At 44.8% G+C, this 72,089-nt stretch overlaps 1 protein-coding gene and 1 pseudogene across 1 annotated transcript; both read right to left on the bottom strand.

The window, feature by feature from the left end:
* Positions 1 to 7,102: 7,102 nt before the first annotated feature.
* On the bottom strand, positions 7,103 to 9,580 carry LOC141258457 (serine/threonine-protein kinase SBK1-like). Its single transcript, XM_073673454.1, has 3 exons — positions 9,466 to 9,580; positions 8,015 to 8,217; positions 7,103 to 7,651 (listed from the first exon to the last, which is right to left on the bottom strand). The coding sequence occupies exons 1-3, from the start codon at positions 9,578 to 9,580 to the stop codon at positions 7,103 to 7,105; spliced, it is 867 nt and encodes a 288-aa protein (XP_073529555.1).
* A 26,389-nt stretch (positions 9,581 to 35,969) lies between these two features.
* Positions 35,970 to 71,727, bottom strand: LOC141258456 (serine/threonine-protein kinase SBK1-like; annotated as a pseudogene).
* Between the last annotated feature and the right edge of the window lie 362 nt (positions 71,728 to 72,089).

The raw sequence follows: 72,089 nt of genomic DNA, 5'->3' as shown, positions 1-72,089 counted from the left end.
AAGACACATAACAGTCACAGCACAGAGATGGAGAGATTGTGTATTAGGTAGGGAGAGGTTAAAGTGTTCTTCCAGTGTCCATCTTAAAACAGCTCTTTGTCAGAGGCAAAGCAATATTTTTCCTGCACACAGAGTAGTAGCATTTTGTGCTGCCTTTTTTTTTTTAAATGCACCGGCCTATGTTCCCCGCTGTTTTAGGGGTCAGAGCCTGGCTTCTGCTGTCCACATTAGTCCACTTAAAAAGGCGTTTAGTTCCATACACAAAGCAGTAGTCCAAACATTTCCTCCTGCCTGCTACCAAGCATGCACCAACCCATTTTCCCCGCTGTTTTTGGGATGACAGCCTGCCTTCTGTCCACATTAGTCGACTTAAAAAGGCGTTTATTGTCCTAAGCAAAGCAGTAGTCCAAATATTTCCTACTGCCTGCTACAAAGCACGCACCATGCCATTTCCCCCCGCTGTTTTTGGGGTGACAGCCTGCCTTCTGTCCACATTAACCAATTAAAAAGGCATTTAGTGCCCTATGCAAAACAGTAGTCCAAACATTTCCTACTGCCTGCTACAAAGCACGCACCAGGCCATTTCCCCCCGCTGTTTTTGGGGTGACAGCCTGCCTTCTGACCACATTAATAAACTTAAAAAGGTGTTTAGGGCCCAACGCAAGGCAGTAGTTCAAACATTTTCTACTGCCTGCTACCAAGCATGCACCACGCCATTTTACCCACTATTTTGGCTGTGACAGCTAGCTTGGCTTTTGCCATCAACATCTAAAAATCTGTCAACAAAACCCAAAATGCAAAAAAAGCCTGTTGTTAAGGGACGTGGACCTGGAGGGGGTTTTGTCAGTGGAGCACAAGAAGGCACTCAGTCTGTGTCAGGTCAGAAGCTTGATGCATCCACTATTTTCCTGGAAAAATTTCCCGGTCTGGAAAATAAACGTGTGTGGAAGCCAGAAGAGCGAGAGCAGATTCTGTCTTGGATAGCAGACAAGGCCTTTACGCATTTGCCAATCAGCAACAAATCTTCCATGACATACAGTCTACACAGAAGTCTGGCCCATTGAATCCTGAAGCTGGTTCTCCTTCCTCCCGCCACTATCAGTCACAGGACACATATGACACCAAGCTTGGCCACTCCGAGGACCTGTTTGGTACATATCCTTTGATTGGCTGTGGCCTATCACTGTGCAAAACTGAAGAGGGACAAGAGGAGGTGGTGTGCATTGATGCTGAAGTATTTGAGGACCTACAGCCAGAAGAAAGCCACTTGGAGGTACATCATTTACTGTCTCCAGAGGTGAAGGCTGATGATGATGAGACACAGTTAGCATCAGGTCAGCCTACGATGTCAACTGGGAAGGAGGATGAGATGGAAGATGAGGTGGTCTATGATGAGCCCACTGATCCGACCTGGACCATTGGCATTTATAGCCATGACAGCAACACAGAGGAAGATGGATATGTCGTGGTTTGCCCAGAGTGAGAACTAGGTCAGCTGTTCCCAAGAACATCCCCGCTGTGTGCCAAGTCAGGGCAAGGGGGCGTTCAGCTGCTGTGTGGAATTTTTTTCTTAAAGTCCTTCAGAGAAAAACATTGTAGTGTGTAGCAACTGCCATACCAAGTTGAGCAGAGGCCAGGGCAAAGGCAACCTGAGCAACAACAGTATGCGAAACTACATGGCAGCCAAGCACCCCAGTAGGTGGGTGGAACACCAGGATACAAAATCTGCATCTGCGGGTCAAACCAATGCCATGTCGCCTGGGCTATGTACTTTAGAATCTATTGTTCAGGAAGCAGATGCTCATACCTCCTGCCCACAAGCTGTGGTTGCACACACACAACAATCATTGACCACATCCACTTCTTTGTCCCAGCAAAGCGTCAAATTGTCCATGCCTGAGAGCTTGGAAAGAAAGCGTAAATACCCAGCCATGCACCCACAGGCACAAATACTAAACTCGCACATTGCCAAATTGTTAGCTGTGGCAATGTTGCTTTTTAGGCTTGTGGGAATACAGTCTTTACGTGATCTCTTGGCTGTGGCTGCCCCACGATGCAATTTTTCCAGCTGCCACTATTTTGCCCGGTGTGCCGTCTCTGCCTTACACAAGCACGTGTCAAACAATCTGAACCATGCTCTCACCAATGCCTTAACCGGGAAGGTCCACCTAACAGACATCTGGACAAGTTGTTTTGGACAGTGATGATACAATTCTGTCACGGCACAATGGGTGAACCTGGTGGAGGGTGGGACAAAGGCGCAAACTGGAACATCACACATCCTACCCACGCCAAGAATAGCGGGCCCAACTTCTGTCAGGGTTTCCGCCTCTTCATATTCCACTTTCTCTCTCCCCTCCTCTTGATCCTTATCCTCTGCTTAATTACCCTCCCCATCACTGCTAAGCTGGGACCTGTGCAGCAGCGCATCAGAAAAGCAGCAACACGCTTTGCTGAAGCTGATCTGTTTAGGTCACAAAGCACACACTGCATCAGAGCTGTGGCAAGCTTTAAAAGAACAGACTGATCAGTGGCTATCCCCGCTGCACCTCCAACCCGATCTGGTCGTCTGCGATAATGGGCGTAACCTGGTGGCGGCTTTAATGGTTGGCAAGCTGGTACATGTGCCATGCATTGCTCACATGCTGAACCTAGTTGTTAAAAAATTTCTGAAAACTTACCGTGACTTGCCGTACGTACTTGAGAAGGTGCGCCATATTAGAGCCCATTTCCGCCGTTCCTCTACCGCTTTTGCTGCTCTTACAGAGCTGTAAAAGCGATTGAATTTGCCAAGTCATAGGCTTATTTTCGATCTGCCCACACGGTGGAACTCAACCTATCATATGTTGGCGAGGATTAGTGAACAGCAGAGGGCAGTAGCTGAATATCAGCTTCAACATGCCTGTCAGACTGAGAGTCAGCCACCACACATAACAAATGTCGAGTGGGTTTGGATCGCTGACATTTGTAAGGTAGAGAACTTTGAGTACTGCACCAACCTCGTGAGCCATGATCAGGCTATTATCAGAGTAACCATCCCGCTGCTGTGTCTCTTGAAACAATCACTGCATAATCTCAAAGAGGAAGCTTTGAGCGTCCAGCATGTTGGTATGGAGCTAGATTTCTCAATGAGTGATACTTTCCAGCCTAGCCAATATTCTGAGGCAACATTGGGTGATGAGGAGGAAGATGAGGAGGATGAAGACGGAGAGGACTTGTTTTTCTGTGCTACCAAGGGGACTCGTAATTCTACGGAGGGGACACCTAACCCATTCTTCATGTCTGTCCAGTCTGGATGGGCTGGAGAGGAGGAGGTGGAGGAAGAGGCGAGTCATCGTGAGGAGAGGATGGGTACTGTTTCTACTGTTGGGGACACAGAATATTTGCCTTTTCGCACCTTGGCCCACATGGCACAGTTCATGTGTAAGTGACTGTTGCAAGACCCTCGCCTGATACACATTTTATCCAACAACCTATACTGGTTGGCCACCTTTCTCGATCCACGGTACAAGGAGAAATTTCCTTCTCTCCTTTTGTTGTCATCAAAAAGTTTTTCAATGGGTTCGTTCAAGAGGGTCGTTGTAGATCAGGTGCTGAAAATATCACCCTCAGACAATGCTAGTGGCAGAGGAACCGGCTCTTTTCAACACCAAGAAATAATGGGGAGAGACATGAACACCAGCTCCAACAGAAGTGGGGGGAAAATTGTGCACAAATCGGGCAATTTTCAATAAACCAGCACAACAGCAAGGGCTATCTGTGTCTGTAACAATGCCAATGAGGGATAAGTTGCAGAACATGGTCAAGGGGTACTTTAGTGACCATATTTGTGTCTTTTCTGATGCTTCAGTTCTCTTTAATTATTGGGTGACTAAGCTGAACACTTGGCCCGAAATCTCCTTATATGTCTTGGAGGTGCTGGCCTGCCGGGCTGCTAGTGTGGTGTCAGAGCGTGTTTTCAGTTCCGCTGTGGCAATCATCACTGATAGGCGCACATGCCTCTCAACAGAAAATGCAGACAGACTTACTTTGATTAAATTCAACAAGGACTGGATATCTCCACAGTTTGTACTCCCTCCAGATGACAGCACACCAACCTAAATTCACCAAAAATGCAGATTCATGTGACTGCTGTTAATGTCACCCCCTTCCCATAAAAACCCATTTCCTTCCTTCGTCAACCATGACTCAGCCCATAGGGCTAATTTTTACAAATCCTATGCAGATTGTGCAGTGGACAAACCAGGACAGTATTCCTACTCCAGCCTAACTACTATTTGTGATTGGAGGCCCTTGGGATGTTGGCTTCCTGTGTCAACCATGACTCAGTCATTAGGGCTAATTTTTACAAACCCTATGCACATTGTGCTGTGGACAAACTAGGACAGTACTCCTACTCCAACCTAACTACTATTTGTGATTGGAGGCCCTTGGGATGGTGGCTTCCTGCATCAACCATGACTCAGCCCATAGGGCTAATTTTTACAAACCCTATGCACATTGTAAAGTGGTCCTACCAAACTAATATTTGTCATTGGAGGCCCTTGTCACAGGTTGTGCCACATTGTGACTCATATAGGGGATACATATTCAATAGAAATGTACGGTCAGTCACCCTTTTTGGCGAAAAAACATGCCTGGCTTGTGCCACATTGTCACTAAGATAGGGGATACATATTCAATAGAAATCTACACTGACTGTTGATGACCCGATCGTAGATAATGTTTGTCAAGGGAGGCCCTTGTCATGGAATCTTTCTGCACCTATGACAAACCCCCCAGGAGTAATTTTTGGAAATACGTTGCACATTCTGCACTGGACCAAGTAGTACAATATCAAAAAGTCTTCTCTTCCTATATAATCTGGGGAATATTGACAATCAAAATCTCTGAGCCATTTGGAAAAACTTCTCCAACCCAACCTGGAGGGGGGCACCATATATCCTTTGTCCATTGACTTGCACACGTGATATATTTGAGCTCGTCATCCAGTTGACTAGTGCAGCTTTATTTTTCCAGTTCACAGAGTTAAGCCACACCTGAGGATCGCAGGCCGCACTCACTGCTACCTTCTAGTACTCCATGTCTCTTGGCCTTTTTCTCTGTTATCTCTGCCCTTAAATGAGTTTAATAATAGAGTGAAGGCCCTACAATATGAATAAGTAAGGGCACTCTCAAATATACACAAGAGGTACCTCCAAAATTTGGAAAGGAGCACACTTCCAAATGCATGTTATAGGGCCAAGCGAGGGCTCTCACAAAACTCTGCTTTCCTGCCTACTGCAGGCCCTCTGAACATTTGAATTTAGGGCTGCAGTATCACATGGTGGTGGAGGAAGAGGATGAGTAGGAGGAGGAGGAGGGACAAGCCCAACAATAAAATGGGCACATTGTAAAATGCTATGGAATATGTATTCTACTATCTGAGTATCAGTGATGGAGGGATCGGACAAATGTCTAATTAACAGCTGTCCCTCTAAAACACATGTTACAGAGCCACCTGGGGCCTCTTAATCTTTGACCTAACATACCTACTGGTACGTTCTAGCTGTGCTTGTAAAGTGCTGGGGAATAGCAAACTATAAATGATGTATGACAGAGGGACCTACAAAATGTATAAGTCAGGTCCCTCCCAATTGTAAAAGGCGAAAAAAAGCCACAATAGTATGTGTCAACAAACGCTAAAAGGGATTTTTGTTGGGTTTCTCTGGTTTATTTAGCCTTATATACAAGTGATTACGCAGGAAAAACTGTTTCTTTACCTTTTTGGCCTGTTAAATGCAATTTAGGTTAGGTTTGGTAGTTGTTCTTATGTGTCTGTAAAAGTGGCATAATACTGCAACAAACTTATTCCCAGAAACCATATGTGAGTCAGAAATGCATGCAGGAAGCTTCCCATTCTTTTTCATCACTTTCCCATCCATTTCAGCCTTTTCCTCAGGCCCCCAGACACTTTTGTAGGGTTCAGCAGAAAATTATTCGCATTTCCCATTGGCATACATTGTACTTGCTATTCGGAACGAATACGCAATAATTGCAAAGTACTCGTTACGAGTATAGCGATTACGAATATTACGATTCTCGCTCATCACTAGTTATTTTCCCATAATGTAGAGTTTAGTTGATGTGGTTGAAGTTGAATGTTGAACTTTATTGAGGTCTTTAAGATTGATATTGCATCAGGTAGGAGAAAATTCAAACTCTCGTCATATTGATAAAATTTGTCATATCGTATGCCAAATCCAATCCATCTTCCAGTCAAACATTTTTCCACTTTACTGCAAAAAAAGTAAGCAATTCTGGCTCTGATACATTGGCCATCTTAATGTACCGGGGGCTTCAGGTGCGGTACTATAAAATAACTAAACATATTCGGTTCCACCATCCCACACAAATCCACTGGGCGCTGTAAGTATGGAAGGGAAGACAGTAGAGAATGAAGATTAAATTCTAACTCTAGAAAATTCTTCAATATCTTGATTGATTATTTATAGAGACCATTTTGGGGAATAAAAGATAGTGTATAGAATGAGGGGGGGAAGGCAGATAGTGATTGATACAATTCTTCCCAACATGGAAAGTTTCATTTTTTTTCCACATATACGCTTTTCTTCTACCTTTTTCTTTTTATTTTATTATTATTTTTTTACCAGTGACCATATATTTAACCTAATAATGTCCTCAACACAGGGTGAAACATTGATCCCCAGATATTTTTAACAAAATTTCTCAGCCACAACTTGCCACTGTTAAAGGTTACTGAAGGTTTTTGCAATATTGCAAAAAAAATGGGGAAAAAAAACCCAAGCTTGTAGGTTAGATATACAGTATTGTGGAAACATTTAGGCAGGTGTGAAAAAAATTTGGCAAAGTAAGAGGTTTCCAAAAACAGAAGTTTTAATCATTTAATATTTATAAATTAATAAAATACAAACTGAATAAACAAAACAAATCTAAATTGCATCAATATTTGGTGACCGCCCTTTGACTTCATCAGTTCTTCTAGGTACTAATACCTGCACACAGTTATTGAAGGAACTTTTAAGGGAGGTTTTTCCAAATATCTTGAATTGACCACCTCTTCCTCAACTGCCAAGTTTGTTTAATACTCAAAGACCTTTATTTTCCAGGGAAAATTAAGGTAATTGAAGATAGAGAGAACTGACTGACGAGAAAAGGGACATTGAGCAAAGAGATTGTCAAACATGTATATGGCTTCTCTCGACAACATCTGCCAACAAAAAGGGGGAGAAGTGAAGTCTGCACTTTGTCTCCAGTTGATGTAGACTTGATACATGGTGTCAGATTCTGTTGCTTCAATCCATGGGAAGAATCCAGTCAAAACAACAAAGAGAAGAACCCCAAAAGCCCAGATATCTATAGTAGGGCTCAAGATCAAATATTCTCCTCCTTTCAAGTCACACAGCTCTGGAGACATGTACGGTATTATATGTGACATAGACGACACATAGTTTCCCATAGGTTGGGTCAAACCAAAATCACTCAGTTTGATTTGGTAGCAGTCTTTGTCCATGAGCAACACGTTGTCTGGCTTCAGGTCCCTGTGAACCAACCCTCTACCATGCATATAGTCCAGAGCTAAGGATATCTGTTTGGCACACCTCTTCACTGCGTCCTCAGGAATTCCAACCTGCAGAAAACAGATCAGTTTTATGAGATTTAGTTTTATTTGTGTAGTTCTTTATCCAAAGCAAAAATACTAAACATTGAAGATGTTGCTGTTGTTGGGACAGTGGATGGTATAGTGGATAAAACTGCTGCTGTGATGGTCATGAGGCTTCAAACACTGCATTGTTATGGAACCCGCCTCCACCTATGGAAATGTTTGATGAATTCCCAAAGACCCCCATATGTAATAATTAGATAACTGGCTACCATATACAGGGGTATCTCGCTTTTCCTCTGACTGTTGATGTGTATCTCCTGCCTCTGGTGTTTCAGAAATTAAATATTTGTACTTTGTAGGAGAACATATGGAGCCGGCCTTACTTACCTCACTTTGTATGATATGATGCAAGGTGCCTGCCGTTGCCAACTCCTGAGTAAGTGCATAGTGGTCCATTGTGCCAATAAAGATGGGATATGTCTTAATAATATGAGGGTGGTCAGAGAGACTGATTGACAAAGACAGCTCCTTCAGAAAGGTTTTCAGAAGAGTTCTGTCCTTCTTCATGAGTTTCACAGCCACTGGTTCTCCTATAAAAAGAAACAAAACAAAAGAATGTTTATAAAAACCTCCAAGATCTCACATAGAAACTTTATATTCAAGCACATAATTATCACCACTGGCATGGGATGTGTGCTGGTGGATATCAGTGCCTAATCCTCAATCTCATATCTATGAGGAGGCCTGTCTTTGCTAAATTTGGGGGCAGCTTGGATTTAAAACAGTTAGATACCAAATTTATTTATTTATTTTACTAACTGATATTACCATAGTAAAATTGTTAGTGGTTTTGCGGCCATTTATCTCCAATGAGAAAAAAGTTATTTGAGATTGAACTTTAACTGCTTCATTCTTTTGTCTCCTGATATCTTCTGTCAGACAGATAATCCATGGTTTTTACAAAGACAGAGAACCGTGAGTTGGAGGTATCATAAAATCTATAGTTTACTTAATGCTATTAAAAATATTGCATATTCAATTACATACATGTAACAAATGTGAAGTGATATAATTTAGAAACCCAGTAAAAAGGCTGAAGATAAGGACCACTGAGCACCTATAAGCAAAGGTATTGTATCCACCCAAAAGTAAGAAAGGGTCCAGGCTGAAGTTCTGCTGGAGCACCGTATAATGGGTATATGCAATATTTTTAATAGCATTAAACTATTTGTTTTATGATATTGCTAACTCAGTGTTCTCAGCTTTTGGAAATGCTTATATTGAGTTTTTTGGTCATGATATAGGGCACAAGCCCTTTGATGTAAAACTAGGGATGATATTCTGAAACCCCTATTATTAAGATAATTAATGGTGCAACTGATAGATATTTTTAGATGGACATTTTTATGACCTAACAGAGTAAAGTTGGCCAAACACATGGATATTTGTCTGCAGACCATTGACAGATCCAGCTGAATATGGTGAAAATGAAGATAAACAGCTATTGACCCAATGCTTATTTGAACAAAACTTCTTTTTCCCAACCTTCATTTTCATATGATCCTTTGATAACCCAACATGTCTGAAAAGAGTTAGGCGCCCCTCATACACATAAGATAGTGATCAAGACCCACCAAATTTGGCAGGTTTGGATGACTTTACACCTATGTGTATGAGTTGATGTTACTAAAATAATCTGGATTTTCCAATGGCTTACAGATAAATATCTCATCTCTATGGCCGATAAAAATCATTTTCACATTTTGTTACATAATTTACCACTTTTATTTAATCAATTCAGGTAAATAACCATCTTTGTTTTTGCCTTGTTCACATACCTGTCAATTTGTTCTGTGCCTGTAGAACTTTTCCATATGATCCTTGGCCCAGTTTCTTGATTACGTTGTAACATTCTGAAATCTCCTGAATCCAAAAGATCTGGGAGGCGGCCATTGCTGCTTGGAAGTTGTTGATTCTTGAGCTAAACAACAAACTGTGTATGACTCTAGAAGAAAATATAAGGAATATTATTAATGAAACATCTTGTAGTGATCATATTCATGGGTTCTGTGGGCATTTATCATAATTAAGCTCAATCATAATTTAGAAACCCATCATAAAAAAGATGTGCCAGTCCGATATAGGATGGCTGACAACCCTTGTAAAAGGTATCTTGGTGGGCACATTGGTTGTAATCAACCTTTCCATGAAGACATTGTAATCAGATAGGCAAAATTATGATAATTCTAAACGGTTCTACAATAATACAGAAGTGTTTGTATCTAGAGATTATTTTTATATTTTTTGTCATGAAAACACACATGAAAATTAGACTCTATGCCTGGTGAAATGTGACTAAAAAGAAAAATGATTACTTAATGGTCATATGGCAAGATGACCCAAACAAATAATAAATAACCCCAGTGGATATACTATTAAAGAGTAGTCTTACCTGGGTTGGGATTCTGGTGATGTTGATGATTAGCTGGGTTCTGCTCCAAAAAATGTTGAGTGTCGGTTTCTTATGGCTTGGTCTGAGAGGTCCTATCTTCACAAAGATGTTCTCAGGAATAAATCAACAAGACCCATGAAGTTCTAAGCTTTATAGGGAAGTAGCTACCTGACGTTGAGTTCAATCCTTCTCTTTGGCCAATTGGATGTCAAAAACCTCCTTTGAATTACAGATTAAAGTGACTCCTAGATGTTGGACGTTCATGAAAACCTAATTGTTATTTATTAGACTATGTGGTGTCACAATGGTATCTGGGAGGCGCCCACCTTAGTATTGTTAGTATTTGTAGTAAATTGCTAATGTAATCAGTTATGAATTTATTCTACCTCCTATGGTCACATCTCACCTTCCCGACATCCTGCTGCTTTCACCAAAAGAGAAACTGGACCCATGTTTTTATATAAATATACATTTGTCATGCACGGTTCTTTTATCCAGTGTTTATGGCCAGAAACTGATTTAACATAACTTGTAGAATAGTCTTGTTCCAACTGACATTATAATTAGATGGAAATAACAGAATTGTCTATTTGTTCTATAGTAAAGCTGTTAATACAACTAAGGGTAAAGGCCCCATACACATTAGATGAAAATGGTGCAATAAACCATTGTTCAGTGATTGGCTGATATATTCTGTGAGGTGTTTGGGGTACATTTTTTTTCTGGCATTAGATCTGATCATCTGCCGAGAAAATCCAACTCGCTGGACCAGTGTTTTGGAGGATTAAAAATGTTCATTCTTTTCCACCGCACAGATTACGGTCACTCATTATGGTTGAGATTAAACATTTCATTCTGGATATATCTGAATCAGAGTTACTGAAGTTCTCACGTACCTCGTAATTGACAGATTTTTAAGACTTTTTTGCTCCTAATTTGAAAAAATCTGCAGTAAAGTTATCAAATCAAATCTGCACTGAATTGTTTAGCTATGTAGGAGGCAAAGAAATAATTCACTTTAAATAAAATATTTATTTCAGATTTGATTTGAGATAATTTCTTCCTCTTTTATACTAATTAATATCTGTCATATCTAAAAATCCAAACTCCATGGCAGATTTCACATAGAATATTTAGGGAGCATCTGGGTGAGATTTGTAAAATGTCAGCGCCTTGTCTGCTACAATAATACATTACCTGCGCAAACTCAAACTATTTCCAGGAAATCCTATTTCGCATTTTCTGATTTTAATCTCAATAAAAAAATGCATGTTTTTCACTGAAGCGCTCAATCTGATTTTTACAATTTTTTTTTTCTTTTGCAAAAAAATCTTCTAAACACATCGCTTGTATGGTGTTCATGTGCTATCCATTCTTTTAGGTTATTTTTTTATGGACCTTTACTCTTGAGAAAGCGAGTTTTTATCTGCAACTAGTGTTGAGCATTCCGATACTGAAATATCGGGTATCGGCCGATATTCGCGGTATCGGAATTCCGATACTTAATTCCGATACTTTTGCAATATCGTATACCGGAATCGGAAGTTCCCATAATGCCATGAGCCATTTTCATTTTATTCAGCCAATGAGGATCCTAAGAAGTGTGGGCACATCCTGTTAGGCATGTAGGCATCTTAACTAATGGCATGGCTGTTATTGGCTGCTGAAATGATGTCATGATGCACTATAAAATCCACCGCCGCCGTCATTTTGAGCTCACTCTGCTGTGAATTCAGTTAGGGATAGGACGCTGTTGTTCTGAGGGACAGTTTTAGCTACCTATTTCGTCTATTCTGCTTTACCCAAGCTACTTTATAAATCGCTGTGCCTTGCAGCGCTAGTGCACAGTTCTCTGTGCTGTTCACCGCTTTCTGCAAGGTCTGTGTGTGTGAGTGCAGCTCACCCTGTAGTGTGTGCTTCAACCACGTCTGGTTGTAGTGCACTCAGTGTGTGTCACTGCCTCATACATTGTCCTTTTTTGCCAATTCATAATTTTTCCTGATATCTCCTATTAGTGTGGTGGTTCCATCCGTATTCAGCTAAATTGGTTCCAAACACACTATATAGGAGTAGTTAGAGGAGCCTTTCTGCAGCATTGGGCCCTGCAGCCCTAGCCAGATTAGTATTAGCCTATTTTTTGTAGCCTCATCTATTGCATTGTAGGTTACCTTCCTGCATTGTAATAGCTACAAAAAGTTTGTGATACTATCGGTATTACATCTTTGGGCACATCCAGTGTCTTTTTGTGACAAAAAAAACCTAAATAAAGTTCACCAAACACTCCACTTTACAGTTGTGTAGGCCACATTAGCTCATATTAAAGTCTAGTCCACACTTTATAAAATTAGTGTTTCTTATACCTGTTAGCAGCTGTTCAGGAATAAGCACACTAAGCCCTTAGTACTTTTCTGCCTATCTTTAAAAGTCTACCAAGATGAAGAAGGCAGGGAGTAAGGCATGTGGGCGTGGGCGTGGAGTTTCTGCAGGGAGAGGACGTGAGGATTCTGTGCCTGCAGGGAGAGGACGTGGGGATTCTGTGCCTGCTGCGGGCACCAGTGACTCAGCATCCCCCAGTTTTACCAGAGAACAGTCCTTTATGCGCAGCTTTGTAGGAGCTAGCCGTACCCCACTGCTGCGGGAGGACCAAATTGAAGCCGTTGTCGGATGGATGGCAGCTAACGCATCGACTTCAATTAGTTCCAGATCCTCTCAGGTCCTGAGCACTGAAGAGCACCCATCTGTCTCTTCACCACCTGCCAAATTGCCCAGGTAGTCAGAGAGCCCTGGACAGGAGCCATCTCTACTTCTGTTCTCTGAATCTCTTGGCTTGGAAAGAGGGGGCCAGCCAAGCAGAATTCGAGAATTTGAAGAAGAGGTAGTATGCAGTGATGCGCAACCGTTTTGTCTCTCTGAATCTGAAGAGGCGGGTGGGCCAGTGCCTAAGGTCAGCAGCACACCTCAGTACGCATCTGATGATGAGACTCAGGTGCCACTTTCTGGTGCTTACTGTGCTGTCGAGACTATCCAGGAGAAGCAGTTGTTTGAAGAGGGTGGTGTAGATGATGAGGTCCTTCACCCATCATGGCGTGAGGGACAGGAAGGTGGTGGGAGCAGCTCTGAGGAAGAGATTCCCTGAGCAGCCCAAAAAGGAGGGAGAGGGAGGGGGCAGACTTGGTTGCCTGTAGCCTCCACTTCGGCACCCATTAGGAGCATGGCTCTTCCAAAATCCAAAGCGGGCGCTCCCAAGACTTGCAGTGCCTGGTCCTTTTTTGACACAGTTGCAGATGACATTTGCTTTGTCAAATGCAAGATGTGTAATCAGAAGGTGAAAAGAGGGAAAAGTGTCAGCAACCTCAATAACACAAATAGGTGGAAACATGTGCGGACCAAGCACGTGGTGGAGTTACAAAAACACACTGAAGACCTAGGCCAACCTACAGTGCCACCTACCATCTTTTCAGCTCGTGTTGTAGCCTCTTCCTCCAGCTCACACACAGCTGGTTCGGCTTCCTCACAGGATCGCCATGGAAGAATCTCTGGCACTGTTGTACAGAGACACAGTGTAATTCCACCCACAGCACCACTTTCCCAGTCATCCTCACACTCCCAGGCCAGTCTACAGCCATCGTTAGCACAGGCATGGGAGAAAAGGTGCCCAAACTCGGCAAACCACCCCCGTGCACAGGCTCTGAATGCTGGCATTGCTAAACTACTGGCCCTTGAAATGCTCTCATTCAGGCTGGTGGAGACTGACACCTTCCGTAACTTTATGGCATTGGCAGTCCCACAATACAACGTGCCCAGCCGCTTTTATTTCAGCAGGCAAGCCGTCCCTGCCCTGCAACATCATGTGGAGGGAAAAATTAAACATGCACTACAAAACGCCGTCAGTAGCAAGGTCCACCTGACCACCGATGCGTGGACCAGTAAGCATGGACAGGGATGATACCTTTCCCTCACTGCCCATTGGGTAAATGTTGTGGAGCCGGGTACAGATCTTGAGAGTAGCGCTGTACGTGTTCTGCCAACTCCAAGGATTGCAGGAATCCAGTCTGTACACATTGACTCCTCCTCATACTCCAGTTCCTCTGAATCAGCGCTGCAGGAGCCGTCACGGTCTACCTCCACATCGACCCGTGAACGGTTACCTGTTATGATGACCGATATGAGCACAGCCGTGGCCAAACGTCAACAGGCCGTATTAAAATTAATTTCTTTGGGGAATCGAAGCCGCACAGCGCAGGAGCTCTGGAATGCCATCAAGCAGGCATGGTAGTGTGTGACAATTGCCGAAATCTGGTGGCAGCTCTGGGCCTAGGCAACCTCACTCACATCCCATGTCTGGCACATGTGCTCAACTTGGTCATGCAGAGTTTTTTGAGGGACTATCCGGATCTTGATGTACTGCTTCACAAGGTCCGCATAGAGTGCGCTCACTTGCGGCGTTCCAGCAACGCAAGATCACGCATTGCAGCTCTGCAGCGCCGATTACGTCTTCCGGAACATCGCATCTTATGTGACCTACCCACCAGGTGGAATTCAACGTTACATATGTTGGAGAGGTTGTGTGAGCAGCAGGCAGCAGTAATGGAGTACCAGCTGCAGCAGGCGCAAACAAGTCGCAGTGCGCGCCGTTCACACTTCACCACCACTGAGTGGGCCTCTATGAAGGACATTTGCCACGTTTTGCGTGCCTTCGATTATTCCACGCGGATGGCGAGTGCAGACGATGCACTAGTCAGCATGACTATCCCCCTTATCTGCCTGCTTGAAAAAACACTGCAAGGACTAAGGGACGAGGTTTTGGAAGAGGTGGAGAATGAGGAGTCACAAATGCCATCTGCTTCTCTACAGTCTGCACAACGTGGTTCCTCACAAAGGCCTAGGCATGGGACACTTTGTGAGGAGGATGAGGAGGAGTCAATGGATGAGGAAGACATCTGTCCAGAGGAGGGAGGTACACAATGCTCTAGTAGTCAGTATCTAGAGCGAGGGTGGGGTGATGCAGAGCAGGCAGAGATCACGCCTCAAGCAGGGGACAGTGTTTCTTGGCCAGTTGGCAGTCTGCAGCACATGGTTGATTTCATGCTGCAGTGCCTGAGAAACGACCGCCCCATCGCCCACATTCTCAACACGGCTGATTATTGGGTGTCCACCCTCCTAGATCCTCGCTGCCGGGACAACTTACAAAGCCTCATAACACCGTTGAACCGGGAGCGTAAAATGCGGGAGTACCAAGACGCACTGGTGCATTCCATCATGTTCTCCATTCCAACCGAGAGCAGTGCTGCTAGTGCTTTACAAAGTAGCTCAGTGCGTCAAGGCAGTGGAGGAAGCTCTGCACAAAGAGGGAGCAGATGCACCACCTCAGCACAAGGCAAGACCAGTATGGCCGAAATATGGCAAAGTTTTGTGACCCCGCCGCCACAAATGTCTACACCATCACAGACGGCTCCAGTCAGCAGGAGGCAACGTTTCCTTCAGATGGTGACAGACTACATGTCTTGCCCTCTTAGTGTACTCCCAGACGGCTCTTCTCCCTTCAAGTTTTGGGTCTGTAAGCTGGATGCATGGCCAGAGCTTAGTCAGTATGCATTGGAGGTGCTAGCTTGCCCTGCTGCTAATGTATTATCGGAAAGCGTCTTTATTGCCGCAGGTGGTGTACTAACAGACCGTCGCATGCGACTATCCTCCAATAATGTTGACCGGCTTACTTTTCTCAAAATGAACAAGGCCCGGATCTCTCATGAATTTGCCAGTCCTCTTCCAGAATAAATAATTGGTTGGCAACAGTATCCAGGTCTCCTGTTGTGTTCATGTTTCTACCACCTGAACTGTAATCCCTGAGCACCAACACCGCCAGTTGGCGCTCGGAAGTGCCGTCTGCACAGTCAACACTTGCTGCCGTGTTATTGGGGTTCAGTAACGTCAGCTGTTCCCCTGCTGTGCGGACGGCAATTTCTCCTGCTCTGTCCACATTCTCACTCCTACAGATTTTAAAGTTGCTCCAATTACACCTCTGGCTCCTCTGTTTTCAGTATTATCCCTGAGCTCCAACACCGCCAGTTGGCTCTCGGAAGTGCCGTCTGAACAGTCAACACTTGATGCCATGTTATTGGGGTTCAGTAACGTCAGCTGTTCCCCAGCTGTGTGTCCGGCAAATTCTCCTGCTTTGTCCACGTCCACTGTACTACTGATTTAAAACTTGCTCCAATTACACCTCCGGTTCCTCTCTTTTAGTATTTACCCTGGGCTCCAATACCGCTAGTTGCTGCTCAGAAGTGCCGTCTGCACAGTCAACGCTTGCTCCAGTGTTATTGGGGTTCAGTAACGTCAGCTGTTCCCCAGCTGTGTGTTCGGCAAATTCTCCTGCTCTGTCCACATTCACACTACTACAGATTTTAAAGTTGCTCCAATTACGCCTCTGGCTCCACTCTGTTTTTAGTATTTACCCTGGGTTCCAGCACCGCCAGCTGTTTCCTAGCAGTGTGTTTGACACGGGTACTCCCTCCTGCCCAGCCTGGTTCCAGCACGCCAGCTGTTTCCAGGTAGTGTCAACGTCACTTTGCCTCCAATGCGTTGTCCTGTCGTGTTGCGGTCAGGTTAGCCGACTCTATGGTGCCTGAAGTTTAGGTGACTCCTATGTGGGCTGCGGGATCTGGCAATGAAGGCTGGTTCCATAGTGCCAATAGGACAAGCACCCCCTGTAGGACTGTGGTTTTTGGTAACTGCGGCTGGCTCGCGGCCTTGAAACTTTTTTTTACATGGGTACCTTCTGCTACTCATCCGGGTTCCAGTACCGTCAGCTGGTTCTCGGCAGTGCCTTTGGATTAGGTGCCTCCTTCTCGGTATCCAAGTTCCACCAACGTCTGCTGGTCCTTGGTAGTGCTTTCTGGCACAGGTACCTCCTGCTTAGTAACAGAGTTCCAGTACCGTCTGCTGGTCTTCGGTAGTTCCATTGGCTCTTGTACCTTCTGCTACCCATCCGGGTTCCAGTACCGTCAGCTGGTTCTCGGTAGTTCCATTTGCTCTCATACCTTTTACTACCCATCCGGGTTCCAGTACCATCAGCTGGTTCTCGGCAGTGCCTTTGGATTAGGTGCCTCCTTCTCGGTATCCAAGTTCCACCATTGTCTGCTGGTCCTTGGTAGTGCTTTCTGGCACAGGTACCTCCTGCTTAGTAACCGAGTTCCAGTACCGTCAGCTGGTCTTCGGTAGTTCCATTGGCTCTTGTACCTTCTGCTACCCATCCGGGTTCCAGTACCGTCAGCTGGTTCTTGGTAGTTCCATTTGCTCTTATACCTTCTACTACCCATCCGGGTTCCAGTACCGTTAGCTGGTTCTCGGCAGTGCCTTTGGATTAGGTGCCTCCTTCTCGGTATCCAAGTTCCACCAACGTCTGCCAGTCCTTGGTAGTGCTTTCTGGCACAGGTACCTCCTGCTTAGTAACCAAGTTCCAGTACCATCAGCTGGTCCTCGGTAGTTCCATTGGCTCTTGTACCTTCCGCTACCCATCCGGGTTCCAGTACCGTCAGCTGGTCCTCGGTAGTTCCTCAGCCTTCTGCTACATTTCCCAGTTCAAGCTTTTTGAAATGCTTCTTGGTAATCACTCTGGATCTCCCTGACGAGGACTCTGAAGACGAGGACCCTCAAGACCAACCCGAAGAAGACGAGGACCCCGAAGACGACGACCCTGAAGACGAGGACCCTGAAGACCACCCCGAAGAAGACGAGGACCCTGAAGACCACCCCGAAGAAGACGAGGACCCTGAAGACCACCCCGAAGAAGACGAGGACCCTGAAGACCACCCCGAAGAAGACGAGGACCCTGAAGACCACCCCGAAGACGAGGACCCCGAAGACGAGGACCCAGAAGACCAACCCGAAGAAGACGAGGACCCCGAAGACGAGGACCCCCGAAGAAGACGAGGACCCCGAAGACGAGGACCCCCGAAGACGACGACCCTGAAGACCACCCCGAAGAAGACCAAGAAGATGACCCTGAAGAAGTTGACCAAGAGGACAAAGAAGAGAAGACAAGCACCAAGATACAGAAGAGCAAGAGACAGAAAACCAAGAAGCAGAAATACAAGAAGCTGCAGAACAAAAAGCGGAAGAACATTAAGCATAAAACTAAATTCAGAGCAAAAGATAATATCTAAATTATAAGCAGAAGATGACTAAGCAGTGTATGGGGGTGAGTCCGTTCCTCCTCGTGGTGCCCCTGGAAAAGACCTGCTGCTGCAGGCCCAACTGAACGCGGACAAATCCTGTTGTAAATCTTTTGTGATGGGCAGAACGAAAGGTGTAATGTCCAACCTTTTATAGATAACAACTACAGGAATGCCTGTCACAAATAAGAATATGATGAAGAAGAAGAATATGAAGAAGATGAAGAAGTAGAATATGAAGAATGTAAAAACAAAGAATAATACGAAGAAGGTGAAGAAGAAGAAGATGAAGAAGGTGAAGAAGAAGTGGATGAAAAAGTTGCTGTGGATGATGAAGGAGAAAGTGTGGGAGAAGTAAAAAAAGAAGGTGAAGAGCATGGAAGTAGTGAAACATAAATATCTGACAAAATGTTAAAATACTTAACATAGTCAATATTTCCGTAACTCAGAACGTCTTAAAAAAAATATTAATTCATGCTATTCCATTTGATTGGGCTAAACCTCTATGCCTTTATTGTCTCCCCCACCTCCCCCAATACATTCTACATTATTCTTAGTTGTTTTCCTTCATGTAGAATTAACCTACAAGGAAAGAAAGGGTTTATTTTCATTCCGATATTTCTGTCCCATTGACTTGCATTGGTTTCCGGTATCGGAATCGACGATATCCGATACTTTTTTGGTATCGGTCCGATCCAATCCGATCCGATATTTCTCGATATCGGAAGGTATCGCTCAACACTATCTGCAACACATCAAAAATGGAGATGTCACAAATTTGTTTTCTGTGCAGGTTTTCCACAAAAAATGATATGTGAAGAGCACCATAGCCTGTAATGGGTACTTGGGCATCAATCCCATGTCTGATTTTCATGGATAGATCAAATGTGAGCTGGACCAGCAGTCTTCTCTTCTGACCACATGACTAAGCTTCATCTTACATGAATCTGCTCTTGAGTAAAAAGAGTCTGGCCAATATTAATATGGTCATTATCATGGAGTTATTGCTTTATTAATAACTAATTTCTCGTATCAATCTCAGATTTTTTGGCTGACCTTTATCTAATATGTGTGGGGGCATCACAGTATTTGGCCTTGTCTCTATTACAGATGTGCTAACAATTAGGAGCAGTCTCTTATCAATAATCTCCATACCAGAGGACTTTCCCACAGAACAGATCACCTGTGGAGACCACCATACATCTACAGCTCCTAGAATTATATGTGGAAGTTCTCAGAGAGGCTTCACTTGTAGCCATTAGCATCACATTAGCCCATCGTTGCCGCTCCTATGTGGTCAATGGTTTTTGTGCAGCTCATTAGTACAATCATGTGTTTCCCATAGCCTCAGGTGTCTCCTTTTCCCTGGAAGCCAAGTGTCCACCCTGTACATTTATATCATTAATTGTTTTTTTACTTTCTTTTTGTTAAATAAAAATTAATAGAAATAAATTACAATTTAATAAAATAAGCAACTTGTGCTGGAGACGTTGGGGGAAAATGGGTGATATCAACGGGATAGTTAAAAAACCAAGGTAATGGAAATAATAATTAGAATGGTACAGTAGTGAATAAAAACAAACAATTTTATTGGTTCAGTTAAAACAATTATTAGAGATAAAAGATGGTGTGCGGATAAGATCAGGGGATTTAAAAGATGAAAATCATTGTAGGCAGGGAGTAAATGATTTCCTTGTAGCTTTTGATTTAGTATATAGAATGGTTCTCAGTTTTCCATGACTTAGATTGCGGTCATCCCCTGGAAGAGAAAAAAGGAGAGCAAAAAATAAAAGAAAAGAACCTCAGATGCAATAGTGATTGCCTGTGTAATAGAGATGAGTGGTGTTCGACTAGAACTGTTCGCCAATCTCAAATTCGAGCTGTTTTGGGCGGTGTTCGAGTTGTTCGACGAACCCGAACGATTTGCAAAAAATTCGGCTGTTCGAGGTTATGTTCGATAACTGTTCGTGCACCAAAAGCGTGTCCTGCATGTCTGGCGCTATTTAGAGCACCAATCATGCAGGGATTGTCTGCCACTCACTGTAATGCCGCAGACATGGTGGTTGTGGCATTACAGTGATTGCCCAAATCGATGGGAACAGTGCCAACAGTGAAACATGAAAAGCGGCAATTCAGCAGCGGCATAGACCGGTACCCGACAATTTAGAACAGAAAGAATAGAGCATCACACATAGATTAGATAGATAGAAACAAGTCAGCCACATATATACGAAGTACAGTGACAGTGTTGCTTACTGTACTTGTCATTTAGTGTAAAGGATTTATCAAAAAAAATAATAGTGTTTTCGTGCACCGTCTCTTTAAAAAAGCCGGCCGGCAATTCAGCAGCGGTACCCGACAATTTAGAATAGAAAGAATAGAGAATCACACATAGATTAGATAGATAGAAACATGTCAGTCACATATATGAAGTACAGTGACAGTGTTGCTTACTGTACTTGTCATTTAGTGTAAAGGATTTATTAAAAAAAATAATAGTGTTTTCATGCACTGTCTCTTTAAAAAAGCCGGCCGGCAATTCAGCAGCGGTACCCGATAATTTAGAATAGAAGGAATAGAGAATCACACATAGATTAGATAGATAGAAACATGTCAGTCACATATATATGAAGTACAGTGACAGTGTTGCTTACTGTACTTGTCATTTAGTGTTAAAATAAAGGATTTATTTAAAAAAAAATTGGCGTGGGGGTCCCCATAATTTTAGGCTCTAGCGGAGGTTAAGCAGACGGCTGGGGAAGATGTTTGAAGCCTGGGAGGGGGGTAATATCCATGGAGCTTCCCAGGCTACTAATATCAGCCCCCAGCTGAATACCTAGCCTTTACTAGCTATTAAAATGGGGGACCCCCAAAAAAATGACGTGGGGTCCCCCCTATTTTAATAGCTAGCAAAGGCTAGGAAGACAGCTGGAGGCTGATATTAATAGCCCAGGAAGGGTGCCATGAATATTGGCCCCCTCCCAGGCTAGAAACACCAGCCGTCAGCCGCCCCAGAACTGGCGCATCCATAGGATGCGCCAATTCTGGCGCTTAGCCTTGCTCTTCCCACTGCCCTGTAGCGGTGTCAGTGGGGTAATAGGGCTGGGGTTGATGTCAGCTTATAATGCCAGCTAACATCAAGCCCAGGTTAGTAATGGAGAGGCGTCTATAAGACACCCCCATTACTAACCCCATAGTCAAAGTTAAAAGAAAACACAAACACCCAGAATAAACTCCTTTAATTGAAATAAACACACATTCCTTTATTGTTCTAAATTAAACCATACTTACCACCACGCCCATTCCAGCTGAAGCCAACGATCTCCTGCAATAAAAGTAAAATAATAAAGCAACATCATCCTTACCTTTCCATGGTTCCCACGACAGCTTCAGCTCTGCTACATCGAGATGACAGGCTGGACCGTAGCAGAACGCTGCCATCCAGCTTGCCATGCCGCGGACACTGAGAAGGGCAGGCATGCTTGCGCTCCTCAGTGTCTCGCTGTGACGGCATAAAGATGAGACGACTTCATGTCCAATGATCTCAGCTCACCTCATGCACGTCACTGACAGCGTGGGAAAATTCTCCTGCACTCAGCGCTACAGCGTGAGAATTCTCCCACGCTGTCAGTGACGTGCATGAGGTGAGCTCATTCATGTCCAATGATCTCAGCTCACCTCATGCACGTCACTGACAGCGTGGGAGAATTCTCACGCTGTAGCGCTGAGTGCAGGAGAATTTTCCCACGCTGTCAGTGACGTGCATGAGGTGAGCTGAGATCATTGGACATGAACTCGTCTCATCTTTATGCCGTCACAGCGAGACACTGAGGAGCGCAAGCATGCCTGCCCTTCTCAGTGTCTGCGGGATGACAGGCTGGATGGCAGCGTTCTGCTGCGGTCCAGCCTGTCATCTCGATGTAGCAGAGCTGAAGCTGTCGTGGGAACCATGGAAAGGTAAGGATGAGGTTGCTTTATTATTTTACTTTTATTGCAGAAGACAATGGCTTCAGCTGGAATGGGCGTGACGGTAAGTATGGTTTAATTTAGAACAATAAAGAATTGTGTGTTTATTTCAATTAAAGGACTTTATTCTGGGTGTTGTGTTTTTTTTAAATAATTTACTAGAAATTCATGGCGGTCATGTCTAATATTGGCGTGACCCCATGAATTTCGGGCTTAGGGCCAGCTGATAATGCCAAGCTGGCCCTAACCCCTTTATTACCCAGTGAGCCACCGCACCAGGGCCCTGGATGAGTTGGGTACAGCGCCAGAAGATGGCGCTTCTATGAACGCGCCATTTTCCGGGGAGGCTGCGGACTGCAATTTGCAGCGGGGGGGACCCAGAAAGCTTGGGCCTCCCTGCGCTGCAGATTCCAGGCCCCAGCTGCCTAGTTGTACCTGGCTGGACACAAAAATAGGGCGAAGCCCCACGTATTTTTTTTTTTAATTATTTCATGAAATTCATGAAATAATTAAGAAAAAAAGGGCTTCCCTATATTGTTGTGTCCAACCAGGTACAAATAGGCAGCTGGTGGTTGGGGGCAGCCCGTTCCTGCCTGCTGTACCTGGCTGGACACAAATATAGTGCGAAGCCCCACGTCAATTTTTTTTTAAATTATTTCAAGAAACTAGATGGTGGCCCGATTCTAACGCATCGGGTATTCTAGAATATGTATGCGGCAGACCCGGCGCAATCAGCAGAGCGGTGTTTAAATTTGGCGCCAAAATCGCTGACTGGTCGCGGCCAGCAACCGCGACCAATCAGCAAAGCGGTGTTGAAATTTGGCGACTATATCGCTAATTGGTCACGGCCGGCGGTTGCGACTAATCAGCAGAGCGGGGTTTAAATTTGGCGCCAATAATGCTGATTGGTCGCGGTCGCGACCAATCAGCAAAGCGGTGTTTAAATTTTGCGCCAATAATGCTGATTGGTTGCGGTTGCGACCAATCAGCAAAGCGGTGTTTAAATTTGGCGCCAATAACGGTGATTGGTCACGACCGCGACCATTCAGCAGGGCGGTGTTTAAATTTGGCGGCAACAATGTTGATTAGTCGCGGCCGGCGGTCGAGACCAATCAGCAGAGCGGGGTTTAAATTTGGCGCCAAAATCGCTGATGGGTCACGGTTGCCGGCCGCGACCAATCAGCAGAGCGGGGTTTAAATTTGGCGCCAATACTGCTCATTGGTCGCGGCCGGCAACCGTGACCAATCAGCCGAGCAGGGTTTAAATTTGGCGCCAATACTGCTGATTGGTTGCGGACGGCGACCGCGATCAATCAGCAGAGCGGTGTTTAAATTTGGCGCCAATAATGCTGATTAGTCGCGGCCGGCATCCGCGACCAATTAGCAGAGCGTTGTTTAAATTTGGCGCCAATCTCACTGATTGGTCACGGCCGCTATTTAAATGTGGCGCCCAAATCGGTAATTGGTCGCGGGCAGTTTCCGCGACCAATCAGCAGAGCGGTGTTTAACTTTAGCGCCAAGATCACTGATTGGTCACGTGCGGAGAGCGCGACCAATCAGCGAATCGTATTGGTGAGGACCGGGGAGCGCCGCTGCCTGGTCGGATACTTCCGCTGCGAGAAGCCGGGAGATGAGCGACTGGTCGCAGCAGATGTATCCCGACCCGCAGCGCCGCTCCCCGGTCCTCCCTTGACACCCTAGCCGCTGATCTCCCCACAGTATCCGCATGGTGTTACAAAGATCCGGACATTTGTGTTAAAAATCGCTGATTGGTCGCTGGCGCTGCCCGCGACCAATCACCGATTTGGGCGCCAAATTTAAATAGCGGCCGCAACCAGTCACCGATCTTGGCTCCACATTTAAACACCGCTGTGCTGATTGGTCGCCGACGCTGGGCGCGACCAATCACCGATTTTGGCGCCACATTTAAATAGCGTCCGCGACCAATCAGTACAGCGGTGTTTAAATGTGGAGCCAAGATGGGTGATTGGTCGCGGCCGATATTTAAATTTGGCGCCCAAATCGGTGATTGGTCTCGGGCAGCGCCAGCAACCAATCAGCGATTTTTAACACAAATGTCCGGACCTTTGTAACACCATGCGGATACTGTGGGGACATCAGCGGCTAGGGTGTGAAGGGAGGACCGGGGAGCGGCGCTGCGGGTCGGGATACTTCTGCTCCGAGCGCCCGCTCATGTCCCGGGTTCTCGCAGCGGAAGTATCCGCACAGGCAGCGCCGCTGACATCCATGCGGCTAGGGCGTGAAGGGAGGACCGGGGAGCGGCGCTGACATCCAATTGGTCGCGGCCGCTATTTAAATGTGCCGCACAAATCGGTGATTGGTCGCCGTCTTGACCGCGACCAATGACTGATCTTGCCGCCAAAGTTAAACACTACTGTGCTGATTGGTCACGGACGCTGCCCGCGACCAATCACCGATTTGTGCGCCAAATTTAAATATCAGCCTCATGCACGTCACTGACAGCGTGGGAAAATTCTCCTGCACTCAACGCTTCAGCGTGAGAATTCTCCCACGCTGTCAGTGACGTGCATGAGGTGAGCCGAGCTCATTGGACATGACCTCGGCTCATCTTTATGCCGTCACAGCCAGACACTGAGGAGCGCAAGCATGCCTGCGCTTCTCAGTGTCCGCGGGATGACAGGCTGGATGGCAGCGTTCTGCTGCGGTCCAGCCTGTCATCTCGATGTAGCAGAGCTGAAGCTGTCCTGGGAACCATGGAAAGGTAAGGATGATGTTGGTTTATTATTTTACTTTTATTGCAGGAGATCGTTGGCTTCAGCTGGAAAGGGCGTGATGGTAAGTATGGTTTAATTTAGAACAATAAAGAATTGTGTGTTTATTTCAATTAAAGGACTTTATTCTGGGTGTTTGTGTTTTCTTTTAACTTTGACTATGGGGTTAGTAGTGGGGGTGTCTTATAGACGCCTCTCCATTACTAACCTGGGCTTGATGTCAGCTGGCATTATAAGCTGACATCAACCCCAGCCCTATTACCCCACTGCCACCACTACAGGGCAGTGGGAAGAGCGAGGCCAAGTGCCAGATTTGGCTCATCCTACGGATGCGCCATTTCTGGGACAGCTGACGGCTGGTGTTTCTAGCCTGGGAGGGGGCCAATATTCATGGCACCCTTCCTGGGCTATTAATATCAGCCCCCAGCTGTCTGCTTAGCCTTTGCTAGCTATTTAAATAGGGGGGACCCCACGTCATTTTTTTTGGGGGGGTCCCCCATTTTAATAGCTAGTAAAGGCTAGGTATTCAGCTGGGGGCTGATATTGAAGCCTGGGAAGGGGGTAATACCCACGGAGCTTCCCAGGCTACTAAACATCTGCCCCAGCCGTCTGCTTAACCTCCGCTAGAGATTAAAATTAGGGGGAACCCCACGCCAATTTTTTTTTTAATAAATCCTTTATTTTAACACTAAATGACAAGTACAGTGATCAACACTATCACTGTACTTCTTATATATGTGACTGACATGTTTCTATCTATCTAATCTATGTGTGATGCTCTATCTTTCTGTTCTAAATTGTCGGGTACCGAGGCTGAATTGACGGCCGGCTTTTTTAAAGAGACGGTGCACGAAAACACTATTATTTTTTTTAATAAATCCTTTACACTAAATGACAAGTACAGTAATCAACACTGTTACTGTGCTTCTTATATGTGTGACTGACATGTTTCTATCTATCTAATCTATGTGTGATGCTCTATTTCTTCTTGTCTAAATTGTCGGGTACCGGTGTATGCCGCTGCTGAATTGCCGGCCGTTTTTTTTAAAGAGAGCGTCTTCTGAGCAGTTTGTCAGCTTTTGGACACCTTTGAAGGTGTTTTCTATGTGTTTCTATGTGTTTTTGTTTGCCTGCCATTGGTTTTAACGGTGTTCGACGGTGTTCTAAGGTGTTCGACGAACAGTTCGACGAACAGTTCCTCGAACATCCCGGTGTTCGACGAACCGAACCGAACCCGAACACTACGGGGGTGGCTCAACACTACTGTGTAACTGTGGATGGAAAAACAGTTACCTTCCTAGGGACGGGGGAGGGGTGTTATGGAGGATCCAGGCAGGAAACCTTCTCTGTGGACTGAAGGAAAAATAGACAGGTAAGGTAAAAAGTGGTTAAGACAATAGAGAAAATGTTAGGATATGGATATAAACCTGTAAGTTACTTCTGAGTGGGAGTCAACCCAGCCATTGTGGGTGGTACGTAGATGGTCTCTTGGAGGCTGAGAATAAGATGGCACAGTGTGACAGATCTGTGGAGATCTCAGCAGTAAGTTCTCTATTATGATATTACATAACTCACTACTTACAGAAATTAAAGAAATCGAAATTTGAAATACAACCGACAAGATGACGCTGGATAAGAGTTTGTCCACGGTATAAATTACATTTACAAATACTTTAAACGCTTTTAAATTTTTAACTCCGCAGACATTACCCACAATGATCTAAAAATTATTTCAGAGAAAACTACTTTAACACTGAGGAAACAACCTCCTGACATCCAGAAAACTTCTCTTCATCAGGAACAGCAAATCTAATGTTCCCCATTTTCCCAATATTGTTTCCTCCAAGATGTATGAAGACGACCTCTGGGTCCAGGAACCTATCGCTCATCATGAAGCTATGGTCAGACTATCCCATCATTGACCTCTGAGCCAGCAGACTCTTACTCCATTGTCAGATTTTTTCTTTCATAATTTTGTGAACAAAAGATGTCTGTAATTTCCAAATCATCGCATTCTTGTTACACATCGTCCCAACTGTTTTGAAATTGGGGTTGCACATCATTTACATTTCTTACCCCACATACGGGACAACTTATTTAGATTAAAACTTGTTTTACGTGTGGTGAGAAAGAGGCCGACAACACACACGTGCTGTGGAGCTGTCCGCGGGTCCGGAGTTATTGGGAACAAATGTTTGTGAAGATAGAAAATACGGTATATATACTGTAATATAAGATTGAGACAGAAGTGACGTTACTCTAATATGGCAGAAAATAATTATAAGTTTCTCTTTTAAAAATACATTTTTTGCATAATTACTAAGGGTCTGTGCACACGACCAGGATTAGCTCAGTGTTTGCTCAGGCTTTCAAGCAGGTGAAATCTGCACCTGAGGTCACTGTCAGGTCACCTGCGTTTTTCCTTGCGTTTTTGTTTTTTGATGCGGTTTTTCCATAATTGTTTTTAATGTGTTTTTTATGCATTCGCTTTTTGTATTTTCATTTTAAATGAAGCCAGCTAAAAGTTGGTTTCTGGAAAGGAAAAATAATAATAATAATAATTTCCTATTTGCAGACATCTTGCTTCAATGGCTTCCAGGATACTGGCAATACAACCAAAGAGAATTCTACTCCGCTTGCTAATTCTCATTCTAAGAATTATTATGCTTTAAGGAGTAAGTAATTCTATTAGTTTGAACATATAATAATTATAGTCATTTATTATATATATATATATATATATATATATATATACATACATATATATACACACACAGTATATATATATATATATATATATATATATATATACACATATACACAGTATATATATATATATATATATATATATATATATATATATATATATATATATATAAATAATATATTTATGTTATCTATGTAAATAATCAAATATTATATTTTTAACCAGTTACAAGCACCTTGCAGCTGTCGCTTCTGGGCTCACCTCTTACTTGAGCAGCGTATTGAAAAGGGACACTTTAGTAATCTGTACCCTGAATTGCTCAGGTTTGTTTATTTTACCTTTCTTTGAACACAATGTGACTTTTTTCATTTTAATTAATTTTTCTTTTGCAGATATCCTGATAATTTTGTATTATTTTGCCGGCTTCCCATCAATGCCTTTGACAATTTGGTAGGAAATCCTTTGGCCACATTTGACCTTTAACCGGTTCCCGACCGCCCACTGTAGATAAACGTCGGCGCTTGCCGGGCTCTGTGCAGCGCCGACGTTTAAAAACGGTGGGTGGTCTCGCAGCGCTCAGGACCCCCAGGGTCCTGCAAGCGCTGCGATTCCGGTGCAGAGCGTTAGCTCTGACAGGGAACATCATCGGGACCTGATTAGATCAGGTCCCAGTGATGTTAACCCTTAGCTGTCTTCTATATGCTGTGATCTATAGTGATCGCGGCATATAGGAGACAGCAGGAGGAGAGGGGGTCGTCAACTTACCTCTCCGAAGACCTCCGAGTCCTTCCAGGACCTGGGGTTGCTATGGCAGCTGGAGGTCACATGACCGCCTCCAGCTCTGCCATATATGGTGTCCTGTCTGGCTCAGCTGCAGCTGTAGCCAGACAGGAGACTCTGACTGAAACAGTCAGGGAAGATCTCATGTAATGTAATATATGTCTATTACATTACATGAGATCAGAGATCAGAAAAATAAAAATTAATGTCCCATACAGGGACTAAGAAAAAATGTGAAAAAAAGTAAAAAAAAAGTTTTTAAACTATTAATAAAAAAATCACAAAATAAATAAAAATAAATAAATAAAATATTAAACCAATAAATCCGTATATTTTTACAAAACCAAAAAAAGTACACATATTTGGTATCGCCGCGTCCGAAACAACCCGAGCTATAAAACTGTCACACTAATTAACTCCTTCTGTGCACACCGTAATAAAAATAAATAAAAAACGGAGCAAAAAAATATGCTTTTTCATCATATTGCCAAACAAAAAGTGGAAAAAAATGCGATCAAAAAACAAAATAGAAATAAAAATGGTACCACTGAAAACGTCATCTTGTTACGCAAAAAAAAAGCCGCCATACAGCTCCATCAGCCGAAAAATAAAAAAGTTATAGCGCTCAGAATAAAGCAATGCAAAAAAAATATTTTTTTCTATAAAATAGTTTTATTGTGTAAAAGCACCAAAACATAAAAAAAATACAGTAAGTGTAGTATCGCTGTAAACGTACTGACCCGAAGAATAACGCTGCCTGATCACTTTTACCACACGCAGAACGGCATAAAAAAAAAACTCAAAAAACAATTCCTGAATTGTTTGTTTTTGTTAATTTTACCTCCCAAAAAACGGAATAGAAAGCGATCAAAAAATGTCACGTCCCCAAAAATGGTACCAATAAAAATGTCAACTCGTCCCGCAAAAAACAAGCCGTCACATGACTCTGTCGGCCGAAATATGGAAAAATTATAGCTCTCAAAATATGGTGATGCAAAAACTAGATTTTGCAAAAAAAGCGTCTTTTAGTGTGTGACAGCTGTCAGTCATAAAAACCCGATATCAATCTGGTATCTCTGTAATCACACCGACCCGAAGAATAAAGTAATCTAATCAGTTATATCACACTAGGAACGGCGTAAAAAATAAATAAAACCAATTCTTCACCTGCTACTGATTTGTTTATTATGTCCCCAAAGATCCCAGTAAGGCTCTGCCCACATTTATCCTGTGCTCTGCGCTGAGCACTTACACCAGAGTTTCCGTGTAAATCTCTGAAATACATGATTCAGCCGGAACCCATGACGGAAGATTCCCTGTAATGAGACAGATATAGGCCACTGTGGACGCCGTCTAGCCTGGGATCCCACGGTGTCATTTGTTTTAGGCGTGCATAAAAGTGCGGTTGGCCACAGTTTTGTGCACTTCTGAAAAAAAGGACACCGCTACACAGAGGCCAGACGGTGTCCAGAGTAACTCTGCTGCCTCATTACAGTGAATGGATCCTGCAGGGGTTTCATCTGAATTACATCACTTGGAAATTTAGATGGAAACCCCGATGTAAGTGCTGAGCCTAGAGCGCCGGATAAATGTTACGTAAAATGTTCCCAATAAAAGCTTCAACTCAGTCCTCAAAAAAAGCTAGTCCCCACTCAGGTCCGTCATCTGTTAAAAATATAAGGGACTTCCAAGTTACTGGTAGCAGAAAGGCTCTGGAAAAGCAAAATGACCCTTGCCCCCCAAAAGAAATTCAGAAAATTTTGTGCTCCCAAATCCAAATGCCTATTCTACAATAATTTGTTCTCCAATTGTCAAATAGCACTCCGTCCCCCCCAGATCTCACCGTATGGCTAAGCGGTACGATACAGCCACATATGGGGTATTGACACTTTTAGAAGAAATTGTGTGACACATTTCGGCACCATTTTTACCCATTGCCCTGTGTGAAAATGTAAAATCTGAGGGTAAAACATTTTTTTGTGGTAAAAATATAATTATGATTTTTTCACTGCCCAATGGTATAAATTTAAAAATTAAAAAATGCTCACTACTTCCCTAGATGAATTCCTTGAGAGGTGTAGTTTACAAAATGGGGTCATTTGTGGAGGTTTCTGCTGTTTTGGCATGTCAGCGACTCTTCAAATGTGACATGGTGTCTGCTGCCTATCCCAGCCAACATAGCGCTCCTTTCTCTTCCGAACCCTGCCGTACACCAAAGCAGTGGTTTTCCCCCACATATGGGGTATCGGCGTACTCAGGAGAAATTGTACAACAAATTTCATGGTGCAATTTCTCCGGTTATCCTTATGATAATGCAAAATTAGGGGATGAAAAACATTTTTTATGGCAAAAATGTGAAAATTTTATTTTCACGGCTCAATATTATAAACTTCTGTGAAGCAGCTGGGGGTGCAAGGTGCTCACCACACATCTAGATAAGTTCCCTAAGGGGTCTAGTTTCCAAAATGGTGGCACTTGTGGGGGGTTTCCGCTGTTTAGACACATTAGGGGCTCCACAAATGTGACATGGCGTCCGCTAATTATTCAAACAAATTTTACATTCAAAAAGTCAAGTGGCGCTCCTTCCCTTTCAAACCCTGCCGTGCGCCCAAACAGTGGTTTTCCCTCACATATGGGGTATCGGCGTGTTCAGGAGAAATTGCACAACAAACTTCATGGTGCAATTTATCCTGTTACCCTTATGATAATACAAAATTAGAGAATGAAAAAGATTTTTTGTGGGAAAAATGTGAAAATTTTATTTTCACGGCTCAATATTATAAACTTCTGTGAAGCAGCTGGGGGTGCGAGGTGCTCACCGCACATCTAGATAAGTTCCCTAAGGGGTCTAGTTTCCAAAATGGTGGCACTTGCGGGGGGTTTCCACTGTTTAGTCACATTAGGGGCTCCCCAAATGCGACATGGCGTCTGCTAATTATTCAAACAAATTTTACATTCAAAAAGTCAAATGGCGCTCCTTCCCTTTCAAACCCTGCCATGCGCCCAAACAGTAATTTGCCTCCACATATGGGGTATCAGCGTGTTCAGGAGAAATTGCACAACAAATTTCATGGTGCAATTTATCCTATTACCCTTATGATAATGCAAAATTAAGGGATGAAAAACGGTTTTGTGGGAAAAATGTGAAAATTTTATTTTTACAGCTCAATATTATAAACTTCTGTGAAGCACCATGGGGTTCAAGGTGCTCACCACACATCTAGATAAGTTCCCTAAGGGGTCTAGTTTCCAAAATGGTGTCACTTGTGGGGGGTTTCCACTGTTTAGGCACATCAGGAGCTCTCCAAACGCAACATGGCGTCTGCTAATTATTCAGACAAATTTTACATTCAAAAAGTCTAATGGCGCTCCTTCCCTTCCGAACCCTGCAGTGCACCCAAACAGTGGTTTTCCACCACATATGGGGTATCAGCACGCTCAAGAGAAATTGCACAAAATAATTTGGGGTCCATTTTTTCCTGTTACCCCTGTGAAAATAAAAAAAATTGGGTCTAAATAACATTTTTGTGAAAAAAGTTAAATGTTAATTTTTTTTTTCCACATTCCAAAAATTCCTGTGAAGCACCTGAAGGGTTAATAAAGTTCTTGAATGTGGTTTTGAGCACCCTGAGGGGTGCAGTTTTTAGAATGGTGTCACTTTTGGGTATTTTCTGTCATAAAGACCCCTCAAAGTGACTTCAAATATGATGTGGTCCCTAAAAAAATGTTTTTGTAAATTTTGTTGGAAAAATGAGAAATCGCTGGTCAACTTTTAACACTTATAGCTCCCTAACAAAAAAAAATTTTGGTTCCAAAATTGTGCTGATGTAAAGTAGACATGTGGGAAATGTTATTTATTAACTATTTTGTGTGACATATCTCTCTGATTTAAGGGCATGAAAATTCAAAGTTTGAAAATTGCAAAATTTTCTAAATTTTTTCCAAATTTCCGATTTTTTCACAAATAAATGCAAGTTATATGGAAGAAATTTTACCACTATCATGAAGTACAATATGTCATGAAAAAACAGTCTCAGAATCAGGGGAATACGTTGAAGCGTTCCAGAGTAATTACTTCATAAAGTGACAGTGGTCAGAATTGAAAAAATTGGCCCGGTCACGAAGGCAAAAACAGGCTCTGGCGCGAAGTGGTTAAAGATACCATCATGAGGGAGGCGATATCTGCTGAGGAAAGGCTGCCTTCCCCCTGATGACAAACCTGCTGCGCCCATACCCATGAAGGGAACTGAATGCCCAGAGGAGGATTTTTAACTTTTGTGGAGTTGTGGAGAGCAACTTTGGACTCATCAGTCTGTGGAGGATCTTGAACATGGCCATCCAGTTGGATACTGTGTCAGTTGATTCTGATGTCAAAGCTTGCTGTGTGCTTCACAATTTTGATAGGGACTACAGTCTTCAAGTAGATGTGGAGACACTGTACTCAGCTTTTGATACAGTAATCAACTGAGGTCCTGGATGTCCCAACATTACAGGTGTGTGTGTTTGAGGAAAACCTTTACTGATTATTTCATGGGTTCTGAAGGTGCCGTGCCCTGGCAATACTCCTGTGTTGGTGGTGCGCATCCTGTAGAGCAAACATCCCCTGAGAGAAGACATGAAGCACATGATGGAAAATGGTTCAGGAACGGAATGTCCAAGGATAATATTTATTGATTATAAGCTAATTTTGAGGTTTAGTTTACAGTACCTCTGGTAGGAAGTCTATAATCCTGCTCCAAATTGGGACAGTGACCACTAGGTGTCCTAAAGATATCTAAGGCATCGTTTTTTAGTAAACTAGTAATGATATATATATAAATATATATATAGATAATTGTGCAGGATAAGTAGACTTGGAGAATTAGGATGATAAATAAAGTTAAATAGATTTTATTTATAAATAATTGATAAAAATAAGCAATTAATAGATGTACTAAAAGTAGATTAAAACAAAGTAACATAAGTATTCGGGGGTTAGGTTGGTGGTCCTATTGTAGAGTGAACAGGAGGGGTATGGTACAAGGTACCGGGTGTTCCCTAGGAGAGAGGTGGGGTAAGTTAGTTATATATTTTAATTCTGAACAAGGGTGTGTGTTAAGGAGTGTTATCAGTATCTTTATGAGGCTGGTGGAGAGTTGAATCGTGAAAAGGGAAACTTGCTTATATTAATTCAGATGAGATAGGAACTAGGGAAAAAATGGTTATTAAAGTGGGATGCAGAGTTAGTCTCAATATAAGGATCAGTTTATAATTACCTGGATGGTAGGATTTTGGATGTATATATTCCCTTGTTGAAGAGAATAGTGAATGAAGATCCGTATCTAATTGAGACTTAATAGGGAGAGAAAGCGTGTACCATGAAAATGTATGGTCCGGAGTGCCTGACTTGGTGGTGAACTGGGTTTTTACCTGAAATGCATCGGTACCAGAGTCCAGACCAGGAAGGAGTATATTGTTGTTACACCTTGTGTGTATGTATATGCACACATACTCAACCTTTTGAGACCATATGAGAGTATAGAGATATGAACAAGCAAAGTCTTTGTCCTTGAAGGTTACTAGGGTCTAAAAGAGAAGTGACGGTTAGAGTTGGCAAATATGGCAACTACTTGGTGTAAAAAATGGTGTACAAAATGTATGAATATATACAGTAAAAATATATCTCTTTACTGTATATATTCATACATTTTGTACACCAAGTACTTGCCATATTTACCAACTCTAATATTTGGTGCTGCTTCTGTTTTTATAGATAAATAAATAGATAGATAGATAGACAGATATAAGTTTGTGTACCACAAGTTTCACACCGACCAACAGGCACAAACACAGAATATCTGCTTTGTGTAAGATGTGCCCTTAACAAAGTTATTTCTAATGTGGGCATATCCAAAGCACATGGTTAGTCCATCAGATGATCACATGACATATGTTCACATGGTTAATTTCCATACCAGTAGATGACCAGAGGCTGCTAAAGCAAAGAGTTAAAGAAATCCTTAGTTCTGGCATCAGCTGATCATCAGAGGGGTGCCGGACCTATTCAGCTGTACAGGAGCAAGAACCTTTCTTGTGTAATGGGTCAGTTGGTAATAAACCAGTTGATCCATTCTGTGCTATCACCTTATGAAACAAAGGTACATCATGGCTGACAGGGATGAGGTGCATACTTGTAGTCGGTGTTTAAAAACATAAGTAATCCCCTACACCTGCAGGGATCAAATCGCCTACAGTAGAGTTTTGTCCCTAAATTTGTTTTGCTGAAAGAAACAGGCTCAAAGAACTTTATAAACAATTATTTTAATATGAACGGAATCAAATAGATACATTTTTCATATAAAGAGGCCTTTGATAATTTTGTAATAAAAATATAACACAATTTAAACAAAAAAATATATATTAAAATATTATATATATATATTAAAAATGTTAACTTTTAATATGACTTATAGTGAGGGGTCGGGTTGGTTATTTTCCCAAAATGTGGAGTTTTGTTGAAGTTGAATGTTGAAGTTTATTGAGGTCTTTACGATTGATATTGCATCAGGTAGGAGAAAATCCTAACTCCTTTCATATTGATAAAATTGGTCATATCGTATGCCAAATCCAATCCATCTTCCAGTCAAACATTTATCCATTTTACTGCAAAAAAAAGTTCTAATCTTTAACATTTGGTAAATTAGGCGACTCTGGCTCTGATACATTGCCCATCTTAATGTACCGGGGGCTTCAGGTGCGGGACTATAAAGTAACCAAACATATCTGGTACCACCATCCCACACAAATCCACTGGGCGCTGTAAGTATGGAAGGGGAGATAGCAGAGAATCAAGGTTAAATTCTAACTCTATAAATAATAATGCAAGATATTGAAGAATTTTCTAGGGACCATTTTGGGGAATACAAGATAGTGTATAGAATGAGGGGGAGAAGGCAGATTGTGATTGATACAATTCTACCTAATATGGAAAGTTTCATTTTTTTTTCCACATTTATGCTTTTCTTCTACCTTTTTCTTTTTTTTTTTTATTATTATTATTTTTATTTTTTTTTACCAGTGACCATATACTTAACCTAATAATGAACCTAATAATGTCCTCAGACAGAGTGAAACCTTGATCCCCAGATATTTTAAACAATATTTCTCAGCCACAACTTGCCTCTGTTAAAGGTTACTTAAGGTTTTTGCAATATTGCAAATATGGAAAAAGAAAACCCCAAGCTTGTAGCCCATTGTATATTAAAGGGGATAGATATACAGTATTGTGGTTACGGTTTAGGAAGGTGTGAAAAAAATGCCGCAAAGTAAGAAGCTTCCAAAAACAATTAAATTAAAAAAATACAAACTGAATGAACAAAACAAATCTAAATTGCATCAATATTTGGTGACCGCCCTTTGACTTCATCAGTTCTTCTAGGTACTAATACTTGCACACAGTTTTTGAAGGAACTCAGCAGGGAGGTTTTTCCAAATATCTTGAACTGACCACATCTTCCTCATCTGCCAAGTTTGTTTAATACTCAAAGACCTTTATTTTCCAGGGAAAATTAAGGTAGTTGAAGATAGAGAGAACTGACTGCTGAGAAAAGGGACATTGAGCAAAGAGATTATCAAACATGTATATGGCTTCTCTCGACAACATCTGCCAACAAAAAGGGGGAGAAGTGAAGTCTGGACTTTGTCTCCAGTCAATGTAGACTTGGTATATTTTGTCAGATTCTGTTGCTTCAATCCAGGGGAAGTATCCAGTCAAAGCAACAAAGAAAAGAACCCCAAAAGCCCAGGTATCTATAGTAGGGCTCAAGATCAAATATTCTCCTACTTTAAAGTCACACAACTCTGGAGACATGTACGGAATGATATGTGACATGGACGACCCATAGTTTCCCATAGGTTGGGTCAAACCTAAATCACTCAATTTGATTTGGTAGCACTCTTAGTCCATGAGCAACACGTTGTCTGGATTCAGGTCCCTGTGAACCAACCCTCTACCATGCATATAGTCCAGAGCTGATGATATCTGTTTGGCGCACCTCTTCACTGCGTCCTCAGGAATTCCAACCTGCAGAAAACAGATCAGGTTCATGAGATTTAGTCTTATTGGTGTAGATCTTTATCCAAAGCAAAAATACTAAACATTGAAACTGTTGCTGTTGTTGGGACAGTGGATGGTATAGTGGATAAAACTGCTGCTGTGATGGTCATGAGGCTTCAAACAGTGCATTGTTATGGAACCCGCCTCCACCTATGGAAAGTTTTGATGTATTCCCAAAGACCCCCACATGTAATAGTTAGCTAACTGGCTACCATATACAGGGGTATCTCGCTTTTCCTCTGACTGTTGATGTGTATCTCCTGCCTCTGGTGTTTCAGAAATTAAATATTTGTACATTGTAGGAGAACATATGGAGCCGGCCTTACTTACCTCACTTTGTATGATATGATGCAAGGTGCCTGCCGTTGCCAACTCCTGAGTAAGTGCATAGTGGTCCATTGTGCCAATAAAGATGGGATATGTGGTAATAATATGAGGGTGGTCAGAGAGACTGATTGACAAAGACAGCTCCTTCAGAAAGGTTTTCAGAAGAGTTCTGTCCTTCCTCAGTAATTTCACAGCCACTGGTTCTCCTATAAAAAGAAACAAAACAAAAGAAAGTTTATAAAAACCTCCAAGATCTCACATAGAAACTTTATATTCAAACACATAATTATCACCACTGGCATGGGATGTGTGCTGGTGGATATCAGTCCCTAATCCTCAATCTCATATCTATGAGGAGGCCTGTCTTTGCTAAATTGGGGGCAGCTTAGATTTAAAACAGTTTAATTCCAAGTTTATTCCTTTATTGTACTAACTGATATTACCATAGTAAAATTGTTAGTGGTTTTGCAGCCATTTATCTCCAATGAGAAAAAATTTATTGGGAGATTGAACTTTAACTGCTTCATTCCTTTGTCTCCTGATATCTTCTGTCAGACAGATAATCCATGGTTTTTACAAAGACAGAGAACACTGAGTTAGAGGTATCATAAAATCTATAGTTTTTTTAATGCTATTAAAAATATTGCATATTCAATTACATACATGTAACAAATGGGAAGTGATATAATTTAGAAACCCAGTAAAAAGGCTGAAGATAAGGACCACTGAGCACCTATAAGCAAAGGTATTGAATCCACCCACACTTGTGAGAACTAGAGATGAGAGGTGTTCGACTAGAACTGTTCGCCAATCTCAAATTCGAGCTGTTTTGGGCGGTGTTCGAGTTGTTCGACGAACCCGAAAGATTTGCAAAAAATTCGGCTGTTCGAGGTTATGTTCGATAACTGTTCGTGCACCAAAAGCGTGTCCTGCATGTCTGGCGCTATTTAGAGCACCAATCATGCAGGGATTGTCTGCCACTCACTGTAATGCCACAGCCATGGTGGTTGTGGCATTACAGTGATTGCCCAAATCGATGGGAACAGTGCTCACAGTGAAACATGAAAAGCCGGCAATTCAGCAGCGGCATACACCGGTACCCGACAATTTAGAACCGAAAGAATAGAGCTTCACACATAGATTAGATAGATGTAAACATGTCAGCCACATATATACGAAGTACAGTGAAAGTGCTGCTTACTGTACTTGTCATTTAGCGTAAAGGATTTATCAAAAAAAATAATAGTGTTTTCATGCACCGTCTCTTTAAAAAAGCCGGCCGGCAATTCAGCAGCGGTACCCGACAATTTATAACAGACAGAATAGAGCTTCACACATAGATTAGATAGATAGAAACATGTCAGCCACATATATACGAAGTACAGTGACAGTGTTGCTTACTGTACTTGTCATTTAGCGTAAAGGATTTATCAAAAAAAATAATAGTGTTTTCATGCACCGTCTCTTTAAAAAAGCCGGCCGGCAATTCAGCAGCGGTACCCGACAATTTATAACAGACAGAATAGAGCTTCACACATAGATTAGATAGATAGAAATATGTCAGTCACATATATATGAAGTACAGTGATAGTGTTGGTTACTGTACTTGTCATTTAGTATTAAAATAAAGGATTTATTATTAAAAAAATTGGCGTGGGGTTCCCCTTAATTTTAGGCTCTAGCGGAGGTTAAGCAGACGGCTGGGGCAGATGTTTGAAGCCTGGGAAGGGGGTAATACCCACGGAGCTTCCCAGGCTACTAATATCAGCCCCCAGCTGAATACATAGCCTTTACTAGCTATTAAAATGGGGGACCCCCCAAAAAAAATGACGTGGGGTCCCCCCTAATTTAATAGCTAGCAAAGGCTAGGCAGACAGCTGGGGGCTGATATTAATAGCCCAGGAAGGGAGCCATGAATATTGGCCCCCTCCCAGGCTAGAAACACCAGCCGTCAGCCGCCCCAGAAATGGCGCATTCATAGGATGCGCCAATTCTGGCACTTAGCCTCGCTCTTCCACGCTGCCCTGGTGCGGTGGCAGGGGGTAATAGGGTTGGGGTTGATGTCAGCTTATAATGCCAGCTGACATCAAGCCCAGGTTAGTAATGGAGAGGCGTCTATAAGACACCCCCATTACTAACCCCATAGTCAAAGTTAAAAAAAACACAAACACCCAGAATAAGTCCTTTAATTGAAATAAAGACACAATCCTTTATTGTTCTAAATTAAACCATACTTACCGTCACGCCCATTCCAGCTGAAGCCAACGATCTCCTGCAATAAAAGAAAAATAATAAAGCAACCTCATCCTTACCTTTCCATGGTTCCCACGACAGCTTCAGCTCTGCTACATCGAGATGACAGGCTGGACCGCAGCAGAACGCTGCCATCCAGCCTGTCATCCCGCAGACACTGAGAAGCGCAGGCTTGCTTGCGCTGCTCAGCGTCTCTCTGTAACGACATCCAGATGAGCCGAGTTCATGTCCAATGAACTCGGCTCACCTCATGAACGTCACTGACAGCGTGGGAAAATTCTCACGCTGAAGCGGTGAGTGCAGGAGAATTCTCCCACGCTGTCAGTGACGTGCATAAGGTGAGCTCATGTCCAATGAACTCAGCTCACCTCCTGCACGTCACTGACAGCGTGGGAGAATTCTCCTGCACTCAGCGCTTCAGCGTGAGAATTCTCCCAGCTGAAGCGCTGAGTGCAGGAGAATTTTCCCACGCTGTCAGTGACGTGCATAAGGTGAGCTCATGTCCAATGAACTCAGCTCACCTCCTGCACGTCACTGACAGCGTGGGAGAATTCTCCTGCACTCAGCGCTTCAGTGTGAGAATTCTCCCACGCTGAAGCGCTGAGTGCAGGAGAATTTTCCCACGCTGTCAGTGACGTGCATGAGGTGAGCCGAGTTCATTGGACATTAACTCGGCTCATCTGGATGCCCTCACAGAGAGACACTGTGGAGCGCAAGCAAGCCTGCGCTTCTCAGTGTCTGCGGGATGACAGGCTGGATGGCAGCGTTCTGCTGCGGTCCAGCCTGTCATCTCGATGTAGCAGAGCTGAAGCTGTCATGGGAACCATGGAAAGGTAAGGATGATGTTGCTTTATTATTTTTCTTTTATTTCAGGAGATCGTTGGCTTCAGCTGGAATGGGCGTGATGGTAAGTATGGTTTAATTTAGAACAATAAAGAATTGTGTGTTTATTTCAATTAAAGGACTTTTTTCTGGGTGTTGTGTTTTTTTAAAATACTTTACTAGAAATTCATGGTGGTCATGTCTAATATTGGCGTGACCCCATGAATTTCGGGCTTAGGGCCAGCTGATAATGCCAAGCTGGCCCTAACCCCTTTATTACCCAGTGAGCCACCGCATCAGGGCCCTGGATGAGTTGGGTACAGCGCCAGAAGATGGCGCTTCTATGAACGCGCCATTTTCCGGGGTAGATGCGGACTGCAATTTGCAGCGGGGGTGGCCCAGAAAGCTTGGGCCTCCCTGCGCTGCGGATTCCAGCCCCCAGCTGCCTAGTTGTACCTGGCTGGACACAAAAACAGGGCGAAGCCCCACGTCAATTTTCTTTAAATTATTTCATGAAATAATTAAGAAAAAAAGGGCTTCCCTATATTGTTGTGTCCGGCCAGGTACAAATAGGCAGCTGGTGGTTGGGGGCAGCCCGTTCCTGCCTGCTGTACCTGGCTGGACACAAATATAGTGCGAAGCCCCACGTCAATTTTTTTTAAATTATTTCATGAATTTCCTGAAATAATTAAAAAAAATTGAAGTGGGGCTTCGCACTATATTTGTGTCCAGCCAGGTACAGCAGGCAGAAACGGGCTGCCCCCAACCACCAGCTGCCTATTTGTACCTGGCCGGACACAACAATATAGGGAAGGCCTTTTTTTCTTAATTATTTCATGAATTTCATGAAATAATTAAAAAAAAAATACGTGGGGCTTCGCCCTATTTTTGTGTCCAGCCAGGTACAACTAGGCAGCTGGGGGCTGGAATCTGCAGCGCAGGGAGGCCCAAGCTTTCTGGGCCCCCCCCCCGCTACAAATTGCAGTCCGCAGCCACCCCGGAAAATGGCGCGTTCATAGAAGCGCCATCTTCTGGCGCTGTACCCAACTCATCCAGGGCCCTGGTGCGGTGGCTCACTGGGTAATAAAGGGGTTAGGGCCAGCTTGGTATTATCAGCTGGCCCCAAGCCCAAAATTCATGGGGTCACGCCAGTATTAGACATGACCGCCATGAATTTCTAGTAAAGTATTTAAAAAAAACACAACACCCAGAATAAAGTCCTTTAATTGAAATAAAGACACAATTCTTTATTGTTCTAAATTAAACCATACTTACCATCACACCCATTCCAGCTAAAGCCAACGATCTCCTGCAATAAAAGAAAAATAATAAAGCAACCTCATCCTTACCTTTCCATGGTTCCCACGACAGCTTCAGCTCTGCTACATCGAGATGACTGGCTGGACCGCAGCAGAACGCTGCCATCCAGTCTGTCATCCCGCAGACACTGAGAAGCGCAGGCATGCTTGCGCTCCTCACTGTCTCGCTGTGACGGCATCCAGATGAGCCGAGGTCATGTCCAATGAACTCGGCTCACCTCATGCACGTCACTGACAGCGTGGGAAAATTCTCACGCTGAAGTGCTGAGTGCAGGAGAATTCTCCCACGCTGTCAGTGATGTGCATGAGGTGAGCTCATGTCCAATGAACTCAGCTCACCTCCTGCACGTCACTGACAGCGTGGGAAAATTCTCCTGCAATCAGCGCTTCAGCGTGAGAATTTTCCCACGCTGTCAGTGACGTGCATGAGGTGAGCCGAGTTCATTGGACATGAACTCGGCTCATCTGGATGTCGTCACAGAAAGACGCTGAGCAGCGCAAGCAAGCCTGCGCTTCTCAGTGTCTGCGGGATGACAGGCTGGATGGCAGCGTTCTGCTGCGGTCCAGCCTGTCATCTCGATGTAGCAGAGCTGAAGCTGTCGTGGGAACCATGGAAAGGTAAGGATGAGGTTGCTTTATTATTTTTCTTTTATTGCAGGAGATCGTTGGCTTCAGCTGGAATGGGCGTGATGGGAAGTATGGTTTAATTTAGAACAATAAAGGATTGTGTCTTTATTTCAATTAAAGGACTTTATTCTGGGTGTTTGTGTTTTTTTTAACTTTGACTATGGGGTTAGTAATGGGGGTGTCTTATAGACGCCTCTCCATTACTAACCTGGGCTTGATGTCAGCTGGCATTATAAGCTGACATCAACCCCAACCCTATTACCCCCTGCCACCGCACCAGGGCAGCGTGGAAGAGCGAGGCTAAGTGCCAGAATTGGCGCATCCTATGAATGCGCCATTTCTGGGGCGGCTGACGGCTGGTGTTTCTAGCCTGGGAGGGGGCCAATATTCATGGCTCCCTTCCTGGGCTATTAATATCAGCCCCCAGCTGTCTGCCTAGCCTTTGCTAGCTATTAAATTAGGGGGGACCCCACGTCATTTTTTTTGGGGGGTCCCCCATTTTAATAGCTAGTAAAGGCTATGTATTCAGCTGGGGGCTGATATTAGTAGCCTGGGAAGCTCCGTGGGTATTACCCCCTTCCCAGGCTTCAAACATCTGCCCCAGCCGTCTGCTTAACCTCCGCTAGAGCCTAAAATTAAGGGGAACCCCACGCCAATTTTTTTAATAATAAATCCTTTATTTTAATACTAAATGACAAGTACAGTAACCAACACTATCACTGTACTTCATATATATGTGACTGACATGTTTCTATGTATCTAATCTATGTGTGATGCTCTATCTTTCTGTTCTAAATTGTCGGGTACCGCTGCTGAATTGCCGGCCGGCTTTTTTAAAGAGACAGTGCATGAAAACACTATTATTTTTTTAAATAAATCCTTTACACTAAATGACAAGTACAGTAAGCAACACTGTCACTGTGCTTCTTATATGTGTGACTGACATGTTTCTATCTATCTAATCTATGTGTGATGCTCTATTCCTTCTTGTCTAAATTGTCGGGTACCGGTGTATGCCGCTGCTGAATTTGCCGGCCGGCTTTTTTAAAGAGAGTGTCTTCTGAGCAGTTTGTCAGCTTTTGGACACCTTTGCAGGTGTTTTCTATGTGTTTCTATGTGTTTTTGTTTGCCTGCCATTGGTTTTAACGGTGTTCGACGGTGTTCTAAGGTGTTCGACGAACAGTTCGACGAACAGTTCCTCGAACATCCCGGTGTTCGACGAACCGAACCGAACCCGAACACTACGGGGGTGGCTCAACACTAGTGAGAACCACTAAATAGCTTCTCTTTATATCTACATGTGTCACCTGTATAGCTGTCAGTGCCTGGGAAGTATATCCATGCATTTCCAATGTAACCCACATAGGGCATAAGGCTACAATTTACCCCAGCATAGACAGTCTATTCAGTATAAATAAAGCATGTGCTTGGCAGCACAGTGAGGGCAGATCACACTTCGAGTGTCTATCAAGTCTCCAAAGAAACAGATGGCAGATACATATAGTTCAACTCATCATAAGGTAACAAGCGGTAGATAGATTCTTTACCCATTATACGGTGCTCCCGCAGACCTTCAGCCTGGACCCTTTCTTACTTTTGGGTGGATTCAATACCTTTGCTTATAGGTTCTTAACGGTCCTTTTTTTCAGCCTCTTTACTGGGTTTCTAAATTGTATCACTTCACATTTTTTACATGTATGTAATTGAATATGCAATGTTTTTAATAGCGCTAAATAAACTATTTGTTTTATGATACCTCTAACTCAGTGTTCTCAGTGTTAAATTTGGCATGTTTGAATGACTTTCCACCTATGTGTATGGGCTGATGTTACTAAAATAATCTGGATTTTCCAACAGCTTACAGATAAATATCTCATCTCTATGGCCGGTTAAAATCATTATCCCATTTTGTTACATAATTTGCCACTTTTCTTTAATCAATTTAGTTAAATGACCATCTTGCCTTGTTCACATACCTTAAGAAAAACTAGAGCTAAATCAGTCCAGTTTCAAAGGAAGATATAAACACAATCATTAAAATAAAGAATTTTGATTTCCATTCAATTGAAAAAAATTCTTAAAATACAGGTACTTTCAAAATCAAAAGTCAAATATCAATCACGAACCTGTTATTATGGTAAATTTCTCCATAAATACAGTTAACCGTATTAGAGTACTCAAATATCCAATTCTATTGCACCCATTCCCTAATAATAAAGTGCTGAAAATAAATTTTTTAAAAATTCAGTTATAGCTAGTGTTGAGCGATACCTTCCGATATCAGGAAATATCGTATCGGATTGGATCGGACCGATACCCAAAAAGTATCGGATATCGCCGATTCCGATACCGGAAACCAATGCAAGTCAATGGGACACAAATATCGGAATGAAAATAAACCCTTTCTTTCCTTGTAGGTTAATTCTACATGAAGTAAAACAACTAAGAATAACGTAGAATGTATTACATGAAAAGCCGGCAATTCATCAGCGGCATACACCGGTACCCGACAATTTAGAACAGAAAGAACAGAGCTTCACACATAGATTAGATAGATAGAAACATGTCAGTCACATATATATGAAGTACAGTGACAGTGTTGCTTACTGTACTTGTCATTTAGTGTAAAGGATTTATTTAAAAAAAATAATTGTGTTTTCATGCACTGTCTCTTTAAAAAAGCCGGCCGGCAATTCAGCAGCGGTACCCGACAATTTATAACAGACAGAATAGAGCTTCACACATAGATTAGATACATAGAAACATGTCAGTCACATATACATGAAGTACAGTGGCAGTGTTGCTTACTGTACTTGTCATTTAGTGTTAAAATAAAGGATTTATTTAAAAAAAAATTGGCATGGGGTTCCCCTTAATTTTAGTCTCTAGCGGAGGTTAAGCAGACGGCTGGGGCAGATGTTTGAAGCCTGGGAAGGGGATAATACCCACGGAGCTTCCCAGGCTACTAATATGAGCCCCCAGCTGAATACCTAGCCTTTACTAGCTATTAAAATGGGGGACCCCCTCAAAAAAATGACGTGGGGTCCCCCCTAATTTAATAGCTAGCAAAGGCTAGGCAGACAGCTGGGGGCTGACATTAATAGCCCAGGAAGGGTGCCATGAATATTGGCCCCCTCCCAGGCTAGAAACACCAGCCGTCAGCCGCCCCAGAAATGGCGCATCCATAGGATGCGCCAATTCTAGCACTTAGCCTCGCTCTTCCCACTGCCCTGTAGCGGTGGCAGTGGGGTAATAGGGCTAGGGTTGATGTCAGCTTATAATGCCAGCTGACATCAAGCCCAGGTTAGTAATGGAGAGGCGTCTATAAGACACCCCCATTACTAACCCCATAGTCAAAGTTAAAAAAAAAACACAAACACCCAGAATAAAGTCCTTTAATTGAAATAAACACACAATTCTTTATTGTTCTAAATTAAACTCAACTTACCATCATGCCCATTCCAGCTGAAGCCAACGATCTCCTGCAATAAAAGAAAAATAATAAAGCAACCTCATCCTTACCTTTCCATGGTTCCCACGACAGCTTCAGCTCTGCTACATCGAGATGACAGGCTGGACCGCAGCAGAACGCTGCCATCCAGCCTGTCATCCCGCAGACACTGAGAAGCGCAGGCATGCTTGCGCTCCTCAGTGTCTCTCTGTGACGGCATCCAGATGAGCCGAGTTCATGTCCAATGAACTCAGCTCACCTCATGCACGTCACTGACAGCGTGGGAGAATTCTCCTGCACTCAGCGCTTCAGCGTGAGAATTTTCCCACGCTGTCAGTGACGTGCATGAGGTGAGCTGAGTTCATTGGACATGACCTCACCTCATTCACGACACTGACAGCGTGGGAAAATTCTCACGCTGAAGCACTGAGTGCAGGAGAATTTTCCCACGCTGTCAGTGACGTGCATGAGGTGAGCAGAGTTCATTGGACATGACCTCGGCTCATCTGGATGCCGTCACAGAGAGACACTGAGGAGCGCAAGCATGCCTGCGCTTCTCAGTGTCTGCGGGATGACAGGCTGGATGGCAGCGTTCTGCTGCGGTCCAGCCTGTCATCTCGATGTAGCAGAGCTGAAGCTGTCGTGGGAACCATGGAAAGGTAAGGATGAGGTTGCTTTATTATTTTACTTTTATTGCAGGAGATCGTTGGCTTCAGCTGGAATGGGCGTGATGGTAAGTAGAGTTTAATTTAGAACAATAAAGAATTGTGTGTTTATTTCAATTAAAGGACTTTTTTCTGGGTGTTGTGTTTTTTTTAAATACTTTACTAGAAATTCATGGTGGTCATGTCTAATATTGGCGTGACCCCATGAATTTCGGGCTTTGGGCCAGCTGATAATGCCAAGCTAGCGTTAACCCCTTTATTACCCAGTGAGCCACCGCACCAGGGCCCTGGATGAGTTGGGTACAGCGCCAGAAGATGGCGCTTCTATGAACGCACCATTTTCTGGGGTGGCTGCGGACTGCAATTTGCAGCGGGTGGGGCCCAGAAAGCTTGGGTCTCCCTGCGCTGCGGATTCCAGCCCCCATCTGCCTAGTTGTACCTGGCTGGACACAAAAATAGGGCGAAGCCCCACGTATTTTTTTTTTAATTATTTCATGAAATTCATGAAATAATTAAGAAAAAAAGGGCTTCCCTATATTGTTGTGTCCAGCCAGGTACAAATAGGCAGCTGGTGGTTGGGGGTAGAGATGAGCTTTGTTCTACTCGAACTGTTCGCCAATCTCAAATTCGAGCTGTTTTGGGCGGTGTTCGAGCCGGTCGGCGAACACGAACAATTTGAGAAAAATTCGGCTGTTCGAGGTTATGTTCGATAACTGTTCGTGCACCAAAATCATAACTGGATTTTTTCTCAGTAATGATAAAAATTAATGTTAATACGCAGTTTGAGTGTACAGCGGGGCGGGGGGAGGGGCAGGGGATGGATCTCTGCAGGAACAATGAAGATCTCCATTTTTTTTTCTCTTTCCCGCATTTGCAGTGGGGAGGTGCAATCTGTCAGCCTATCAGCAGCGCACACACGGAGCGAAGTGCTTTTTTTCACACAAGCAAGGGCATGTGTGATTGGCAGTGTATGTCACATGTCCTTGCCCTATAAGACCAAGCCATTTTCCCCATCGCCACCATTTTCTCACTGCTGCAGCTGCGTGTTAGACGGCACCGCTGTTGCTGTGTGCGCTATACCTTGTTAATTTCAAGCCAATTTTCGCACAAATATACAGATAGCTTGGGAGTAGGGAATAGTTGTGATTGCAGTCCTTTTAAGGACTAGGTTACAGCATTTCCTACGACTTTTATTAGGCAGGTCTGTGCTCTTAAATAGATAGATTGTGGGAGTAAAGACTAATTGTAATTGGAGTCCTTTTCAGGACTAGGTTACATCAGTTCCTATCAGTTTTTGCCAGGCAGGTCTGTGCCAGTGCTGTGCAAGTTTTTTTCACAGCATTTGGCTGAATCTAGCAAAGCTAATCCTTTTTGGCCTATTGCAGAGTGTGTTAGTCAGTGGAGTAGCCTATCTATGTTGCAAGATATACCACCTGTGTATAGAATACCAATTTTTTTACTGCACCTAGTGAAGTAAAATCTTTTGGGCATAGCATCATTCTATTAGTCCATCTATACTGACCTCCATCAGGTTGCAAACTGAATATAATTTTTTTCTGCATCTAGCTCTGAAAAAATATTTGGGCTTCTAGCAGTGTGTGGGACTTGGTCTATTAGTCCATCTATACTGACCTCCATCAGGTTGCAAATTAAAAATAATTTTTTTCTTCATTTAGCTCTGAAAAAATATTTGGGCTTCTAGCAGTGTGTGGGACTTGTTCTATTAGTCCTTCTATACTGACGTCCAGCAGGTTGCAAATTGAATATAATTTTTTTCTGCATCTAGCTCTGAAAAAATATTTGGGCTTCTAGCGGTGTGTGGGACTTGGTCTATTAGTCCATCTATACTGACCTCCATCAGGTTGCAAATTAAAAATAATTTTTTTCTGCATCTAGCTCTGAAAAAATATTTGGGCTTCTAGCAGTGTGTGGGACTTGGTCTATTAGTCCATCTATACTGACCTCCATCAGGTTGCAAATTAAAAATAATTTTTTTCTTCATTTATCTCTGAAAAAATATTTGGGCTTCTAGCAGCGTGTGGGACTTGTTCTATTAGTCCATCTATACTGACCTCCATCAGGTTGCAAATTAAAAATAATTTTTTTCTGCATCTAGCTCTGAAAAAATATTTGGGCTTCTAGCAGTGTGTGGGACTTGGTCTATTAGTCCATCTATACTGACCTCCATCAGGTTGCAAATTAAAAATAATTTTTTTCTGCATCTAGCTCTGAAAAAATATTTGGGCTTCTAGCAGTGTGTGGGACTTGGTCTATTAGTCCATCTATACTGACCTCCATCAGGTTGCAAATTGAATAAAAAAAATTTCTGCATCTAGCTCTGAAAAAATATTTGGGCTTCTAGCGGTGTGTGGGACTTGGTCTATTAGTCCATCTATACTGACCTCCATCAGGTTGAAAATTAAAAATAATTTTTTTCTGCATCTAGCTCTGAAAAAATATTTGGGCTTCTAGCAGTGTGTGGGACTTGGTCTATTAGTCCATCTATACTGACCTCCATCAGGTTGCAAATTAAAAATAATTTTTTTCTTCATTTAGCTCTGAAAAAATATTTGGGCTTCTAGCAGTGTGTGGGACTTGTTCTATTAGTCCTTCTATACTGACGTCCAGCAGGTTGCAAATTGAATATAATTTTTTTCTGCATCTAGCTCTGAAAAAATATTTGGGCTTCTAGCAGTGTGTGGAACTTGGTCTATTAGTCCATCTATACGGACCTCCATCAGGTTGCAAATTAAAAATAATTTTTTTCTTCATTTATCTCTGAAAAAATATTTGGGCTTCTAGCAGCGTGTGGGACTTGTTCTATTAGTCCATCTATACTGACCTCCATCAGGTTGCAAATTAAAAATAATTTTTTTCTGCATCTAGCTCTGAAAAAATATTTGGGCTTCTAGCAGTGTGTGGGACTTGGTCTATTAGTCCATCTATACTGACCTCCATCAGGTTGCAAATTAAAAATAATTTTTTTCTGCATCTAGCTCTGAAAAAATATTTGGGCTTCTAGCAGTGTGTGGGACTTGGTCTATTAGTCCATCTATACTGACCTCCATCAGGTTGCAAATTGAATAAAAAAAATTTCTGCATCTAGCTCTGAAAAAATATTTGGGCTTCTAGCGGTGTGTGGGACTTGGTCTATTAGTCCATCTATACTGACCTCCATCAGGTTGCAAATTAAAAATAATTTTTTTCTGCATCTAGCTCTGAAAAAATATTTGGGCTTCTAGCAGTGTGTGGGACTTGGTCTATTAGTCCATCTATACTGACCTCCATCAGGTTGCAAATTAAAAATAATTTTTTTCTTCATTTAGCTCTGAAAAAATATTTGGGCTTCTAGCAGTGTGTGGGACTTGTTCTATTAGTCCTTCTATACTGACGTCCAGCAGGTTGCAAATTGAATATAATTTTTTTCTGCATCTAGCTCTGAAAAAATATTTGGGCTTCTAGCGGTGTGTGGGACTTGGTCTATTAGTCCATCTATACTGACCTCCATCAGGTTGCAAATTAAAAATAATTTTTTCCTGCATCTAGCTCTGAAAAAATATTTGGGCTTCTAGCAGTGTGTGGGACTTGGTCTATTAGTCCATCTATACTGACCTCCATCAGGTTGCAAATTAAAAATAATTTTTTTCTGCATCTAACCCAGCCAATAGTTTTGGCCTAATACCACAGTTTGGCCACTCAGCTCTGCTCGGTTACCATCCATTGTTTTTTTGTGCAAACAACTCCAGAGTTGTGAATTAGTTAACCACCAAAATGAGTGGAAAAAGGCTTGCTGCTGGTGGAAAGGGGAATAGGCGTGTTGGGAAGGGGAAAAAAGGTTGTGTCCGTGGGGTAGGTGCAGAAGAAAGACCATCTTCCAGCCAAACTAAAATGTCTACTTCTTTTAGCGGACAATGTGATAAGATCCCTTTCTTACGGCCACGCCAATCGCTACAAATTCCAGATGAGGCACAAAAACAGCAGGTGCTTCAACGGATATCAAGTGCTCCTTTAAGTGGGCTCTCCTCCACATCAACTTCAACATCACAAATACTCCAGTCCTCAAAGGTGTCACCCAAATCGCACTTGCTTCCTCACAGCTCCCAAATCTCCAGCTGCCCGTCTGAGTATGAGGTAGAACAGATGGTTGAGTCTGCAGAGCTGTTTACTCATACTATAGCCTGGGAATCAGAGGTAGACTCCAGCGCTTCTGTGAATCCAGACGAGGAAATGATCTGCACTGATGCCCAGAATCTTTATGAGTCGGATCCAGGACCAGACGCAGAAGGTTCTGACCATAATGTAGACCCTCATTCCTAAACTGTAACTCCTGTTGGTGGAGACAATGAGGAAGACGATGATAAGACTCAAATACCTGATTGGAGCGACAACTTTAGTTTTTTGTCAGGGCAGGAACAGGTTGGCTCTGAGGACGACTGGTGTGATAACGCACAGGGTGATGATGATGAGGTCGGAGATCCCACTTACTGTCAACCCACAGTCAGCCAAGAGATGAGGTCAGCAGAGGAGGTGGAGGAAGATGCTAGTGACGACGAGGTCAGGTTGCGCCTTCCTGGACAGAGACGTAGTACTGGAAGCACGTCAACAACTGCATCCTCAAACACAACTCTGCCTCTCACCACAAGTCGTGGTGGCTCTTCAGGTCGCATGGGTGCTAAGCCTTGCATAGCCTGGGCATTTTTTCAGATCGATAAAGATGACCCAACTCGTGTTATCTGTAACATTTGTCAGCAAAAGCTAAGTAGAGGCCAAAAAATACATAGTTTGAGTACTTCATGCATGAACCGGCACATGGACATGAAGCATAAGTTGCAGTGGGAAGCTCAGTGTGCTACAATGCGGTCTAGCCGGCCGGGCCAACCACCGTCTGCCATATCTTGTGCATCCGCGGCCTCTTCATCCTCTGTGACTGGGGGGACAGCAGTCACACCTGTTTTGGGGCGCAGACCTGCCACCTCTTTACCCGCAACAGCCAGCGTGATTGGCAGGTCATCATTTTCTTTGGAGGTGGTAACACCAGCTGGTCTTGAGCGCTGTCCGACATCGATAGCACCACCTTTGGATCAAGGCAACCTAACATGTCCGCCTGCATCTTCCTCACAGACCGGCAGTTTGCCGGGGACACCCTTATCAACCCCGTCTAAGCACAATAGCCAGCCCTCGGTCCCTCAGATGTGGACAAGTAAAAGACCATTTCCTCCTAGCCATGAGAAAGCTAAGAGGTTGAATTTCACCATCTGCAAGCTCTTGGCTACAGAAATGCTGCCTTTCCGCCTGGTGGACACAGAGGATTTTCGAGACCTTATGTCCGTCGCAGTGCCCCAGTACCAGATGCCCAGTCGGCACTACTTCTCAAAGAAAGGTGTGCCTGCGCTCCACCAGCATGTCGCACACAACATCACCGCTTCTTTGAGAAACTCTGTGTGTGACAGGGTGCATTTCACCACAGACACTTGGACGAGTAGGCATGGACAGGGGCGTTACATGTCGCTGACTGGGCACTGGGTAACTATGGTGACAGCAGGACAAGGGACTGCTGTCCAAGTCTTGCCGTCCCCACGAGTTGTGCGTCAATCCTCTTTATGTCATTTTTCCTCCACTGCTTCTGCCTCCTCAACCTCCTCTCGGTCTTCCACCTGCACCCAAAGCCTGTCTGGTCATGCCACAAGCTTTCTAACTGCGCAGAAGGGATCCTGCACACCTCCTTACTATGCTGGCAGTAGGGCTCAACGTCATCAGGCGGTTTTTACATTGAAATGTCTGGGAAATGTGAGTCACACAGCTGAGGAGTTGTGGTCACCTCTGGAGAACCAATTTCATGAATGGTTGTCTCCACTGGACCTGAAACCAGGGAAGGCCGTGTGCGACAATGCTGCAAACCTGGGTGCGGCCCTTCGCCGGGGCAATGTCACACACGTGCCTTGTATGGCTCACGTGTTGAACCTGGTTGTCCAGCAATTTTTAGCCCACTATCCCAGACTAGATGGCCTTCTGCAGAGGGCACGGTCGCTGTGTGCTCACTTCCGCCATTCGCATCCCGCAGCTCAGCGACTTACATCTCTACAGAAGTCGTTGGGCCTGCCACTTCACCGGCTAAAATGCGATGTGCCTACCCGGTGGAATTCAACTCTGCACATGTTGCAGCGACTGTGGCAGCACCGACAAGCCCTGGTGCAATACGTTCTGACGTATAGCCTGGGCCAACGAGATTCAGAGGTGGGGCAAATCACGCTGGAGGAGTGGTCTCAGATCAGGGACCTATGCACCCTTCTGCACAGTTTTGAAATGGCGACGAAGATGTTTAGTGCTGACGATGCCATTATCAGCATGACTATTCCGGTGATTTACATGCTGGAGCACATGTTAAACAGAATTCGGAGTCAGGTGGTGGCACAAGAGGAGGTGGAGGAAGTAGAGGAGGAGGAGTTGTATGCGGAAGGGCTAAAATCTGCAAGGTCCAGACGGTCGGCAGCACCAGGGCGGCAGGCATGTGAGGGTGGGGGAGATGATTTTACCAGGGCGCATGGTAGCAGCCAAACTAGTGAGGAAGGTGCAGGAGCCCAGGAAGAAGTGGAGGACAAACTGATGGAAGACTCATCAGATGAGGGAGACCTTGATCACATTTCTGTTGTGCGAGGTTGGGGGGAGAGGACAGAGGAAGGAAGCATGATTGTTACCTCGCCACCAACACAACAGGGACTTGGTGCTCCTGGATGCGCAAGACACATGAGTGCCTTCTTGCTGCACTACCTGCAACATGACCCTCGAATTGTGAGAATTAGAAATAATCCTGACTACTGGGTTGCCACACTGTTAGATCCCCGGTACAAAAGTAAATTTGCAGAAATTATTCCTGCCATAGAAAGGGATGCACGCATGCAGGAGTATCAGCAGAGACTGTTGCAGAATCTTACATGTGCTTTTCCACAAAATACCAGTGGTGCACGTAGTGAATCTCACAGTTCCAACTTGCCAACCGTGGGACCGTCAAGTGTTCAGCACTCAAACCGTAACAGAACCACAGTATCTGCTGGTAACATCAATTTTGCGGAATCATTTCACCACTTTTTTAGCCCATCCTTTGCAAGGCCACAGGAGACAAGAAGTCTGACACATAGTCAACGCCTAGAGACGATGGTACAGGAGTATCTCCAAGTAAACATTGAAGCCACGACTGTGTCACTGGACCCTTGCTCTTTTTGGGCTTCCAATCTGGATAAATGGCCGGAGCTAGCCACTTACGCCTTGGAGATCTTGTCATGCCCCGCAGCCAGCGTTCTGTCTGAACGTGTGTTCAGCGCTGCTGGTGGTGTGCTGACAGATAAGCGCACGCGGCTCTCCACTGATAATGTAGACAGACTCACGTTCATAAAGATGAACAAATCATGGATCCGAAACGACTTTTCTACCCCTGTGTCATCCTGGGGAGAGTAAAAGCTTGATGATTGGTTAAAATCACCCTACCAACCGTTTTAAGCTTTCAAATTACTAATCATGTTTATCTGTATCTTGACTGGAAAATAATTTGGGCTTTGTAGCAGTGTGCAGCACTGATCCTATTAGGCCATCTATAATAAGCTTCACCAGATTTAAAATTAAAAATAATTTTTAGCTGCATCTAGCCCGGAAAATAATTTTGGGGCTCCGAGATGCGCAAGACACATAAGTGCCTTCTTGCTGCACTACCTGCAGCATGACCCTCATATTGTCAGAATTCGAAGTAATCATGACTACTGGGTTGCCACACTCTTAGATCCCCCAAACTTTTCGATCAACCTTTTCATTTTAATAAAGACCAAAAATATGGTCATTTTTGAAATTATAAGCATTAGCAGGTTGTTAGAAACTGAAATCAAACAGTTTTCAACTCAAAACTTTATTCTAGGTGATGTTACATTTTCACATAGGACCCCTTGTTCGAAAGGAGCTTCTGAACTCTCTCGTCCATTGAATTTGTCAGGTTTTGGATGGTTTCTGCTTCAATTGTTTTGCATGAGGACAGAATACCCTCCCAGAGCTGTTGCTTAGATGTGAACTGCCTCCCGCCATCATAGACACTCCTTTTAATGATGCTCCAAAGGTTCTGAATGGGGTAGAGGTCAGGGGAGCATGGGGGTCACACCATAAGTTTGTCCCCTTTTATGCCCATATCAGCCAGAGATGCAGATGTTTTATGTGCAGCATGAGATGGTGCATTATCATGCAGAAAAATGATCTTGCTGTGAAATACACGGTTCTTCTTCTTGAACCATGGCAGGAAGTGCTGTTTGAGAAAATCCACATACATTATGGAGTTCATCTTTAGCGCCTTCAGGGATCCTAAAGGGGCCGACAATCTCTCTCCCCATGATTCCAGCCCAAAACATTACTCCACCTCCTCCTTGTTGGCGCTGTAGCCGTGTTTGCGTGGGGTGTCCATCAACCAGCCATCCTCCACTCCATTCATCTGGACCATCGAGCGCTGCACGGCACTCATCCGTGAACAAAACAGTTTTGAAATCAGTCTTCATGTAATGTTTGGCCCACTGGAGCCGTTTCTGCTTGTGTGAAGTGGATAGAGTAGGTCGACAGGATGGCGTATGCACAGCTGCAAACCTCTGAAGGACCCTGCATCTTGTTGTTCGGGGGACGTTGGAGGCACAAGCAGCTTCAAAAACTTGTCTGCTGCTATGACAAGGTTTTTTTGCCGCTGCTCTTTCAACCTGACGTAATTGCCTGTAGGAAAGAGTCCTCAATTTGCCCTTATCAGCACGCACACGTGTGTACTGTGAATCAGCTACATACTTCTTGATTGCCAAGACACTTCATCCTGATCATCGCACAATGTTGATTGTAGTCATGCCTTGACCTAAACACTCCACAATTTGTTGCTTCTCAGCAGCCGACACATCCTTTTTCTTTCCCATTTTGGCAGAAAATGTAGGCTGCTTAATAATGTGAGAGAGCCTTCTTAAGTAGTCTTGCCTTTCATTGGACACACCTGCCAAACTAATTAGCACAGGTGTCTGCAATTGCTTACAGTGATATAAAGAGCCCTGACACACATCACCATCAATGAGTTTAACTGACAAACAAACAAATTCTTCCCTTATCACTCCTAAACACTTTTTGCATAATAATTTGGAACGCGGTGTACATGTGCTTTTCCACAAAACACCAGTGGTTCACGTAGTGAATCTTACAGTTCTAACTTGCCAACCGTGGTCTGTATGGAATTGTTCAATAAAGGGCCCAAAATTAAGATAACATAGATGGGAGAGGTCTCTATGAATAGGAATTCCTAAGTATTTGATACCCTGTGAGGGCCAGGCAAAGGGAAAGTTGGACTGGATGGAATCCTATATGGATTTAGGGAGGGAGACATCGAGGGCCTCAGACTTCGCTGCATTGATTTTAAAATTTTACCATGTAACAAAGTGATCTATTTCAGCCATAACAGCAGGGATGGATATATGTGATTGAGTGATATATACTAGGACATCATCAGCAAATAGAGAGCACTTGTACTCGGTGCCTCCCACCTCAATCCACCTAATATTGGGGTTATGGCGAATTGATGAGAGCAGGTGCTCCGTCACTAGGATGTATAAGAGAGGGGACAGAGGACATCCCTGCCTTGTCCCATTGGAGATTGTGAAAGGTGATGAAAATGTTCTGACGCACCCCCTGGGCCTTGGGACACCCGGAGCCGGACCCTTTTTGGTGGATGCTGGTGGTTGTAGTCTTCGTGGCGGCGATCCGGTTCCGTGGCTCAGGGCGGTCAAACCAGTGGCGGAACTATTTATGTGGTTTTGATGTTTAAATGTCCGACTACGCCACCCGTGGATTGCGGTCAGAGTGAACCGCCGCTACAGGGCAGACCGCTAAGGCTGGTGTTGTGGGTGCAGCAGAGCGTAGCATAACTCCCCACGGGAGGAGTATAGCCTCAGGGCAGTGTATGCGGAGGATGGGGGTGATGGTGCAGGGCAGCAGCAGTAACGACACGGAGTCAGTGATGCAGTTCAGGGCCTTTACTCACAGTTCTTATTATCCAGACCACGTCTGCAGGTAACGGCTGCCCACGTCGTACTGTGCTCACCAGGTGAGGGGCTCAGACAACTCCCAGATAACTTTGGAGCGCTTCACAGGACCCCCTTTGTGTGTCCTTTGTCTGGCCTTTCTTACCAACACTTCTGTCCGGCTGCCTCGGGCCTCCTCTTGGTAAACTTGGCGCCAGTTTCCCTGACCCTATGTGGTGCCTTCCTAGCGGGTGGAGCAAGGGGCTGCGCCACATAAAATGTCAGAGCCTCCGGTTTCTAGCTGAGGGTCGTTTCCTGCCTCCACTAGTTCGGGGACCGGTCTCCCCCTTTGGCCTGACCCCTCCACGCAGGTGGATTCGGGCGTGCGGTGGCGACTCGCCCGTCCGCACCCCTGGGATCCCTTCATTCCTCGTTCCTGGAGCCTTCTCCGCTCCTCTTCCTTCCTTCTCCCTCTTGCAGGCCTGGGCCTCTGTTACTAGGCCCGCCTCCGGAGCAGAGCTCATGCAGAGCCCCTGCTCCCTGCCACTTCTGCTCAGACTTCTCTGCATTGAACTAAGATGGTGCCCACCTTTTATACTCCCTTCTCAATGCACCCAGGAACTGCTTCCTCCCTGCTCCTGCACTGCAGGGTTCCCCTTCCTCAGTGTTCCCTCCCCCCACTCCAGCCAGGGACAGGGACTGTCGTGCCCATCTCAGGGGCATATTGGTCGCCCTGCCCCACGGCAATGTGGTGTAATGCATGCAGGTGTCGGGTCCTGATCCACACTCCATCCTTATCTGAGAGTGAGATATCACACCTCTGGGTGAGGTGCAATACGTCTGTAGCAACCGAGCCCTCGGTGCTACAGTTCCATTTATCTTCAGCCTAGGTGACGTATTGTGATACAGGGCCGTGATTTTGGCTATAAAAGGGTCCCCTAGACCCCTACCCCAACCTTTTTAAGAGAATCATATATGGCGTGCCAGGAGACTCAATGGAATGCTTTCTCAGCATCCAACGAGAGTATCTACTTACAAATTTTTAACTGCATCTAGCCCAGGAAATACTTTGTGCCTAGTAGCAGTGTCTGCTAGTCAGCGGATTATCCCGGCTGTTAAGCAAGCTACACCACCTGTAGTTTGGACACTTAATTTTTTCAAAGGAAATGCTTCGGGACCACGGGATACTCAGTGAAGAGCATCAGGAGGCACCCCAAGACATAGGGGCTGGGACTGGCACTAGGATGCCTTGCGGTGGACAGCCGAGCTCGATCCTTATAAAAGCTTTTTAACTGCAGCAGCTTTAGTGGACGCTACTGGAGCTGGAATTACGCGGCTGCTGGCATGAGACTTGCCCTCCAATAGATCCTTGTAAATGGATTTAAAGTGTATTCATTCAAATTAGAGGGACAATTTAAATTAAAAAGCTTAGAGCTGCCTCCACCACAGGGGGGCTCTCTCGACCCACCAGCGGACAGGCACCAGTATTGGGAGAGGGGGGCTGGCCGTCAGGGTTCACCGCGGCTCTGGCACAAACCCGGCGACACGGAGGTGGCACGGGCAGGAGCGGACTGGCCGTCTCGGCTTCTCACTTTTTGGATTTTAGAAGGGCATGACATGCCTATATCTGTGTCTCCCCCTCCTTTTACTCCTCCACCTCTTTTCTTTTCGCATGACTATATGTACTTGTCACTTTTCCATGTGTTAGTTGTGTCTTCTGAGCAGTTTGTCAGCTTTTGGACACCTTTGAAGGTGTTTTCTATGTGTTTCTATGTGTTTTTGTTTGCCTGCCATTGGTTTTAACGGTGTTCGAAGGTGTTCGACGAACAGTTCGACGAACAGTTCGGCGAACACACGGGTGTTCGACGAACCGAACCGAACTCGAACACTACGGGGGTGGCTCAACACTAGTTGGGGGCAGCCCGTTCCTGCCTGCTGTACCTGGCTGGACACAAATATAGTGCGAAGCCCCACATCAATTTTTTTTTAATTATTTCATGAATTTCCTGAAATAATTTAAAAAAAATTGACGTGGGGCTTCGCACTATATTTGTGTCCAGCCAGGTACAGCAGGCAGGAACGGGCTGCCCCCAACCACCAGCTGCATATTTGTACCTGGCCGGACACAACAATATAGGGAAGCCCTTTTTTTCTTTATTATTTCATGAATTTCATGAAATAATTAAAAAATAAAATACGTGGGGCATCTCCCTATTTGTGTGTCCAGCCAGGTACAACTAGGCAGCTGGGGGCTGGAATCTGCAGCTCAGCGAGGCCCAAGCTTTCTGCCCCCCCCCCCCGGTGCAAATTGCAGTCTGCAGCCACCCCGGAAAATGACGCGTTCATAGAAGCTGGATGCTGTACCTGGCTGGCATACAAAAATATGGCAAAGCCCATGTCAAAATTTTTGGGAAAAATTAATTAAAAATAAATAATAATTTAGGGACTGCATCTTTAGTAACTCTTCAAATGTCATTTAGTGTTAAAATAAAGGATTTATTTAAAAAAAAATTGGCGTGGGATCCCCCATAATTATAGGCTCTAGCGGAGGTTAAGCAGACGGCTGGGGCAGATGTTTGAAGCCTGGGAAGTGGGTAATACCCATGGAGCTTCCCAGGCTACTAATATCAGCCTCCAGCTGAATACCTAGCCTTTAATAGCTATTAAAATGGGGGACCCCCCCAAAAAATGACGTGGGGTACCCCCTATTTAATAGCTAGCAAAGGCTAGGCGGACAGCTGGGGGCTGACATTAATAGCCCAGGAAGGGTGCCATGAATATTGGCCCCCTCCCAGGCTAGAAACACCAGCCGTCAGCCGCCCCAGAAATGGCGCATCCATAGGATGCGCCAATTCTGGCGCTTAGCCTCGCTCTTCCACGCTGCCCTGGTGCGGTGGCAGGGGGTAATAGGGTTGGGGTTCATGTCAGCGCCAGCTGCCATGAAGCCCTGGTTGGTAATGATGGGCGTCTATAAGACACCCCCATTACTAACCTACAAAGTGTTAAAAAGAAAAAACACACTACACCCAGAAAAAAATAATTTATTTGAAATAAAACACACAATTTTATTTAATTCTTAGTTTACTAAAAAAAAATAGTTACCTGTCCACGTTCCTGCGCTGATCTCCCATGCACAGCTGTCACATCTGGAGATGGTGACAGCTGTGCATGGCTGCTGTAAGCTCACACTGCCGGGAACACGTCCGCTCCCGGCAGCAGGAGCCACTGACTGAGGTCACCGGAGTGCATTCAGGCAGCGCAGCTCGGGAGACCTCCTTTACGGCACTACTGTACCGTGGGAATTTCTCACGATACAGCAGGGCCGTAAAGGAGCTAACCGGAGCAGCGCTGCCTGAACTCCGGCGAACCCTCTTATGCAATGACGGGGCTGCTTGACGGCCCCGTCATTCTAGCGGCGGCAGCGGTTCAGAGCGGTCATATTCTATGTGGCTGCTCTAAACTGGAGATCATCGTGGGACACTCGTGGACTACTACGGAGGGGTAAGGATAAGGCTGTGGTTTATTATTTTATATTTTATTACAGGAGATCGATGGCTTCGGGGAATTAGGTGTCTAGGTGAGTATAGGTGTAGTTTTTTATTTTTTACTTTATTTTAGGTGGCGATCGGCGGGGACAGGTAATGTATAAACTAATTTATTTTAGGTAACCACTGGCCACCAATGACATGTATTTAAAATTTATTGTGGACACAGTAGGGCAATTTAAATAGCAGGATCAGGCAGATGGGAACTACTGCTCCCATCGAGCTGATCCTGCTGGCACGAGTGGACGGGGGACAGACATAGGCCGATGGGAGTAGTAGTGTCACATCGGCCTATGTCTGCCTGCACGCACACACCCGCAGACATCGCACAGACACCGCGCACAGACACCCACACACACCAATCATGACGGGCTGATCGTCTGGGAGGTGAGGCTGACCTGTGCGGCCGTGGGAAAGTTCATGTGAGTTCATGCAATGCAGTCAAGCATGAACTCACGTGAACCCTCTGAGGGCACCGCGGCGACTTCAAATGAACAGCTGCTCAGCATCACCTGATACCTCAGCTGTTCATTTGAAATAACCGGCGGGAAAGCGCAGCACAGAACGGGAAAGCCGGCGGTGAAGTCTTTTCACTGCCGGCTTCCCCGCCCGGGTCCTTCGCTCCCCGCTCCTTGGTGCTGCGCTCCCCGCCCGGTCCTAACTTACGATCGGGATGGGAGGTGGCGAGGGGAGCGGAGGATCGGGGTGGTAGGCTGCAGAGCTGTTTACTCATACTATAGCCTGGGAATCAGAGGTAGACTCCAGCGCTTCTGTGAATCCAGACGAGGAAATGATCTGCACTGATGCCCAGAATCTTTATGAGTCGGATCCAGGACCAGACGCAGAAGGTTCTGACCATAATGTAGACCCTCATTCCTAAACTGTAACTCCTGTTGGTGGAGACAATGAGGAAGACGATGATAAGACTCAAATACCTGATTGGAGCGACAACTTTAGTTTTTTGTCAGGGCAGGAACAGGTTGGCTCTGAGGACGACTGGTGTGATAACGCACAGGGTGATGATGATGAGGTCGGAGATCCCACTTACTGTCAACCCACAGTCAGCCAAGAGATGAGGTCAGCAGAGGAGGTGGAGGAAGATGCTAGTGACGACGAGGTCAGGTTGCGCCTTCCTGGACAGAGACGTAGTACTGGAAGCACGTCAACAACTGCATCCTCAAACACAACTCTGCCTCTCACCACAAGTCGTGGTGGCTCTTCAGGTCGCATGGGTGCTAAGCCTTGCATAGCCTGGGCATTTTTTCAGATCGATAAAGATGACCCAACTCGTGTTATCTGTAACATTTGTCAGCAAAAGCTAAGTAGAGGCCAAAAAATACATAGTTTGAGTACTTCATGCATGAACCGGCACATGGACATGAAGCATAAGTTGCAGTGGGAAGCTCAGTGTGCTACAATGCGGTCTAGCCGGCCGGGCCAACCACCGTCTGCCATATCTTGTGCATCCGCGGCCTCTTCATCCTCTGTGACTGGGGGGACAGCAGTCACACCTGTTTTGGGGCGCAGACCTGCCACCTCTTTACCCGCAACAGCCAGCGTGATTGGCAGGTCATCATTTTCTTTGGAGGTGGTAACACCAGCTGGTCTTGAGCGCTGTCCGACATCGATAGCACCACCTTTGGATCAAGGCAACCTAACATGTCCGCCTGCATCTTCCTCACAGACCGGCAGTTTGCCGGGGACACCCTTATCAACCCCGTCTAAGCACAATAGCCAGCCCTCGGTCCCTCAGATGTGGACAAGTAAAAGACCATTTCCTCCTAGCCATGAGAAAGCTAAGAGGTTGAATTTCACCATCTGCAAGCTCTTGGCTACAGAAATGCTGCCTTTCCGCCTGGTGGACACAGAGGATTTTCGAGACCTTATGTCCGTCGCAGTGCCCCAGTACCAGATGCCCAGTCGGCACTACTTCTCAAAGAAAGGTGTGCCTGCGCTCCACCAGCATGTCGCACACAACATCACCGCTTCTTTGAGAAACTCTGTGTGTGACAGGGTGCATTTCACCACAGACACTTGGACGAGTAGGCATGGACAGGGGCGTTACATGTCGCTGACTGGGCACTGGGTAACTATGGTGACAGCAGGACAAGGGACTGCTGTCCAAGTCTTGCCGTCCCCACGAGTTGTGCGTCAATCCTCTTTATGTCATTTTTCCTCCACTGCTTCTGCCTCCTCAACCTCCTCTCGGTCTTCCACCTGCACCCAAAGCCTGTCTGGTCATGCCACAAGCTTTCTAACTGCGCAGAAGGGATCCTGCACACCTCCTTACTATGCTGGCAGTAGGGCTCAACGTCATCAGGCGGTTTTTACATTGAAATGTCTGGGAAATGTGAGTCACACAGCTGAGGAGTTGTGGTCACCTCTGGAGAACCAATTTCATGAATGGTTGTCTCCACTGGACCTGAAACCAGGGAAGGCCGTGTGCGACAATGCTGCAAACCTGGGTGCGGCCCTTCGCCGGGGCAATGTCACACACGTGCCTTGTATGGCTCACGTGTTGAACCTGGTTGTCCAGCAATTTTTAGCCCACTATCCCAGACTAGATGGCCTTCTGCAGAGGGCACGGTCGCTGTGTGCTCACTTCCGCCATTCGCATCCCGCAGCTCAGCGACTTACATCTCTACAGAAGTCGTTGGGCCTGCCACTTCACCGGCTAAAATGCGATGTGCCTACCCGGTGGAATTCAACTCTGCACATGTTGCAGCGACTGTGGCAGCACCGACAAGCCCTGGTGCAATACGTTCTGACGTATAGCCTGGGCCAACGAGATTCAGAGGTGGGGCAAATCACGCTGGAGGAGTGGTCTCAGATCAGGGACCTATGCACCCTTCTGCACAGTTTTGAAATGGCGACGAAGATGTTTAGTGCTGACGATGCCATTATCAGCATGACTATTCCGGTGATTTACATGCTGGAGCACATGTTAAACAGAATTCGGAGTCAGGTGGTGGCACAAGAGGAGGTGGAGGAAGTAGAGGAGGAGGAGTTGTATGCGGAAGGGCTAACATCTGCAAGGTCCAGACGGTCGGCAGCACCAGGGCGGCAGGCATGTGAGGGTGGGGGAGATGATTTTACCAGGGCGCATGGTAGCAGCCAAACTAGTGAGGAAGGTGCAGGAGCCCAGGAAGAAGTGGAGGACAAACTGATGGAAGACTCATCAGATGAGGGAGACCTTGATCACATTTCTGTTGTGCGAGGTTGGGGGGAGAGGACAGAGGAAGGAAGCATGATTGTTACCTCGCCACCAACACAACAGGGACTTGGTGCTCCTGGATGCGCAAGACACATGAGTGCCTTCTTGCTGCACTACCTGCAACATGACCCTCGAATTGTGAGAATTAGAAATAATCCTGACTACTGGGTTGCCACACTGTTAGATCCCCGGTACAAAAGTAAATTTGCAGAAATTATTCCTGCCATAGAAAGGGATGCACGCATGCAGGAGTATCAGCAGAGACTGTTGCAGAATCTTACATGTGCTTTTCCACAAAATACCAGTGGTGCACGTAGTGAATCTCACAGTTCCAACTTGCCAACCGTGGGACCGTCAAGTGTTCAGCACTCAAACCGTAACAGAACCACAGTATCTGCTGGTAACATCAATTTTGCGGAATCATTTCACCACTTTTTTAGCCCATCCTTTGCAAGGCCACAGGAGACAAGAAGTCTGACACATAGTCAACGCCTAGAGACGATGGTACAGGAGTATCTCCAAGTAAACATTGAAGCCACGACTGTGTCACTGGACCCTTGCTCTTTTTGGGCTTCCAATCTGGATAAATGGCCGGAGCTAGCCACTTACGCCTTGGAGATCTTGTCATGCCCCGCAGCCAGCGTTCTGTCTGAACGTGTGTTCAGCGCTGCTGGTGGTGTGCTGACAGATAAGCGCACGCGGCTCTCCACTGATAATGTAGACAGACTCACGTTCATAAAGATGAACAAATCATGGATCCGAAACGACTTTTCTACCCCTGTGTCATCCTGGGGAGAGTAAAAGCTTGATGATTGGTTAAAATCACCCTACCAACCGTTTTAAGCTTTCAAATTACTAATCATGTTTATCTGTATCTTGACTGGAAAATAATTTGGGCTTTGTAGCAGTGTGCAGCACTGATCCTATTAGGCCATCTATAATAAGCTTCACCAGATTTAAAATTAAAAATAATTTTTAGCTGCATCTAGCCCGGAAAATAATTTTGGGGCTCCGAGATGCGCAAGACACATAAGTGCCTTCTTGCTGCACTACCTGCAGCATGACCCTCATATTGTCAGAATTCGAAGTAATCATGACTACTGGGTTGCCACACTCTTAGATCCCCCAAACTTTTCGATCAACCTTTTCATTTTAATAAAGACCAAAAATATGGTCATTTTTGAAATTATAAGCATTAGCAGGTTGTTAGAAACTGAAATCAAACAGTTTTCAACTCAAAACTTTATTCTAGGTGATGTTACATTTTCACATAGGACCCCTTGTTCGAAAGGAGCTTCTGAACTCTCTCGTCCATTGAATTTGTCAGGTTTTGGATGGTTTCTGCTTCAATTGTTTTGCATGAGGACAGAATACCCTCCCAGAGCTGTTGCTTAGATGTGAACTGCCTCCCGCCATCATAGACACTCCTTTTAATGATGCTCCAAAGGTTCTGAATGGGGTAGAGGTCAGGGGAGCATGGGGGTCACACCATAAGTTTGTCCCCTTTTATGCCCATATCAGCCAGAGATGCAGATGTTTTATGTGCAGCATGAGATGGTGCATTATCATGCAGAAAAATGATCTTGCTGTGAAATACACGGTTCTTCTTCTTGAACCATGGCAGGAAGTGCTGTTTGAGAAAATCCACATACATTATGGAGTTCATCTTTAGCACCTTCAGGGATCCTAAAGGGGCCGACAATCTCTCTCCCCATGATTCCAGCCCAAAACATTACTCCACCTCCTCCTTGTTGGCGCTGTAGCCGTGTTTGCGTGGGGTGTCCATCAACCAGCCATCCTCCACTCCATTCATCTGGACCATCGAGCGCTGCACGGCACTCATCCGTGAACAAAACAGTTTTGAAATCAGTCTTCATGTAATGTTTGGCCCACTGGAGCCGTTTCTGCTTGTGTGAAGTGGATAGAGGAGGTCGACAGGATGGCGTATGCACAGCTGCAAACCTCTGAAGGACCCTGCATCTTGTTGTTCGGGGGACGTTGGAGGCACAAGCAGCTTCAAAAACTTGTCTGCTGCTATGACAAGGTTTTTTTGCCGCTGCTCTTTCAACCTGACGTAATTGCCTGTAGGAAAGAGTCCTCAATTTGCCCTTATCAGCACGCACACGTGTGTACTGTGAATCAGCTACATACTTCTTGATTGCCAAGACACTTCATCCTGATCATCGCACAATGTTGATTGTAGTCATGCCTTGACCTAAACACTCCACAATTTGTTGCTTCTCAGCAGCCGACACATCCTTTTTCTTTCCCATTTTGGCAGAAAATGTAGGCTGCTTAATAATGTGAGAGAGCCTTCTTAAGTAGTCTTGCCTTTCATTGGACACACCTGCCAAACTAATTAGCACAGGTGTCTGCAATTGCTTACAGTGATATAAAGAGCCCTGACACACATCACCATCAATGAGTTTAACTGACAAACAAACAAATTCTTCCCTTATCACTCCTAAACACTTTTTGCATAATAATTTGGAACGCGGTGTACATGTGCTTTTCCACAAAACACCAGTGGTTCACGTAGTGAATCTTACAGTTCTAACTTGCCAACCGTGGTCTGTATGGAATTGTTCAATAAAGGGCCCAAAATTAAGATAACATAGATGGGAGAGGTCTCTATGAATAGGAATTCCTAAGTATTTGATACCCTGTGAGGGCCAGGCAAAGGGAAAGTTGGACTGGATGGAATCCTATATGGATTTAGGGAGGGAGACATCGAGGGCCTCAGACTTCGCTGCATTGATTTTAAAATTTTACCATGTAACAAAGTGATCTATTTCAGCCATAACAGCAGGGATGGATATATGTGATTGAGTGATATATACTAGGACATCATCAGCAAATAGAGAGCACTTGTACTCGGTGCCTCCCACCTCAATCCACCTAATATTGGGGTTATGGCGAATTGATGAGAGCAGGTGCTCCGTCACTAGGATGTATAAGAGAGGGGACAGAGGACATCCCTGCCTTGTCCCATTGGAGATTGTGAAAGGTGATGAAAATGTTCTGACGCACCCCCTGGGCCTTGGGACACCCGGAGCCGGACCCTTTTTGGTGGATGCTGGTGGTTGTAGTCTTCGTGGCGGCGATCCGGTTCCGTGGCTCAGGGCGGTCAAACCAGTGGCGGAACTATTTATGTGGTTTTGATGTTTAAATGTCCGACTACGCCACCCGTGGATTGCGGTCAGAGTGAACCGCCGCTACAGGGCAGACCGCTAAGGCTGGTGTTGTGGGTGCAGCAGAGCGTAGCATAACTCCCCACGGGAGGAGTATAGCCTCAGGGCAGTGTATGCGGAGGATGGGGGTGATGGTGCAGGGCAGCAGCAGTAACGACACGGAGTCAGTGATGCAGTTCAGGGCCTTTACTCACAGTTCTTATTATCCAGACCACGTCTGCAGGTAACGGCTGCCCACGTCGTACTGTGCTCACCAGGTGAGGGGCTCAGACAACTCCCAGATAACTTTGGAGCGCTTCACAGGACCCCCTTTGTGTGTCCTTTGTCTGGCCTTTCTTACCAACACTTCTGTCCGGCTGCCTCGGGCCTCCTCTTGGTAAACTTGGCGCCAGTTTCCCTGACCCTATGTGGTGCCTTCCTAGCGGGTGGAGCAAGGGGCTGCGCCACATAAAATGTCAGAGCCTCCGGTTTCTAGCTGAGGGTCGTTTCCTGCCTCCACTAGTTCGGGGACCGGTCTCCCCCTTTGGCCTGACCCCTCCACGCAGGTGGATTCGGGCGTGCGGTGGCGACTCGCCCGTCCGCACCCCTGGGATCCCTTCATTCCTCGTTCCTGGAGCCTTCTCCGCTCCTCTTCCTTCCTTCTCCCTCTTGCAGGCCTGGGCCTCTGTTACTAGGCCCGCCTCCGGAGCAGAGCTCATGCAGAGCCCCTGCTCCCTGCCACTTCTGCTCAGACTTCTCTGCATTGAACTAAGATGGTGCCCACCTTTTATACTCCCTTCTCAATGCACCCAGGAACTGCTTCCTCCCTGCTCCTGCACTGCAGGGTTCCCCTTCCTCAGTGTTCCCTCCCCCCACTCCAGCCAGGGACAGGGACTGTCGTGCCCATCTCAGGGGCATATTGGTCGCCCTGCCCCATGGCAATGTGGTGTAATGCATGCAGGTGTCGGGTCCTGATCCACACTCCATCCTTATCTGAGAGTGAGATATCACACCTCTGGGTGAGGTGCAATACGTCTGTAGCAACCGAGCCCTCGGTGCTACAGTTCCATTTATCTTCAGCCTAGGTGACGTATTGTGATACAGGGCCGTGATTTTGGCTATAAAAGGGTCCCCTAGACCCCTACCCCAACCTTTTTAAGAGAATCATATATGGCGTGCCAGGAGACTCTATGGAATGCTTTCTCAGCATCCAACGAGAGTATCTACTTACAAATTTTTAACTGCATCTAGCCCAGGAAATACTTTGTGCCTAGTAGCAGTGTCTGCTAGTCAGCGGATTATCCCGGCTGTTAAGCAAGCTACACCACCTGTAGTTTGGACACTTAATTTTTTCAAAGGAAATGCTTCGGGACCACGGGATACTCAGTGAAGAGCATCAGGAGGCACCCCAAGACATAGGGGCTGGGACTGGCACTAGGATGCCTTGCGGTGGACAGCCGAGCTCGATCCTTATAAAAGCTTTTTAACTGCAGCAGCTTTAGTGGACGCTACTGGAGCTGGAATTACGCGGCTGCTGGCATGAGACTTGCCCTCCAATAGATCCTTGTAAATGGATTTAAAGTGTATTCATTCAAATTAGAGGGACAATTTAAATTAAAAAGCTTAGAGCTGCCTCCACCACAGGGGGGCTCTCTCGACCCACCAGCGGACAGGCACCAGTATTGGGAGAGGGGGGCTGGCCGTCAGGGTTCACCGCGGCTCTGGCACAAACCCGGCGACACGGAGGTGGCACGGGCAGGAGCGGACTGGCCGTCTCGGCTTCTCACTTTTTGGATTTTAGAAGGGCATGACATGCCTATATCTGTGTCTCCCCCTCCTTTTACTCCTCCACCTCTTTTCTTTTCGCATGACTATATGTACTTGTCACTTTTCCATGTGTTAGTTGTGTCTTCTGAGCAGTTTGTCAGCTTTTGGACACCTTTGAAGGTGTTTTCTATGTGTTTCTATGTGTTTTTGTTTGCCTGCCATTGGTTTTAACGGTGTTCGAAGGTGTTCGACGAACAGTTCGACGAACAGTTCGGCGAACACACGGGTGTTCGACGAACCGAACCGAACTCGAACACTACGGGGGTGGCTCAACACTAGTTGGGGGCAGCCCGTTCCTGCCTGCTGTACCTGGCTGGACACAAATATAGTGCGAAGCCCCACATCAATTTTTTTTTAATTATTTCATGAATTTCCTGAAATAATTTAAAAAAAATTGACGTGGGGCTTCGCACTATATTTGTGTCCAGCCAGGTACAGCAGGCAGGAACGGGCTGCCCCCAACCACCAGCTGCATATTTGTACCTGGCCGGACACAACAATATAGGGAAGCCCTTTTTTTCTTTATTATTTCATGAATTTCATGAAATAATTAAAAAATAAAATACGTGGGGCATCTCCCTATTTGTGTGTCCAGCCAGGTACAACTAGGCAGCTGGGGGCTGGAATCTGCAGCTCAGCGAGGCCCAAGCTTTCTGCCCCCCCCCCCCGGTGCAAATTGCAGTCTGCAGCCACCCCGGAAAATGGCGCGTTCATAGAAGCTGGATGCTGTACCTGGCTGGCATACAAAAATATGGCAAAGCCCATGTCAAAATTTTTGGGAAAAATTAATTAAAAATAAATAATAATTTAGGGACTGCATCTTTAGTAACTCTTCAAATGTCATTTAGTGTTAAAATAAAGGATTTATTTAAAAAAAAATTGGCGTGGGATCCCCCATAATTATAGGCTCTAGCGGAGGTTAAGCAGACGGCTGGGGCAGATGTTTGAAGCCTGGGAAGTGGGTAATACCCATGGAGCTTCCCAGGCTACTAATATCAGCCTCCAGCTGAATACCTAGCCTTTAATAGCTATTAAAATGGGGGACCCCCCCCAAAAAATGACGTGGGGTACCCCCTATTTAATAGCTAGCAAAGGCTAGGCGGACAGCTGGGGGCTGACATTAATAGCCCAGGAAGGGTGCCATGAATATTGGCCCCCTCCCAGGCTAGAAACACCAGCCGTCAGCCGCCCCAGAAATGGCGCATCCATAGGATGCGCCAATTCTGGCGCTTAGCCTCGCTCTTCCACGCTGCCCTGGTGCGGTGGCAGAGGGTAATAGGGTTGGGGTTCATGTCAGCGCCAGCTGCCATGAAGCCCTGGTTGGTAATGATGGGCGTCTATAAGACACCCCCATTACTAACCTACAAAGTGTTAAAAAGAAAAAACACACTACACCCAGAAAAAAATAATTTATTTGAAATAAAACACACAATTTTATTTAATTCTTAGTTTACTAAAAAAAAATAGTTACCTGTCCACGTTCCTGCGCTGATCTCCCATGCACAGCTGTCACATCTGGAGATGGTAACAGCTGTGCATGGCTGCTGTAAGCTCACACTGCCGGGAACACGTCCGCTCCCGGCAGCAGGAGCCACTGACTGAGGTCACCGGAGTGCATTCAGGCAGCGCAGCTCGGGAGACCTCCTTTACGGCACTACTGTACCGTGGGAATTTCTCACGATACAGCAGGGCCGTAAAGGAGCTAACCGGAGCAGCGCTGCCTGAACTCCGGCGAACCCTCTTATGCAATGACGGGGCTGCTTGACGGCCCCGTCATTCTAGCGGCGGCAGCGGTTCAGAGCGGTCATATTCTATGTGGCTGCTCTAAACTGGAGATCATCGTGGGACACTCGTGGACTACTACGGAGGGGTAAGGATAAGGCTGTGGTTTATTATTTTATATTTTATTACAGGAGATCGATGGCTTCGGGGAATTAGGTGTCTAGGTGAGTATAGGTGTAGTTTTTTATTTTTTACTTTATTTTAGGTGGCGATCGGCGGGGACAGGTAATGTATAAACTAATTTATTTTAGGTAACCACTGGCCACCAATGACATGTATTTAAAATTTATTGTGGACACAGTAGGGCAATTTAAATAGCAGGATCAGGCAGATGGGAACTACTGCTCCCATCGAGCTGATCCTGCTGGCACGAGTGGACGGGGGACAGACATAGGCCGATGGGAGTAGTAGTGTCACATCGGCCTATGTCTGCCTGCACGCACACACCCGCAGACATCGCACAGACACCGCGCACAGACACCCACACACACCAATCATGACGGGCTGATCGTCTGGGAGGTGAGGCTGACCTGTGCGGCCGTGGGAAAGTTCATGTGAGTTCATGCAATGCAGTCAAGCATGAACTCACGTGAACCCTCTGAGGGCACCGCGGCGACTTCAAATGAACAGCTGCTCAGCATCACCTGATACCTCAGCTGTTCATTTGAAATAACCGGCGGGAAAGCGCAGCACAGAACGGGAAAGCCGGCGGTGAAGTCTTTTCACTGCCGGCTTCCCCGCCCGGGTCCTTCGCTCCCCGCTCCTTGGTGCTGCGCTCCCCGCCCGGTCCTAACTTACGATCGGGATGGGAGGTGGCGAGGGGAGCGGAGGATCGGGGTGGTAGGCTGCGGGGAAGCATTATGGGGCTGTGTGATTGTTTAAAAGCCGGCGGCTTTTCACCGCCCGCCGGCTTTTAAACGATCAGGAGAATTCTCCCACGCTGGGATGGCATTCTGATGACAGGCTGGATCTCAGCTGAGCGCTGCCATCCAGCTTGTCATCCTTCAGAGACACTGCAGAGCGCAGGCATTATGGGAACTTCCGATTCCGGTATTCGATATTGTAAAAGTATCGGAATTAAGTATCGGAACTCCGATACCGCGAATATCGGCCGATACCCGATATTTCAGTATCGGAATGCTCAACACTAGTTATAGCCCAAGATTCAAAAAATGTAAAGTGCAAGTGCCAAAAAGTTATATCTCTATATGCTATAAATAAATCTCTCGTATGTCATTGATTGCATTTAGAGCAGTGCAATGTCAAAAAGTCAGCAACAAGGTAATTTCATAGGGAGCATGATGTGCACACAGGGACAAAGGCACTAAAGTTTACTGAAAGTAGACCTAATAATTCTAAGGAGAGTACTTACATGACTCAATTGGCGGCTTGTGAGTGATAAGACTGAGATTTTACCCCCACTACACTGTTTTGCCTTGGGCTTCCTCAATAGTGGGCGCCAAGCCGCCAATTGAGTCATGTAAGTACTCTCCTTAGAATTATTATGTCTACTTTCAGTAAACTTTAGTGACTTTGTGCCTGTGTGGACATCATGCTCCCTATGAAATTACCTTGTTGCTGACTTTTTGACATTGCACTGCTCTAAATACAATCAATGACATACGAGAGATTTATTTGTAACATATAGGGATATAACTTTTTGGCACTTGCACTTTACATTTTTTGAATCTCGGGCTATAACAAAATTTTTCAAAAAATTCTTTTCAGCACTTTATTATTAGGGAATGGGTGCAATAGAATTGGATATTTGAGTACTCTAATATTGTTAACTGTATTTATGGAGAAACTTTACCATAATAACATAGGTTCGTGATTGATATTTGACTTTTGATTTTGAAAGTACCTGTATTTTAAGAATTTTTTTTAATTGAATGGAAATAAAAATAATTTATTTTAATGACTGTGTTTATATCTTCCTTTGAAACTGGACCGATTTAGCTCTAGTTTTTGTTGATATGATACCTTGAACGGGAAGTTGTAATTTGTATCTGACCCTTTTTTTTATATATATTGTTCACATACCTGTCAATTTGCTCTGTGCCAATAGAACTTTTCCATATGATCCTTGGCCCAGTTTCTTGATTACGTTGTAGCATTCAGAAATCTCCTGAATCCAAAAGATCTGGGAGGCGGCCATTGCTGCTTGGAAGTTATTGATTCTTGGGCTAAACAACAAACTGTGTATGACTGTAGAAGAAAATATAAGGAATATGATTAATGAAACATCTTGTAGTGATCATATTCATGGGTTCTGTGGGCATTTATCATTAAGTTCAATCATAATTTAGAAACCCATCATAAACAAAGATGTGCCAGTCTGATAAAGGATGGCTGACAACCCTTGTAAAAGGTTTGTTGGTGGGCATATTGGTTGTAATCAACCTTTCCATGAAGACATTGTAATCAAAGAGACAAAATTATGAAAATTCTAAACGGTTCTACAGTAAAACTGAAGTAACATAGTAACATAGTTTTCCTTCAACTTTAAAAACTAAGTCC

This window comes from Phyllobates terribilis, unplaced genomic scaffold (assembly GCF_046119375.1).
Source record: "Phyllobates terribilis strain yellow unplaced genomic scaffold, ASM4611937v1 Scaffold_3__8_contigs__length_932513732, whole genome shotgun sequence".
In the NCBI taxonomy this organism is placed as follows: Eukaryota; Metazoa; Chordata; class Amphibia; order Anura; family Dendrobatidae; genus Phyllobates; species Phyllobates terribilis.
The sequence above is the reverse complement of the archived record's forward strand: the minus strand, read 5'-3'. Positions and strand labels throughout refer to the sequence as shown.

Bases quoted from the DNA above. Each gene is read 5' to 3' on its own strand.
- LOC141258457 (XM_073673454.1), bottom strand. From the start codon at position 9,580: ATGGCCGCCTCCCAGATCTTTTGGATTCAGGAGATTTCAGAATGTTAC. The intron at 8,218-9,465 runs GTATGTGAACAA...TTCTTTTTATAG, and splicing joins GGCACAGAACAAATTGACAG to GAGAACCAGTGGCTGTGAAA. The intron at 7,652-8,014 runs GTAAGTAAGGCC...TGTTTTCTGCAG, and splicing joins ATCATATCATACAAAGTGAG to GTTGGAATTCCTGAGGACGC.